The following is a 72,089-nucleotide window of genomic DNA, read 5'->3' on the forward strand; positions in this document are numbered from 1 at the left end:
GAGATGGGTCTGAATCGGTCAAAAGAGAGAGGGTTTGGCTCCTTGGGGATGAGCGCCATATGTGAGGTTTTGGTGTTTTCTCCCATCTTGTTTTTTTTTAAACATTTTTAACCATTCTTACAAAGTCTTTCTTTATTATGTCCCAATGGGTCTTGTAGAAGTGATGGTGAAGCCATCTGGCCTGGGGGCTTTATTCGGATGCATGCTCCATGTTGCTTTTCTTATTTCCTCCTCTGTCACCTCCTTCTCCAGCTCACTGTTTTGCTGATCACTGATTCTACTATTAACTTTCTGAAGGAATTCAACGCTGTCCGGTGGTTGTTCTTCTGCTGTTAGGAGGGTTTTGAAATATCTATGAGCTGCTTCTTTGATTTCCTCCCTCTCATTTATTTCCTTCCCTTCAGCTTGAATCTTGTCAATTTGGCTGCCCGCTCTTCTTAGCTTGAGATTATTGTGGAAAAAGGAAGTATTTTTATCTCCCGCTTTTAGCCAGAGACACCTGGATTTTTGTCTCAATTCCTCCTCCTCTTGTCTATTTTGCCTATAAAGTTCCATAAATATTTCTTTCTCGTGAACATGTTCTTGCTCCGTTGCTTGCTGTTTTTCATTTTCCTGACTCCATTTTTCCAGATTCTTATGCAGCTCGACTTTTTTGTTTTTCTCTTTTAGAGCGTTCTCTCTTGCCCAAATTTTTATTTTTGCTCTTAAATTTTTTAACTTGGATTCCCAAACGAAGTGAGGGGAACCTATTACATCGAATTCCTAGCTATCCTTTATGATCTTGCTAAACTCATCCTTGCTGTCCCAATTTTTATTATATTTAAAAGGGATCGGCCCATAATTCTCCAATCTGTCTAAAATCAGAACCACAGGCTTGTGGTCGGAGGCTGTAGCATGTACAATCTTGCTCTTGATGGATGAGAATCCTGTAGCTATGCTCTCTTGAATTAAGATCCTGTCTAGTCTTTCTTTGATGTTTTGAGTTCTGGCTCTTTTATTGCTCCAAGTAAATTTCCCATTACATGGAGGAATGTCCAGGAGTTTGTGAGCTTCTATAATTTCTTCCAGAGTTGCTCTAGAAGGGTCATTGAGGTACTTCCCTCCCATCTTTTCTTCAATGTTCCGAATTAAATTTAGATCGCCTCCTAAAACCAACTTGTTTCTTTGGCATTCTTGCACTTCTTTTTTAACTGATTCCCAACATAGTGCTTTGTCCCTGTAGTGATTTGGAGCGTAAATGTTTAACAAGGTGTACTCTTCATTTGTGGTTTTATTTTTGAGATCTGTTCTGACCCACTAATTGCTGAGTTTTTGACTAGTGAGATCCCACTTCCCTTTATTCCATATTGTGCCAATACCTCCTGAAGCTCCAATGGAGTCTGTCGCTGTTCCTTCAAAACTTTTTTTTCTTCATTAATTTTTGAAATTCTTGACTGGTCACTTTGGTCTCTTGGATCATGAAAATATCTGGTTGTTCTTGCCTTATTAAATCTCGGGCTGCATTGATTTTTAGAGAGGAGCCCAAACCCCTACTATTCCAAGAGACCAAAATCATTATTTACTTATTTTTTGTGAGCCCTGACCTTCTCCTTCTGCTTTTTCCTACTTCCTTTTTGTTTAGCTAGGAAGAGTCCATTGGTTGTTGGGTACCGTAGCCATTTCTTTTGCTGCTGCCTCATCTCTAATCTCTTTATTCGATTTCCTCCTTTCTTTTTTGGCTGCTCTGAAGTGTTGTTGGATTCTTTGACTTTGTTTTGTGAGGGTTCGGTCTATGGTGGGTGGAGGGTATGGGAAGTTCTGTATGGGGGAATGGATGACAACTAAAGTTTTGTCTTGAGTTGGAGAACGAGGGGATGATGGTTCTTATTCTTCCAAGGTTTCAAAAGGGTTAGATGTTGAGGGTATTGGCTGGACCATGTTAAGGGGAGGAGTGGGGATTGCAACAACGTTTTCAGGGGGCTGTTTGGGGTTTGGACCAGATTGTTTATTGTTGGTTTTCTTTCTCTTAACTTGTTCCCAGGTGCCTTCATTTGCTTCTACATTCTCAGTAGTTTCAATTTATTTTAGTTTGTTACATCTATTTGCAAAATGACCATATTCATGGCATACCTTGCATTTGAACGAGATTTGCTTGTAGTCCAGCTGCTGGATGTGAGTCCATTGGTCCACCTTGATCTTTAGTGCCTCCGGAAGGCCTTTCCCCAAATCCACTTCTACACAGATCCTGGTACAAGCATGCATATTATCCTTTGGTTCGCATTTGTCAATGTATTTGCCGACTACATTTCCAATTGCTTTGACCGATTCGTCTCCCCAGCAATGTAGTGGGAGATGAGGCAATCTGACCCAGACCGATATAGCATTTGGGATGTCCATCTCTGGATCGAAATCTGGGGACCATCTATTCAAGTATAGCCCTCTTGAATCCATAAAATATGGTCCGCTTCGGAATATTATGTTCCGATCTTCTTTGGTTTCAAAGAGGAATGTGTAATATCCCTTGCCACAAAATCTTATTTCTATTTTCCCTTGGATATTGGCGCTCTAGTTGCGCTCCACCCACTTCTGAACCGCTCTGGGAGAGGGGCACAATCCAGTGAATTGACCTACCAATCCTCTTTCAGATAGTGAAATAACAACTTTCCTGGGTAGACTTGGAGGTAAAGAGATTTCCAGAATATCTGCCATTTTTTTGACAAATTTAGTTGCTGTTGGCTTGGTTTTTGGTGCACCATTCTCTGAGATTAAAGAAGCAAAGGTCGCTGCTTGTTCCTCAGGGCCTTGCTGATGGGGTGAATCGCTCCCTTCCATGAGGGGCGAATGTCGGGGAGGGCCTGCAGCAGGGCTGCCAGGAGGGAGAGGCAGAGCCCAGACACGCGGGAATGCCAAGAGCCAGACGGGGGAGGTCTAGCAGCAGGAGCTGCCAGGTAGAGGAGCTATAGGAGGCAGCGAAATCGGGGGAGCAGAGCTAGGTCAGAGCCTATGCGCGGGAAGGGCCTTATGGATGACACAATGTTAATAGCTAATAGATATATGAAATAGCTTCAACATATTTTACTACAGATAGTGTGGACACTTCAATTACAATTGATAATTGGTTTTAAATCTCTTTACTTTTAGGATACATAATTCAATTCTCCTTTTCAAATTTTATGAATAATTTATTTATTTTTTTAACAAAAAAACACTCTTTATTTATGTATATTAAGTTTAACTATTTCTTATGTATTTTCTAACTTCTCCAAATTAAGTTATCATGACACACTTGTTTTTTTAAATTGCTTTGCATATATCTAAATTAAATTACAATTCAAAGTTTAACTATTTACTATGTATTTTATAACTTTTCGAAATTAAGCTATCATGAAACACTTGTTTTCTAAATTGCTTTGCAATTTGGATGATCTCACAAATAAAAATATAAAAAGATTTACAACTTCATAAAAATTAGAAATAAGTTCATCATTGACTTTGCATTAATTACACTACGTTAGAAATATTTACCTATTTGCTAAACTAAAATATTAGACAAATATATATTTTTTTTAGATATGTTATTTTTTTAATCATTTTATTAGTGAAAGCAATTAAAGTCTAATGTGAAAATACAAAAAGCAATTTAAATAAGTCAAAATTAAAAGGTAATAAACTAAAATAAAATAAGAAAGGAAATTTTTTATCACTAATAAAAAAGCTAAAATTTCTTTCCATATTATTATTTTTAATTATAATTCATAATCTTGTAAATAATTTATAACAATATTATATATATTAATAGATATAATAATATATTTTTATGCTGTGGTTCACGAACACCCCGGCAGTTGAGTGGTTGCTACGTTTGGTTAGTGAATGGTTGTCTCTGGTCAGTGAGTGGTTGCTACGTCCCTAGTCAGTGAATGGTTGCTACGTCCATGGGAAAATCAGCTACTAGCAAGACTTAACCCTAAGGGCTTCGCCTAGAATGGACCGTGTGACCTCCCGATGCTACGTCCCTAGTCAGTGAGTGGTTGCTACGTCTAGTCAGTGAATGGTTGCTACGTCCATGAAATACGGCTACTGCAAGACCTAACCCTAAGGGCTTCGCCTAAAATGGACTGTGTGACCTCCCGATGGCGAGACCCGAGCTAACCCTTGGGCTAATAAATATAATAATATTATATATATTTGCCATTAATATATATATATATATATGAGTGACTCAATGTTAATAGCTAATAAATATATGAAACAGCTTTGCACATATTTTCCTACAATAGTGTGACACTTAAGTTACAATTGATAATTGTTTATATAAACTTGCTATTCAAAGCATTTAAATCTCTTTTCACTTTTAAGATAGACAATTCAATTCTCTTTTTCAAATTTATAAATAAATAATAATTTCTTTATTTGGTCATCTTTTAACAAAAAAACACTCTTTATTTATGTATATTAAGTTTAATTATTTATTATGTATTTTTTAAATTCTCGAAATTAAGTTATCATGAAACACTTACTTTGCATATATTTGAATTAAATTACAATTTAAAGTTTAACTATTTGGCGTCACCCATATGCCCTTAGTGTAGGAGGTTAGAAGCAATATGAATGCAAGTCCCATCACCAACTCTGACTTCTAAAATTTTGGTGTTTGGAATTGATTTGAGTTTTGGTATTTGGAATCGATTTGCAAATAGTCCCACAGTTATTTGCATATTTCTAAATTAAATTACAATTTCAAAACATCTATTATAATATTTTTTTTTCAAAATTTTAAAGTCATCTCTATTATAATAATTTTAAAATATTCAAATACAATTTAAAAACATTTTTTATTTTTTAATATCAGTCAATAAATTATAATTTTTTAATAAACATGAATTAATCATCAACGAAAAACAAGTAATTAAAGAATCAAAATAGAATATACTTTAAAATTCACGAAAATTAAAAACAAGCGGAACACACGTAAAAGTAAATAATATTTCAAAATTCACTAAAAATAAAAACAAGGGGTAAGGAAATATAAAACCATTTAGTGTGAAATTGAAAAGGTCAAAATGAAATGGTAAAAAATATAAAACTATTTAGTGTGAAATTGAAAAAGTCAAAATGAAATGGTAAAACTGTCTTCCAGTGTAGAATATGCTCGCGATGTTGGAAATGAGGGGCGGAAAAAACAAGAGGCGGAACTTAAATAAGACAAAACATTAGAAGATGCGTGTTAAATACTGTCTTTCACGACGTGGCCAGGGCCCACATCGATCTCATTCTCGGCTAAGGCCACGCTGTCCGCTAAATCCCGGAGCAGCGCTGAAAGGAATGGATGAGATCTCAAATAGGCAGCCTGTTTGTTTCCAAAACGCGGGAGGTTAAATCAAACAGAGCCACCCTACCTCCAATGATGCATGTCTGACATCTACTAAAGCTTACTTTGAGTCTCCTCCAAGCCTCCCACACCTTTCCATCCCTCGTACAGCTCGCAGGTCGAATCGTGGGACTCACAAAAAAATGTTTTAAAAAGGGCATTCACCAGACTCCGAGGGCACAAGCAAAGGAGAAGGTCAATAAGAATAAACAATAGAGGGCAGAAATATTATCAAAATGAAGAGGCGGAGGAGGGAATGAAAACAGATAGACTGGGCTTACGCGTCTTATTGACGGCGTCAGCCTCCGTCATCCACCGGCAGGCAGGCTAAAATGGAGGAACGGAGAAGAAAAAGCATATGCAAGAAGGTGGAAGAATGAAAAATAATGAAGAAAAGCGTAAAAGTGCGGCGAATCCTTCAAACACAGACATGGTGCTTCTGCCTGGAAGCTCGCCAAAACCTTTATCTGATGGAAATACTCCCGACTTTGACTGCATACGGTGTTAATGCCAATTTTCTTTTGACTGGAGTCCAAATTTGGAAGGTGCCTGAATGCTGAAATCTTGCCATGATTTCTGTCTAAATTTTCAGCGAAATCTATGAGAATGTTTCTGCGGAGAATCTAGCAGATTTTGCAGGTTTCCTTGTAAAAAGCAAAAAAGGATTGGTACAGTGTAGATTATTTGTCTGATTTTTGGTGGATAGAAGAGCTTCCGCGTCCAATTTATTGGACTCGCGCTTAATGGAGGGAGTTTCTGTGGCGAATTTGTGAATTTACGAGGTTCTCGTTGAAGTTTTCCTTTATAGTGTCTGCGATCTAATTTCAGAGCTCAGACTCGCAGTTCGCAGCCTTCTTAAGAATACGCGGTTTGAAAAATTTATAGGTACATCTGTTCTCACTGCATTAAAACCTTTAGATCATAGTATCTCTTTCAAATTTGACAATTTCAGTGACGTCTCGTTGCTTCTTTGCAAAGTCTGGTGGAGTCGGTCAAAAATCGTAGTTTTGGCTTCAGAGTTTGGTAGCTTTGGTCAGAAATTACGGTTTTCGTTAGCGCGGGGCGACAATTACGTTTTTTTTGAATCTGTCATCACCATCCCTTATTATGATAGTTTTCCCCCGTGTTCATGATGTGACATTGATCTTTATTATTGTTGATTTTGGCATTGATTCTGTTGTATTTGGTTAAGCAGTGCGTCTCACAGATTCAAAATTTTATTTCTCAGAGACACGTTAGTTGTAAGTTCCTTGACTCCGCGCATTTCTTCGCAATCTTGAGTATATTTTCTCAGATATCACATCGCCTGCTTTTGGCAGCCGAGTATCGGTGCTTTTTTAGTCGGCTTCAATCTTTCCTGCTTTAACGTATTATTGGAGTTTCATTTATATAATATGAAGTGTCTGGTTCTCATTTATGCTATTTTTCAATCTGTTATTCTAGTTTTTCCTCCGAATACTGAATGCTGAGTAAGATCGCAATTCCTACAATCCGTGCTTGCCTGCTGCTGTGGTCAGTCGTATTTATATTGTTGAATTTGTACTACGCGGGCGTTGAATTGTGACTTGTGGTAGGGGGTAATGTTCATGTGCCAGTATAAAGGAAAACCTGGAAACTGTAAAATTGTAGATACAGAGGTTGTTTACTGCTTCTTGGTGTGTGTCCAATCAAATATTTCGGCCTCCACATATAGATACTGATATTTGTTTAGTGTTTTTTGGATGTAGCATGCATCCAGGGTGAAGGATCTCCCGAGGCTACTAGGGTTTGTTGAAGTTGACCGCAGAATAGAATACGGACTTCTTCGTTTACGATATAAAAGCATTCAGTGAATTGCAGGACGCCTCTACAAGCAAAAGTCAACTGATTTGAGGAGTTGTCGGAAAAAATAGTTTTGCAGACAAAAGTTTATGATCATCACATTTAAGTTATATTTTAGGACTGCCAGTTGTGAAAGTAAAGCCTAAACAAAATAATGGGATGCCGATGGAGAAACGCGGTCAGGCTTCAGTTCTTCCAAGAATTTTATGCCATCTTGCTATTGCATTTAGCTGTTCGTAATTGTTGGTCTCTTAATTCTGAAGGTACGTGCTTAGTTACCCACCTTCTGTACGCATTTGTTTTGATATTAGTACTAGTTCTACATTTAGGTGCTTGGCAGTATTACAGAAATGTATCATGCCTTTGGAATATCCCTTAGTACTCGACTCTGATCTGAGGTCTATTGGATAAAGAATTCACTCCAAAGGATTGCAAATGCAGGCATGGCAATGTTGGCATTTCGAGAGTCTGTGCATATGGATCCATACAATGCCTTCTCAAACTGGAACCCTTATGATGAGGATCCTTGCAAATGGCGAGGAGTAAGTTGTGTAAATGGGAAAGTCATCTCTCTGTAAGTGATTCAAGAAAGATAAATCTTTGAATATAATTCCTCTTGTACGGTTATTATCTGCAGTGTGTGTGCATTTTGCAATATTTGTCATATGGCCATTCAATGGATAGTCATGTCAAACAAATTTCATACCATAAATTTATGTAGGAAGGTATAGTTTTTTTTGATGATTCAGTTTGAAACACCAATATGTTGGGAGCTTTTTGGATTCAAAGGGCATATACCAAAGTTTTTAGTGTCCATCCTTTGTTACAAAAGTTGATTTTCCCGAAACTAGTGATGCTTGTGGATTTATCATTTGATAGTGTTGAGTGGTTGATAAGCCATGCACATTGATTTTGTTCCATTACTCTGACTACTATATTTAAATATTTAAGAAGACATTGATATTTGAATAAACCTTTGGTTGTGATAGTTTTCCCACACCACTTTGTTTTCCCCATGACTTAATTTGTAATATTGCTAATGGAAAAATTAACAGTTTTAACAAGAACATGCAATAAATCCAACAAAAATTTTCAGTAAACACCCATAAAACAGAAATTCTCCCACACATGCCAAAATGGGCAAATTTTATTATATGATCTTCTTGGAGTACAATATGAAATAGGAAATGTGCACCTGGGCTTGAACAAGGCAAGCTACAAGCCTCAGGTGGATGCTCTCTTAATGCCCAATTGCTCTGCCAGAATTTGCCCACTAGGAACCTGCGCTGGCTTTGTATTTTCTGCACTGCTGACTGTGTTGAGACCTTGATTTGTCCCCTCCAATCTGCCCAGAAACTTCTGATAAATCAATTCTGGAATCCTTGTCAAAAATCCAGAAAAACCCAGAAAGGGTTTGCCTTAATTGCCCCCAAATTGCTTGGCCGTTCTCCACTGCTAGAAATTTCCTCCTGTAGCAGAAAATGGTGTTTACTGCTCCCCAGATGGCTAGGAATTCCCCACAAATCCACTCCAACCAAAATCCGGACAACCCAACTCCTCAATCCTTCACCCAAGTCATCCCACACTCAGCACCCACAAGTGACTGTACAGGCCTGTACAGGATGATGCAGTCCCACGTCCCAGAAATTCATTCTGATGTGGAAGATGTCCTCTGCTCCTGAAAATCCTCCTTTTTAGCCTGGAATTTAGTCAAGAAACACACCAACAACAATGCAATCCCCAACTCTGGTACCACCCTTCCTCCAGAACTGCGTGGCCTCTTCTTTTGCGTCCCAACTGAACCAAAATGGCGTGGTACCTGCGTAGTGTGTCTCATCCAGCCTCAAGTAAATATAAAAGCCTTTCTAGGTTGGCACTCAAGGTCCACCGAAGAGAGGTTGAGCTTCCTCCTTGGGAAACTCTTGTGCTCAACAGCACTTTTCAACTCAGCTGAAGTTCAACTAGTGTGCCTCCTTTGCCATAAATAATCTTCACTTAAACTACTCCTTGCATGGATAAGATGAAATATTTCCCAAATATATTTCCGGTGAGATACATTACTCACTTTATTAACTATTTCTGTCTTAATCCACACCAAGGAACATGTCAATATCCTCATGGTCATCATATTGTAATTATTGAGATGATGTTTTCTGCATATTTCAACACATGACACCTTCTCTCTGACCAATCAGCACCTTGTAAGTGCCACATGATTGCCTAAAAATAGGTGTGCTAAAAATTGCAGTGACCACTAGAAAAAGAGGAACCTCAAAACGTGAAGCTAAGCCTCATAAAAAATAAGAATCACCTCCTAAAAAATAGGAACCTCAAAATGTCAAAGTAACATGTCATGATAAGCATCATAAAAAATTAGGAACTAAAAATAAAATAGGAACTTCAAAGTGCCAAAATAACATGTAAATTTAAGCCTCATAAAAGCTAGGACCCTCCTGAAAATTAGAAACCTCCTCCTAAAAATTAGGAACTTCAAAATGCCAGAATGATGCCAGTGGCAACACTTACTACAAATAGGATGCCAAAAAAATAGAGACTGCTAAGAATAGCACCACCATGCTTGTAGAAAAAAATAAATTGTTCAATTCTTTTGCCTTCAGGGAACGAGAATATGTTTTCTGTTCCACCATGAAGCCCGAACTGTTAAAAATAGTAGTGTCACAAAATACCTCGCATGTTGCTAATAATAGCCTCCTTAGATTTGCATGATAACAAGGAACCTGGATATGCCATCAAATTCAACATGTGAACCTTCGAACGTGAACTCCACAAAATAGCAATGTCTCAGAATTGCAATTATGTCACATGCAAATTGTCAGTAAATTCTGAATGCACCTATCAACCATCATGAACCATTTCTGCATTTCAAACTGCAATGCTCAAAATGGCCCCCAGGATTGAACTGATATTTGACACAAATGATTTGGAATTTGCTATATCAACCATCATGGATTGCCTCTAATGAACTGGCCTGATAAACAAATTTGGCTGCAATTATGGGTGCTAACAGTATCCCCCTGTGGGATGCCAAGAATCCAGAAATCTCTGGGAATAGCCAATTACCAGTGACCACTCAAACTTTTCTACCACTGAATTTGCAATCTGCTTCAAAATCTTGATGCCAAAATTAGTTTTCTTTTGAAAATCTGAATGATTGAAATATAACCTGGAAAGCACATTGCCTTCATTTAATGTCCCTGCATACGTTTTTGGTTAGTTGCTAACAGGTGGATGACTCCTAATTTTGACTTAGAAAACCGAAAATACCACTAATGTCGTTCAGATATGACATTGTTGGGACCTTGACTCCATACAAACTTCAGGATAACAGCTCTGGCTTCATGATAGAATATGACTATTAACTTTGACCATTTTCAGGTTTCTGCAGATAGAATTATTAGATTCTGCTGCTGCAGCTGCTTTTATTTATTGGAAATACAAATAGGCTTCTACGCCAATAGGATAAACTGGATTAATGCTCAGCGAATGAACTTATTTAAAAATGTAAATCTAACATACCCTAACCTGATAACAAATTAGAAACTGCTAAATGAAGTCAAATTTCAAATGTAGATATGCATGCAGTGTAAAAGCACTATGGGACTTATTTTCAAGCGTGGCTGCCATACTGCAGAATTATGTGAACGATGGTAAGACAGTATGGCATTTCAGCTCGTATATCCAACTTAAATGGATAATTCATTTTTATATCCAACTTATAGACAATCTATATTGTGAAATTTACAAGTGTAGGAACTTGCAACAATCTAAACTTCTGATCTTGTACTTTGGAGGGATGCCTGATTATAAAACTATCATTTGTAATAATGCAAATTATAATGGTTCTTTTCTTTAAAAGATAATAGCAAAAAAACTCATATTTCTTTTGGCATGGCATTGCTGTTTAAAGTTTAAACGAACCAATTTTTGGGGTCTGGTCAAGGTTGAGCAGACTTTTGATTTTTTTGAAAATTATCGAAATTAAATTCATACTTTAGTTAGTGATGTCTTTTATTGGTGTGTAAGCCTACATGTTTGATGTTTATATTGGTTATTTTTGAATGGTAGTGTACATTTAAAAGTGTCATTTTCCTGAACAACTATATTTTGTCCCTGATTTTCTTATTTTCTTGTCTTTTTCAAACAGGCCCACTATCTGTAAGAGTTAAAAGGCACATTATAAACATTAAAAATAAATCTTCTTTACCAATAATTGAATTTATTTTGTTATGGTTCCAGGGAGTTGGTAGACCTTTCTCTTCGAGGAATTCTGGCACCTGAACTTGGGCAACTTATCCATCTTCAAAAACTGTAAGTAGCTACAAATTTGGGGCAAATTTTGTTGTTTACTTTTGCTGAGACAATGGTTTACTTTTCTGAAGCTGTCACTTGGTATCATATTCAATTTGTATGCATGTTTATCCAAGCATTTAAGTTGCAGGATATCCTTCATAATTTCTTTTCACTTGGAAACTTTTTTTTTTTCACTGAACAAAAATATTTGTACAAAACTTTTCCGAACACATCTAGGTCATATCTGCAATATCTGTTGGTCCTTTGTTCTGCTTTTCAACATTTATTAGTCCCCCTGTTCTCCCCATATACACAAAGACTTCTTTTACAAAAAGGTTGAAGTTAACAGCTTTACTATATAACCAAAACTGCTTACTTGACTGTAATGACAATACTATGAAAATGGGTTTCATATACAACAAAATACAAAGGAACCAGAAAACTACACATGCAGACTATGATAACTTAATTGATGTGTGGGCTAGGCCCCTTAAGCTCCTTGCTGTCCTCTGATTGAATCAGTATATCCCCGAGGAAACTTTATCATTGTTTTATAGTATATACATTATGTGATTATTCTCTTCTTGAATGGCAATGAACCAAACCTATAGCCATTCTGTATGGGCATATCACAGTTTTTTTTTTGAAAGGAAAAAAACTGATATACTCATTAGATAGGAATATATACATATCTGTTCATACATCCAGCTATCTGGAGAACATTACGAGGAGACAAGATTGACTCCAATGATCCAAAAATAGTACGTTTCCCTTTTCTTCCTGTGTTTGTCCTTTTACATATCAATTTACATCTTTGTCAACATGGGAAAAACATATACAAGATTAACTAGCAAAAATATGGCTACAGCCGGAACTCCATAGCTTCTAATTGTTCCCCATTCCTGTATTCGTAGGTGCCTGCAGAACCAAAAGGAAGCTCCAGAGCTTCTTTTGAAAGGGCTCTGCTTCCATATTAAGCTTGTGCTGAATGTAGTTGTAGGTAATCCACTCAAAGGTGGTGGAATTCTGTTTGATGTCCTGAAGTATGTAATCAAAGCCAAAATTCTGCACCGTGGCTCTTCTGTTAGCCCAGTCAATGGCCAGCTTTGAGTCTCCGGGGACTTGGATCTGGGAGATGTATTTTTTGTTAGCTATATCCAGAAGAAGATAAAGGGCAATAAATTTGGTGTTGTTGTTGGATTCTGGAACCTCTGCCAGGGGAGTACCTGCTGTAAATGAAATGTGTTTGATTGTAATAGATGACAACGCTGACTCCACAATGGGGAGGGTGCCCCTGACTTGTGCCATCGAAATAGCCCCAAGGCACATTGTAATCCAATTCTGGCATCTGTGGAATTCGTTGTGCAGCAGATTTTGGTCAGCTTTATGGAAATTTGTAAGTGAAATTATCTATCCTAGAAGCACATATGTACGGAGAAATTCTTTTGTCCTGTAAAATTGAAAAACTGCGGGTGCGCCAAATATTTTCAATGAGAATGCAGGGCAGACTGGAGAAGGAATGAACAGCTTTGTCTAGAAACCTAAGTTGCACTGAAACGGATACGGGAACGGATACGGAAATGGGGTTTGAAATGGATACGGCAAATTTTCAAAAAATATGGATATGCTACGGCAAGGAAACGACATATATGTATATACACACACACACGACAAAATAGAACTTTCATATTACCATTCATCTTTTAGAATCTAGATTCTATATTTAAAAATACATAATCATCATCATGAAATCCACATAAACAAATCATCATCATCAATTCAGCATAAACATTGTCATCATCATTAGTGATTATTATAACATTCAACATATCATCAAGTTTATGTTTCCAATTTCAATCATCAACATCATCACCAAAACTAATAATGCTATATGCACACTACATAGTGCAAATTACAAAATGAACTATGACTGGCAGTCTACTATCATATGACATATTATGGTATTCAATGTTCATTGTTCAAAAGTTTAAAACATCATCATAAATTACATTTACATATCATCAAATATATCTTCATCCATGTAATTATATCCACACCATCATTTGGATCCTCTCCATGAGTGGGAGCACTGCTGCCATGTACAGTTGAAGATGCAATTATTGGTGCCTCCTTGTCAAACAAAGTCATATGAGACATGGCATTCAACGTCATATCCAAGTCAGGAAACTCTGGAAATGGATCCAAAACCTTAAAAATGCCCAAAATGTTTCAAAAATAGGATTTTGAGTTTCCAAAAAAATGGAAATGTTTCAGAAATAGGATCTTGCATTTCCAAAAAACTGAAACGTTTCCGTGCTGTATCCTAACGTTTCCGTTTCCGAAACGCCGAATGACGTTTTTGGGGTTTTGGAGGGACTTTTCTGGTAACTTAGATTTAAATATGGCAAGCGTTTTCTGTTTTCATGATTTAAAATTTCAGACCATTAAACTTTTTGTTTTTGTCCAAAATTATCTACCATATAAAGTGATTTTTAGTGTTTTAAATACACTAAATCTATGTTCCACCAGGACCCCGTGGAGTGGGGATGGGGGGAGGGGGGCAGGCATGGGTGCAGGTGTGGGGGAAACACACACGGTGTATGTGTGCGAGTACCCTCATATTTTAGGGAAATTTATAGGAGACGGGGGAATGTTGGGTTACATAATTTTTTTTTAATACACGTCACAATCTACAGAGACACAATTCAAATCCATATTCAATAATGAAAGTATAAATGCATTGATCCATACATAATTGAATAAAATAATGAAATATGTTTACTGATACATACATCCATTCATCCATACAACACGAGAGATTCAACAATGAAATTCATTGATCCATATTCATCATTCTAGAATCTACATGATTTAAAAATTAAATTCATCATTCTAGATTTTAAATTGATTTAATATTTAAATTCATCATTCATCATTCTAGAATCTAATTAGTGTGAAGCAGAATAGACTATAGTAGATAATGAAGTCTGAAGACTGGAATAGTAAATTGATATAAATCGAACTCAAAAATAGTAAATAGTGATGAATCAAAGAGTCAATCTGAGGTCATTGATATCTAGAGTCAAGACTCAAAGGTTGAAACTGAAAATTAACAATGTTCAATGAGCATTGAAGGAGTGCCGCGGGGGAGGAGAGGCCAAAGTTAACTGGTAAGTCTGATAGCACTGTGGGGTAAACTGAACAAAGGTAAGCTTGGTAAGTCGAATGAGTGAGTGAGGGATTGCAAATTAGTTTAGGTTTTGATATTTGTTATGTGTTTTTATTAGTTTTAACTTTATTTGTTTTTTGTTTTAAAATATTTTTAAATCTTAAGGGTTATTAGACAAACAAAATTGAGGAGGGGTGCTTTTGGGCATCCTCCCTCAAAAAGGGCGCTTCTGGGCATCCCCCTTCAAAAGGGGTTCTTTTGGGTGTCCCCATTTTGAGGGGGGACGCCTAGAAGTGCATCCCTTTTGGGGACACATGCCCCTCGCTCTTGGGAAATGTTTCCCCTTGCATCTCTCTAGAAGGGGGACGCGGGGAAACTTTTCCCCAGGCGCCCCCCTGCCCAGGTGCGTGGGAAACATCAAGTGCATGCACCCCACCTGGGGGATGTGTCCCCATGGAACAGTGCACTAAACAACTCTGAATTCACTCTTCAGACTTAATGATTGACAACCATATAATGTCCCAATTTTAATAACAACAATTCAAAATAAAATATTGGCACACTACCACTGACTACTAAGAGTTTCAGGAAATATTTCTGTTGTATGCTGAATCAAATTAAAAAATAACTGTTCTTGATTATCAAACCAAAAAACTAGTTTTTAAGTTCTGATCACAGATGCTTGAACACTCTTCAAAATCAGTTTCTTTGGAATTAATGTCAATGCCAACTCAATGATCATAAAATTTACTTGTGTTAATTTGTCAAAAACATGGTCACAATTTTTTCTTCAGATAAATGTAATTCACTTCTCTTCTCGATGTGTTAAAAGGTACGGGTAATAACTTGTAATATCCATGGTAGTTTGCCCTATAAATGGTGCATGCACCCCGCGTGGGGGACGTGTCCCCGTGGAACACTGCACTAAACAACGCTGAATTCACTCTTCAGACTTAATGATTGACAACCATATAATCTCCCAATTTTAATAACAACAATTCAAAATAAAATATTGGCACACTACCACTGACTACTCAAAGTTTCAGAAAATATTTCTGTTCTATGCTGAATCAAATTAAAAAATCACTGTTCTTGATTATCAACCCCAAAAACTAGTTTTAAAGTTCTGATCACAGATGCATGAACTCTCTTCAAAATCAATTTCTTTGGAATTAATGTCAATACCAACTCAATGATTATAAAATTTACTTGTTAATTTGTCAAAAACACGGTCTCAAATTTTTCTTCAGATAAATGCAGTTCACTTCTCTACTCGATGTGTTAAAAGGTACAGGTAATAACTTGTAATATCCACTGTAGTTTGCCCTATAAATGGTCCACAAATTTGGTTTTCCACACAGGTAGCTCCTTTAATCCACAATGGCTGCTTTGCACTTTATCCATGGTGGCTAGATCCCTCAAACGGACTCATGGGCCTTAACAATAAACCATCCCATGGCTTTGACAAATAATACATCGCCTTTTCTAACAATCTTAAGTGGCGACTCAAATAATACATAGTCTTCTCTAACAATCTTAAGTGGCGACTCTTCTATATCCCTAAGAGGTGGCTTACTTGAAATATCACCTTTCTTCACATGTATAAAAGTAATGTTATGTGGACAACCTTTCTCTAATGGTGGCTCATATAGGTGGAAATTCTTACTTTGACGGCTATAGCAATGTTATCTTCCTTTTATTTGATGGCTTCCCCATTTTTTTAAAACCATGGGAATCAACAAGTCATTGGAGTGATACAGGTTAGGCCTAGGATCAAACCTATTGGCTGCTATTATAACCCAAGGGCCAAGAGTATATCCAACAGTCTGCATGTCAGATATACCAATAACTTGTGACTTAGCAAGCGTCGAGGCATCCTGAAGCACATCGGAGTGGATGTCTATCCCAAGGGGTTTCTACCCTTCCAGCCTTATCACATCAGGCCAACATGTCACTTGTGGGAATGGAACACAAGTGGGAAGAGAACAAACTGTCTACCCAACCAGTTGAGCTATGATCCCGGGACATGGGAATCACAACTATCCACATGATCTAGCATCCCTTTATTTGGTGGCTTCCCTTTCGATGTGGGAATCATAGTGTCCATGGCTTGATTCCTTGGTGGTTCATCCTATTTAGTGGCTTGGTGGTATATACACCTATTTTTAATTTCTACGGTCTATGTATATACTTTCATTAATACCTTGGTTTTGTTCCCAGAATGAATAATGTAGGTGTAGAGTACTAGGGCATTTTTTTCCCTTTGGGTTTTGAAATTTGAAATTTATTGCAATAATAACACATATTATTAACAACCTTTCCAATAGCAATTAAAATGCAATAGTGGACAGATAAACAATATCAATAAGATGCATAGGCAGTATGGAAACTTCAGTGATTCAATTCCACTTAACAACAATTCACTACGGGTGTTACACCCTATAGTATCAATATTGAAGATATAGTCCAATTTATTCTTAATCAATTCAACAGTTGGTAAGCTCTCAGTGTTGTAAATCCACAACCTCAAACAACAACTAATCCCACAACCTTAACCACTTACGAAATAGTAACTTAAGAATTCTGTTGCACATGTGATGCTCTAGTTGGCTAAACGTTTAACTGTCTTGTCCAACTGATTTGTTGCTTGATGTTTGGTTGCTATTCCAGGGAGTTCCAGTTTCTCTGCCACAGAGACTCGGATCTCCTTCTATCCTTAAATGATTCACAAACCTGCCTCTGTATTTAAATTACTGTGACAATCAGACTGGAATTTGGGAAGACCGCAGATAACCTATGCCCTGATTTGCCTTATGATGATCCGACCTGTCCAATTGTAGATGACCGTGACTTCTAGTACTGGTTCGCAGTGTTAAGAGATGCCAAACTTCCATGCTACCAGGAAAACCACACGGAAATTCTTCTAGAAAGTCTGGCCCTGTAGTTTGCGACCTGCAATTTCAGATTGTATTGTAGGAAAGTCTCACCGTCCAGAAACCTCCATTCCCTGAGAGTAACCACATAAAACTTGTTGACCAAATGAATTACCACAGGGACTTGCTTCTTGGCCATAATAGATCTGAATTATTCCTAGGAAACACACTGTAACAGGACAGAGGAAAACCAGATAGATGTGATTGAATTACAAGGGAATATGCTATGCCAGAACAGAAAAAGGTCATCAATCCTCAAAATCAAACTAGAACTGCTCCAATAATCTGTGCCAGAAGAAAGAGAATGTGTCTAGGTAGGGTGGGATCAGCTCCACCGAAACTAGACAAAAGGGATTAGCTAGGGTTGGATCACCTCCACCGAAACTAATCAGAAAGAAGGGGTCTTAAAACCCTCAGAGCCTCAGGCTCAAGAAAATCAGAGATATTCCAATTCAAATTTGATGATGATCAAATGAATCCAACTTTCCTTTATTTATAGATTTCCCCTTGGGGTTTTTCAAATGTGAGGGGTGGCAATATAACCCCCGATTTGGGTTTTTTTGCTCTAGCCTACCCAAAATTCACCCAATGTTGCCTCAAACATTGGAAAATTGGGTCTTCCCCCTTTATCAAGACTAGAGCCTACAGGGTTGGATAGGCTACTATGTCCACTCTTGGCCAATTAATCAATTGGGTACATTACTGTATGTTTGTACATGATGGAAGGCAGCGAGCTTAGCAATGTAATAGTTTGCAAATATTATCAATAAAATTACGTCTGGTTGTACATGGACAAGGACAAGAGTTAAAGACATGTCCGGTTGTAGATGGACAAGGACAAGAGTTAAAGACATGTCCGGTTGTAGATGGACAAGGACAAGAGTTAAAGACATGTCCGGTTGTAGATGGACAAGGACAAGAGTTAAAGAGGGCTATGATTTAAGGAGAGAAGGGGGTAGCTAGAGAGGCTAGACCAAAGTTTATCATATCTTATTAAACCTATACTTGAATTAGTTGAGAAAATGATTTACATAAATTTCTTTTTTGGGATGCCAACATAGCACATTGGAAGCGTTCATATATCAACCCTCTTTTTGGATGGTTAGCGGATTCATCTTTCATTCTAGCTCTTGGTTCTTGTGAAGAAGAGTTCTATAGGAGAGAGCCATTGCTAGTTGGTTGTGCTTTAAGATTGGTTATTGTCCAGCATGTGAGGATGAGGAATGCATGGCTGCATTGGTATTGTTGAGGAAATCGTCTATGGCTGAGAAATCTCTGGAGTCTCCAACATTGACATTTTTGGACTAGTAGCATTGGAGTTATGGAGTGAAATGAAATACCTTGAGGGACTGCATTACAGAGAAGGGGATTCTTTTCTTTGGGTTGTGTAGGCTGAAAGGGAAAGAGAGTTGGAAGTTGAGATGGATATGGACTGATTGAGTAAATTGTGACATTATGGGATTGTTGCGTGTCTGTGTAAATTGTGACAACATGAGATTTTTGATTGCATGTGTGAGAGTCGAGTTGGCCTAGGCGCCCGTCCTTGTGGATTCATAGTCCTAACTCAGGTGACTTGTATGTAGCTAGTTGAAGAAATTTGTTGAGAAAGGTAAGTATTCACTGCTAATTACATTCAAGCTCTGTTTCCTTTGTGTTTATTTACTATTTAATGTTATGATAGCTATTATTTATATGCATTGAGTGTTGGTTGTATTTCTGGTTATTGCATATATATCTTCGTTATGGTTTGCATGAGTTTCTTTTTCGCTGCATGCTTCTCGAATCATGCAAATCATATCTGAATTGGAAATTTAGCTTAAGAATGCAAGTTCTTGTGTACCTTGTGATTTGGGTACATTGCACTTGGTAGTTGAGATGAAATTTTATCATAATGTGGCTCTGCTTGGGGTATGTTAAACTTTCAGTTGGTGGCAGGTGGTGACTCTAATTATTGATGGCTATAGTCACTCCTCATGGACCTGCAACTGAGTAGGCCTCCCTTCCTACAGTGAAGTTGCTTGTAAGTTCTCTTTCGACCAACAATTCTTCTACCTGATGTGTCACTCCAATGCCTTGACACATTCTTTGATCATACAGTCCTTTGGCTCCTTCACTTGCTTCCGTGGCTCCTACACTCAATTCTTCAGCTTCTCTTCACTGTGGCTCTGATATCATTTGAATTTTACATGTATAGGTGTGGACAAGAATACACATTACGTTGATGGTTGTAGCTTGGGTAGTCACTTCTGCACAGGCCTGTCTGTTTAGGCATGCAAGAAGTCGCCTACGAACTCCTTAGAACACTTGCTCAAGTGTGAGCCAGTTACTAATGTAACTTAGCCTAAGCTTCTAACTTAGAAAAAACATATAATTATTATGTTGGATAATTGAGCTAAAGAAACTTAATAAAACTAAAATAAATTATTTAGTTTAGTGAATATGTTTTAATTTAAGCCCTTGATCTCAAGTGAGGTGAGATCTAATCTTGTTCATCAATCATTTTGGGATTAGGATTAGGGTTAGGGATTTAGTTCAATGTAAAGTTATAAAAGCAAGGCTAGGGGGAAGGAGAAGCCACAATAGAACAACACAAGATTGAGATTAAATAAAGTAGAAATGGGTTGGGTTCTTAAGGGCTCAAGCATGGACTCAACAAAAGTAATTGGTGTTCGAGAAGGAGGTCTATACAAATTGATACGACGCCCAACCCAGGCATTGGTACATGACAATGCGATTTTATGTGAGTTATGGCATCGAAGATTTGCTCATATGCATTATAGGTCTTTACCTGCATTAAGGCAGATGGTTACTGGTCTTCTAGAGCTCTAGGTAGAATATGTTGGCGTTTGTAAGGGTTGTGCACTTGGTAAGAATGCCAAGAAATATTTTTTGAGCCATGATAAGGGGATCTTGGATCTAGTACATTCAGATGTATGCGGACCTATGACAACATCATCCTTGGGTAGGTACTTATACCATGTGATGTTCATTGATGATTTCTCTCAGAAAACTTGGATCTACTACATGAAGACCCAAGGATGAGGTTTTCAGCAAATTTGAGGAGTTCAAGGCTCTGGTGGAGAACTTGACAGGAAGGAAGAACAAAGTTTTGAGGTCAGAAATGGAGGAGATTTTACCTTTAGAGAGATCTAGTGATTTCTGTAAGGAGGTAGGGATCAAGAGGGAGTGGATAGTTCCTTACAATCCTCAACAGAATGGAGTTGCAGAAAGGAAGATCAGGTTAGTAGTGGAAGCAATGAAGGTGATGATTCATGATCATGATCTACCCATGTTCTTATGCGCAGAGGCATCCAATACCACTGTTTATGTTTAGAACAAGAGTCCTCACTGGATATTGGAGGATAAGACTCTTGAGGAGGCATTCATAGGAGTGAAGCCAAAGGTTAGTTGTTTGAGGACCTTTGGTTGTCCAATATACATTCACATGCCTAAGGAAAAGAGGAAGAAGCTAGATTGAGGATAGTCATGATGTTATTTTTGATGAGGAGGTAGCCTTTAAGAAGTCTAGAGAGTCCCACCTGGAGATTGATAGTGAAGAGAAGGAGAATCTGAAGGATGCTGGTAAATGTTCCTCTGTTCAAGTCAATCACCCTTTAGACTATCAGGAGGAGTTAGTAGAGCTAGTTGAGCCTGTGGACATGCCTAGAGATGCTGTGGTAACTAGGAAGAGGTCATTGTGGCCTGTGACACTTTGCAGGATGCAGAGGGGCATGCATCTCCCAGAGGTACTTTCAGGGAGAGAAAACGACCAAATAAGTTTTTGAGTTATGTCGCGTTGATGAGCCACATCATTGATTCTGAGCCTTCCAAATATGAGGGGACAGTAAGCCAATAGGTTTAGAAGGATGCCATGATGGAGGAGTATCAGTCCATCATGGAGAACAATGTGTTGGAGATTGTTCCGAGACTAGAGGGGAAGCCATTGGTGGCTTCCAAGTGGATCTATAAAATCGAGCATGCAGTAAATGGCAACATCGAGAAATAAAAAGTGAGGTTCATGGCAAGAGGGTTCTCCTAGAAAGAGGGAGAGGACTATGAGGATACATTTGCTCTAGTTGCAAGTTACACTTCTATCAGAACTATTATTTCTCTTGCTTTTGTTATGGGTTGGATGATACATTAGATGGATGTAAAGAGCACATTCCTTAATGGTGTGACTGAGGAGGAAGTACACATAGAGCAACCTCAAGGCTTCGAGGTACTTGGGAAGGTGTCGCATGGTTGCAGATTTAAGAAGGCTTTGTATGGACTCAAGCAAGCACCCATGACATGGTATTCCAGGATTGATTGATGAGTTTGGGCTTCACCAAGAGTGTTGTGGATTTTGACCTTTACTACATGGTTGTTGATGGTGATCCTCTGATATTGGTACTATATGTTGATGATCTACTCGTTATAGGGGCAGAGAGACTCATCGTCAAGTGCAGGTGCAAGAGTGAGTTAGCCTCAGAGTTTGAGATGAAGGATCTTGGCCTAATACATTATTTCTTGGGATTGGAGGTATGGTAGAGACTAGATGAGATCTTCCTAGGACAAGGGAAGTACATTATCCAGATTTTGAAGAGATTTGGTATGATGGACTGCAAGTCCATGGCTACACCTATGGTGACCAATTTGAAGAAGTTGAGTGATTCTGTTTCAGATTCAGATTTGGTGGCTCCCACAATGTACAAGCAATTGATTGGATCTTTGTTGTACTTGGTTAACACTAGGCCAAATATTTGCTTTGTAGTGAACACCCTGAGCTAGTAAATGGTTGAGTGAAGGTAGGTACATTGGGTTGCAACGAAGCATGTGTTGAGACACTTGTGTGCTACAACTGGATATGGTTTTAGATATGTCATAGGTGGTGAAGTGAGGCTGTAGGGATATACATATTCATATTGGGTTGGGAGTGCACAGGATAGAAAGAGCCCCTCGAGGTGATGCTTTAGCTTGGGATCAACTATGATATCCTGGCTTAGCAGGAAACAAACTTTCGTTGCACTCATCACAATAGAGGCAAAGTATATCATAGCTAGTGCCACAAGTTAGGAAGCAATGTGGCTTTAGAAGCTACTTATAGGGCTAGTCAATTCAGAGCTTGAGACGGACTTGATATTTTGTGATAATCAAAGTTGTGTTAAGCTTTCGAAGAATTTAATTTCTTATGACAAGTTGAAGCACATTGAAATCAAATATCATTTCATTCGAAACATGGTGCATAGAGGAGCTATGAAGCTCTAGTACATATCCACAGACAAGCAGATTATGAACATTCTCACCAAGCCTCTGTCTACAACAAAGTTTGTATACTTCAAGGACAAGCTTGGCGTGATGAGGAATGTCTTCCTCGTTGAGAGGGATTATTGATGTCTTTGTAGGATTGGACATGTCTTCTCCCGAGAAGCTAGAATGACTTGGCTAGGTCATGTTGATTTGACCATAGGAGATTGATGTAATTCACCTGAGAAGCCATTTGGTTAGGGTGATTGGTCCAAGGGCAAGCCTTCTCCTGAGAATCCAAAAAGACTTGGTTGGGTCACGTTGATTTGACCAAAGGAGATTGATGTAGTTCACTTGAGGAGCTATGCTAATTTGGGTGGGCCATGTTGATTTGGTCAGGGGTGAATGGCCCAGGGGCAGATCCTATCCTGAGAAGCCATGGGACTTCGGTTGGGACATGCTGAATTGATCAGAGGAGATTGATACATTTACTTGAGGAGCCATGCTGATTTGGCAAGGGGTAAATGGCCCAGGATACTCACATTGCCTACTCCATGATGGAGTGATCTATAAATGTGCATGTGAGGAGTCGCATTACCTACTCCAAGATGGAGTGATCTATAAACGTTCATGTGAAAAGACATTACATCAACATAGCAAGCTCATGAACTTTTCCTTGTGTAGGAGAAATTTCATGTAAGGAGAAATCTGTTTGCAACCAAGGAGAAGACCTCCCTCGCTAATAGGGAGTGTTGCTTTTTTGTAGCATCAGGAGGTATTCTTGCATGCCTAAGTCGACCCAAAAGAATTGTGAAGAATTAAATAATATATATATATATATATATATTTATCAGTTCTCCAAGTCAGCTCAGCCAAACGATAGAGTGTGTCCCTTGGGTAATTTCTACCGCCATTCGACAAGTATATATACATGATATGACATTTCATTTTCACCACCAAGCAAGTCTTCTATCCCTCTTGGACAACCGCACATGTGATCTAGAAGGACGAGTTTGATCGAGATCTAGACAAGTTTGACCAGTCGAATTGAATGCAATTGTTGACCAAGTTTGTCTTCTATTTGATCGAGTTTATCTTTTGTTCGACTGAGCTATTTGATTGGGTGTTGACCGTCGAATTGGTCGAGTTTGACCGCATAATAGAATAGAGTTGACCATAGGGCTGAGTTTTTGACATTTTTAATGGTTTGACCAACATTGACTTGCTGGAGTTTTGACCAGGTTTGGTTGGTATTTGACTTGTATTATTGGCACCAATTTCTAGACAAATTGTTGATTTTTAAATCTTGTTGAACAATAATTTCTCTTGAAGAAAAATTGTTGGGTTTTCTCACAATGTTGGGTCTCCCAAGGTAAAAATATTGTCTCTATTGTGCATGGCTGTCTTTGTACGATCCTTACTGTTTCTGGCATTCCACTGCATTTATTGTTGATATTTTTTGAAGTGTAATTGCTCAGTGATATCAATGGCATAAGAATGCAGTGTGAAGATCATTAGGAAGTAATTGTTTGGAAGGAAATAGTATTCTATTGTCCTCTTGTGGCAAAATTCAACAGGTTACACATGTTTGCTACATTTATAGAGGTGAATAGAATGTATCTGACAAGCTTGTTTCTAGAATTTCATGCTTAGTTGATATGTAAACTTGATTGCTTGTAATTGTTTTTTTGCAATTGATATATGGTTTTTTTTGCAAGATCAGGCCTTTTATATTTCTATAAAAAATATGTACATAGATTATTATCACAAGCTACTGGTCTCCCACTTGGGAAATTAGGCCAGTAGCATAAGTTCAAAATTTTATCGTTGCATATCTCAGAGCCTAGCAAACTGGCTTTTAAACTAAAAAAAGAACTAGGAAATAAACGAAACCACAAAATAACATACATGAGGATGACAATGCCTTTATAGATGCTTTGCTTGAAACCTTTGGATTGCTTGATCATTACTTAGTTGGTGAGTGCATCGAGGTCGATGAGTGTTTCTCACTCTCATCATCAAAGGAAAAAATTCAATGTGTGCCAATTTCTTGGCAAGAATTGTTACTCTTGTTGAGCTTGTTCACTTTGTCTGTTAGCCCAACCATGTAGATTATCATTTCTTGTTGAGTGTCTGCTCTATCTATAAGCACATTGCCCATGAGAGTTTCATATGCCAATATAGGCTAACGATTTGCATGCAGGAGGAATAGCAAGCTCTAGAAGAGTTTCCCAAGTTAAGTATCTAGTCTTTGGTATCCCGATTGACTGGCATGTTAGGAATTAATCTTCTAGCGTGTCTGACTTGGTCTTCAACATCATAAATCCCTTTCTGGACTGCTTTAGGGATATTATCCCTGCATCTTGCCATAGTAGAGCGAGTTGCTACTTTGAGGATGGGTTTGGTTGATAGAGGGGGGAGATGTATTAGTGGCTGCAGAGGGGGGCTACGATGGCCTCTCCTGCCTCCTCAGTGAGTGGAGTAGAGGCGATGTCTAGCCATGTCACGAGAAGCACAAAGAGAGATAAAACAAAGGGGGGATAACACAGAGAGAGAGGGAGAGAATATTCGTAATCAGGGAAGGGGCTGAGAGGAGGGACAAGAAAAAAAATAGGTGCACTAGGAGGCTAGGAGCATAAACACGATGTGGTAGACCAATGAAGAGAAGAGAGTTAGAGAAACCCCAATCTTTAGTAAATTAGGCAAAGAGAGATTGGTCTGGCAAAAGAAAAGAACCTCTGGAAATAGGCTCAAAGGGGGAATTGAAAGAACAAACCACTGACGAACCTAAAACTCCTTAGCCAAGTCCATAGGGAGTCAGATGTGACTTGCCTTGTGTTGGTTAATTTCTAGCTAATGACCACAACTAAGCTTGCATACAACAATAGCTCCATCGTGAGATGGACATTGGCCCAAATTCCCCTTAAACTAGTCTCTTGCAAAAATGGCGACTCCGAAAAATCCCTTGGGAGCCTGCGAGGAGTGTTTGTTAGTGATATTATAAGCAATAGGAAGAGGGTTTGTCACCTAGCTATAACCTTCTCCCACTATCCTGTGTCATAATACTTAATTTATTGCCCAACAACTTCCATGATTGTCACCAAGATGCTTCCACAAACCAAATTCGGGACGAATGATCCTTCCCATGACTCCCACACGACAAAGATAGTCACTTCAACGACCTCTTATGGACTAACCAACTTCCCCATTAGGCGCGAATGTACAATGTAACATGTAGCCTGTAGAATGCCATTTGGTGGTAGTTTTGCTACCTTTCTCTAAATGCTCAACTCTTATTTCAATCTGTGTAGGATGCCCTACCATGCAATGTTATTGGAACTAGCCTGAAACGGTGGAACTGGTCGGTCCAATCGGTTTGGGGGTCAAACTGGTCCAGTTAGAGGTCTGGAATTGGAAATGGCCAATTCGGTATCGAACCAACTTATTTTCACTGAACCGATTGGTTCTGTACATTGTGACCAAAGACGTTCTAAATGCAAATTGTTTTAAGAAAACAAGAATTTTTGGGTGGGGTAGGCTAACATTCAAGCCTATGGCCTTGCTATTGCTATGCAATTCATGGTAATGTTTTTCTTTTTTGTTTGCTAGGTAATGTGAGTTTTGAGATGACTGGTACGCTTAACTTGTGGGTTGACCCAGGGGCATCTAAATCGTCAAAATCACCTGGGTATCACACCTTGCTTGGGCCACACCAGCCATTAAAATGGCTGATTTTTGCCCACGGAGTTTCGAACATGTGACCTTTACACCATGGAGTGCCTTAACAAAACACTCTGTCACCGTCTGCTCTATACGCCTCGTGGGCTAATTCATGGTAATGTTGACATTCTCCTTTTATCTTTCATTTTCATCTTTTTACTAAAATTTTTAATATTACCATGAATCGACTCAAGATGTTTGAGAGTGGTTCCAACTTCCAACCTCATTGGTTTTTATATGGATAAAGTAGAATTTTAGATCTCACTCAAAATCCAACAAATTTAATAGTTAGCTTTGGGGGTATTCTAACTTTTCCTTTGGATTTTGTCATGTACGAGGGTGTGGAACTAGTATTTATTCAAGAGCACCAAGTCCTCTATGTACCTTGATGCCAGTGGCATTGGCTGTTGAACTCCTCTCTCATGACCCTACTAAAAATGCCCCTTCACTCAAACAAAATCTTGACTTGACATGGTACATTTCTTCTATCGTATTTTAATTCTTAGAGGGTGATATTGATGACGAAGATCCCAATATAGGCAATGATTTTGATGATATGTAGGTATTTGTTGTAGCATGATTTTTTTTGGATGCTAGAGGCCATCTAGAGCCTGTTTGTTGATGTATTTTTGGTTTAGAGATGGATTGCACTCGGTGCTGTTTTGGTTATGTGCACCTGTACATGCTATATTTATGAGAACGTTTGCCTATGTGTGTATAAATGGTTTGGATTCATATGGATGCACATGAATATATATGTTTTTCTTTAAAATTTGAATATTTTGTATTTTGGTCAACTGGTTTTTTTACTGGTTCCAACCAGTTCCTGGTTCAGATGGTTCTCTGGTTCGATCACCGGTTCATTTCCCATAACATTGCTCCCATGTGAACACCCACCGTCGGGAGACAATTGATATATGTTGGTTGATTAGTAGCTTCTGTAATCTTCTTGTATTTCAGCATAATTTGCTTCTGATGCTTTTTGTTATTACCAATGCTGCGTAACGGATAAGTCAGTCTCATGGCTGTAACACTTAAAATTGGACTGTAAAGCTATGTTTTGAAGCCTATAACAATCAATAATGCTATTTAGTAATTACAGCTTTGGAATAAAGCGTATAATTTTATGTTGTTGTCAATTCTTTGCAAGGTGTTCATCATGATGAGGATACAGTTTCAATGTATTCTCTAAATATGTTAGTCATTTTTTCAAAAAACTTTTAAGGTAATGAGATCTATAGGGATTTTGTTTGTCTGGTGAAAGTATAATTTCCTGTAAATAATGATCCATAGAGAATAGAAACATGCTATTTATGGTCTAAAAACAATGGTAGGCAACATGGTGTGGATCATAATAATTTCTTAGGGTCAATATTTAGTTTTATAATTTTATTTGTCTTTTTATCATTAAAATCCCAAGGGTAAGATGTTTATGCAATATGTTTTGGTTATGATTGCAATTGTTTAATATTTATTGATTTATTGTTACTATTATTTTTAAATGCTTGTGAAGAGATTAAATTTTGAGTGTTTCTATGTGTGGACTATTACAGATTGGATTCTTAGAATTTTTTATTATTTGAAAGTTCACTTTTTTGGCTATAGAATGTGCTTCTTTGCAGGTTTTATTTTTATCGTAGTAGCTTAAACATTAGATCTTCTTATTGTGTTTTTCAATGGCAACCACAGTGCCCTTGGTGGGAACAATTTCTCAGGGAGCATTCCAAAAGAACTTGGAGAGTTAGGAAATCTGGAGCTTTTGAATTTAAGACATAATGGCTTGGTTGGAAAGATTCCTTCAAATCTGGGAAATATGTCAACCCTCAAAAGCCTGTAAGTGATGGCTTATCTTGTTGGATCAAATATGCATTTGTATACCAGCTGAACATTTCTTGACCATGCAGCTTTGTTGTAATTGCCATTGCAGTCTTCTCACAGGCAATAAACTTGACGGCAGCATTCCACCTGAACTTGGCAATCTTATCTCTCTTTGTGAGTTACAGCTGGACAGAAATCAATTGTCTGGATTTATACCAGGTTTTGACCCTAGAAATCAGAAAGCCAGCAAAAGGTATGAGGACCTTGTAGGTCATAAATTGTAAGTTGTATGCTTTCTGCATGTACATTTGAATTTCATGACGGAAGGTTATATGCAATACATATTGCTTTGTTATGCCTGGACATATAGATAATGAGCTTGAACCTGTCCAGATACTCTACCTTCATATGCTTGACATTTCAATCCTATTGGTTCTCCATATATGTAACGGAAAATTCAGCTAAAAATTGCAGATGAAAAGATTTTAGATTCTAAGAAAAATGGGGAATTTAGACGTTAATCACTGATTAATTATATTGACTGTTTGGCTACTATGTACAGTATGTTGCTTTTTATTGCAATCCACAGTTTGGCCTGTTCTATGAATAGGGCTTCTGTTTAAAAGAAAAATTCTTCACTTTTGAAAATAAATGACTATAGGGTTGTTAAATCTTATGTTTATTTCCAAACACACAATAATATGTTAAACCTCTACAGCCCATCTGCAAGACCTTTGGAGAATATTCGACCAAGGCATATTACCGAACCCATTTTTGTTGTAAAAGCTTATCAGGTATGGAAGATTGAGGATCAATCACTGTAGATGAGAAGGCTTTAGGAAGCTTTGTTTTCATTATGTATTTTAAGGCTTTTACACATACTGAATGCGAATTTTTGCAATGCCTACAATCCATTCTTGCAGTGCTGAAAATCCATTCGTGCATGACTTTACCTCAGATTATGTTTCTTGACGATCTGTCCACATTTTCCTGTTCAACCTGTTATCCTTCAAAGTGGACTAATAATGATAGGTTGTAATTAGAACCGTCTATTTTTCCTCTAGGACTTCAAGTGTGCTAGATTATAAATATCAATGCTTGCACCCCGCATATGCTGTCCTCTTGAAAATTTCCTTCCAATACTCTAGTGTGTCTATTTTTGTAAATGCTTTGCAGTGCGCAAAATCCATTCTTGCAGGCCATTTACTGAGATTATGTTTTGTATTCATCTGTCCACATTTTCCTGTACAACCTATTATCCTAAAAAGTGGACTATTAAAGATTTACTATAATTATAACTATCTCTGTTGATTGATTTTTCCCTAGAATTCAAGTGCACTAGTTTATAAGTATCAATGCTTGCATAGTGCTTGTGTTGTCCTCTTGAAAATTTCTGTCAAGTACTCTAGCGTCTTTAATAAGAAGTGAAGTTGGCAACGGAATTTATTTCTGTATTGGTGATGCCAATATTATGAGCACGGTCAATTGAGTATCAGTTTTGATTGTATTGATTATATTCTATCATTTGCAGTGTCAGCCTATGTGGTTTGAAGAACCTAAGGAAAGCTGATTTTTCTTTCAACTATTTTCAAGGAGAAATCCCTTCTTGTCTAGATCACTTACCATGGTAAGCATTCAATTTTTCCTTGTCAACATTTTACTGGTTTCACTGTGAAGACAAATCTTCCTTCTCTTGCAGATTGTTTTGTATGTTTTTAAGATGTCATTTATGTTAATAGTAGAATCTCGTCGAATTTGATGATTCAGGTCAAGCTTTCAATGGAATTGTTTCCAAGATCAAATATCTGAGCATCACTTTCAGCGAAGATGTGGTATGTTTGTCTATTTTTGCAAGCCTTTTTAGCTATTTACATTGTTGTGTTTACGAGGCTTTTTGATTCTTAAAGGTACAAAATGCTAGTATGAAGGAAAAAACTTAGTTGTCAATTTGTTTATGGTTAATGAGGCCTTTGTGACACTCCTATCAAACTGTAACATATTTCATAAACAGTAATTATATTAGTGCCTTTCTTTCATAACCTGCGTTAATGATTTTCTCCCTTCTTGCATTATTGAAGAAAAACAATTTATAATATGTTATATGGAAAGGCTTACATGCAGCCACTGCCAATTTTACTTGAGTCCACTTCTTTCAGAGTTCATGTCCCTACTTAAAGAAAGAGAAATTATTTTGATGTCCACAAATGACCAAAATAGGTCAATGGGGCTTGAAAGTATATCACAAATTAACGGAAATGCAGGTATACAAATTTAAGTAAATTATTTGAGTTAATATAAGCAACACCAAGGATGAATAAATAGGCTTTGAAGAATACCAATTGGGCTAAGGTATACTTTTCCTGCAGACTAGGATAGAAGCCACAGGGTTTACATACCATATTTGCCTGACACAACAGATATACCACTGATTGAGGTAGATATAGTGAACCTAATCTGAAAACCACAGCCTCTCTTTGTGTCTTTGCTAGGATGCTTCTACTATTTTCCTTTGTAAATGATAAATTGTGGACTTCCATAGCAGACCAGCTATTGAAAGGCAAACATATTTTATTGCTAAACTAAGAATTACAACAATTTGCATACTGAGAAATTGTAGCAGAAAGAAAAAGCCACAGCTCGATAATTTTATATATTCATCTATTTTGGGTCAACTTTTGAGACATTCATGAAAAGCTTGTCATGCTCTGAGAGAGGTACAGGAGTTGTATGATACCTTACTACTGGATTTGTTTTCAACCAAAATGTTGTCAGACACTTCCTTGCCTTCCTTCAGGTCTGACAGTGGCTGGAATCAGTCTGTGGATGGAACCTTGCACTTCCCTAATATATCTCCAGAGATTTCGCAGAAAAGCACTGTGCTTTTTGACTGCTTTTATGGGGACTGGAGTAGTGGTAGGTCAAATAAACTGTCTGCATCACATGAAGCAAAAGTACAGTTGCAAACTGTATAAAAATGATGAAACCCTTACCATATTTAGAGGAGTTGTTGTGCCTGCTGCTAACTATTCCTTGTCTGCGACATTGTATCCTTGACAAGAGCAGGTTGTGCAACCGTTCTCTCTTCACAGCATGCCCGCCCCATCATGCTGATCATTGGCATCTCTCTTCAATCCAGCCTAACAGGCTTAATGCTTGAGCATGTACTGGTTGCATTTCATTCATGTCCATAAGGAGATCCAATGATGAATTGTCAATTTTTTTTGAGATCCAATTCCAAAACTGCACTCCATCCAACAGAAACATCCCGGCTGGTATAGAATCTGTGCTCAGGACTGAGGCCCAACTCCTCTTTCTAGGTTCTTTATGATCTTCTTGTGTCTACCAGTCTGGTCACATTGCATTTTCAAACTGGTTGATCCAGTACTTGAGCTCTCCTATTAGGCAATCGGAATTTCTCTTCTTTTCACTAGACATAAATTATAATCCTTACAATGTTCAATAAGTTGTGGTAGAAAAACAGATTAGGTACTGTATGGAGTTTGAATTATTCATATTCTTTTTGTTGTTATCTGTATAAAGACTTTTATTTTGGAGATATTTGGGTTGTTTGAGCTTGGAGTGGAAAGAGAAGTGGATGATGCAGACACAAGTTTGTAAAATTTAGACCCCCGTTCGATCGTAATGAGACTAGATGTTTTGTTTGTTTATTATTTGGTTGTGTTTGTTTGTTTTTCGGTTCTCTTTTAGGGTAGGAATTCCTCCAAAGAAGGCTTTCTTGCTAAACTGCTTGTATTTCTCCATGAAACAACTAAGACATGTTTTCTTCTGCATTTTTTTTTCAGTACGAAAAAAAGCTAGATTTGTATTAATCCAAAATGACACATATTACATATTAGAGCTGTAACATTATCAAAGCCATAAGATGTAAGACTGGATGTATTTCTCCGCATGAAACCACTGCTAAAAGCATTTCATGGAGAGAAAGGACAAATACTAGTCTTTGCTAATCTGATCTATGTAAAAAAGAAATCTGTAGGAGACCTTTGAGATTTTCCGGATATAGTAATATCTATTATATGGACATCAGCTAAAGGATTGTAGACTGCATACCTTTTGTGAAGAAGCTGTTGCAGAAAACCATAATCAGGGAAAAGACAAAAACATCAAAATAGCTTATGTACCTGGTAGGGAAAAATCTTCGATCTGATATGTTTTCTTCTGCTTTACAGGTAATGAAGGACTGCATTTGCATCAAACAGTTCAGAGAGAAGCCACAAGAAAAGCTAGAACCTTGCAACAAGCAGATAATACCCAACCTCCTGGACATAATGTTCGAAAACCAAAAGCCAGTCACCATCGCTCACCATCACCATCACCATCACCATCACCATCACCATCACCATCACCCTCACACTCCCACGCACATGTGCACTCGCCCTCGCCCTCGCCCTCGCCTGTAACATCTCCTACACCTTCCCCTGTTTTTTCTCCTAAACGCTCATCACATTTAAATTATACTACACGTTCCGCTAATTCTTCTCATAAAAATTCATCGGTACCTTCTGTCTCTGTCTCACATTCTGATGCACATACATCTTCAAGTGCATGGAAGTACTATATTTCAGTTCCAGTAGTGGCAGTTTTTCTCATAACTTCAGTCCTAATCTGTATTTGTCGTAGACGTAATGTGGTGACAATCAGGCCATGGAAAACTGGAATAAGTGGCCAACTACAGAAGGTGTTTGTAACAGGTTAGTTCAAATTCACTTTATGATTATGACAGTTACATAGTAAAAAATTAAGATATGGTAAAGTAGTTTTTGCCTTGAACACCCAAGCGGACTGATATACTTTTGAATTCCTTTAGAATTTGATTCAAGAACATGTCATTGAGAACTTCACTGCAGCTCATTGATTGATGTTAAAATTTTATTTATTTAGCGGCAGCTTTGGTAAGCTGAAGATAATACTGCACATATCTTACTGAAAATATGCTTTTCATTTATCATTGCTTGAGAAATGATTGCTTGGTATATTCTTGTGTGGTTAGCCACTGGTGTTTTTCCAGAGCACACGTTGCCAAGATAGAAGATTGGATAATTTTCACTCCACTCGCTTTTGATTTTGTATTGTGTAGAAACATACATTTATAGGTTGAGAATTGAGATATAGGATATGTGGTAGAAGTTAGAATCACCCTCGTTCCCCCAAATATCCTGTATCGAAGTGTTGGACAGGTGGCTAAACAGGATGATAGGTCCCATGTGTTCGACATGCCTGAGGTATGTGTCATGTGCTGGACACATATCTGACACGTTGGTCATGCATGGCCCATGTGTAACGATGTGTCTGACATGTGGGTGCTGAAAAGAGCACACTGAAGTGAATTTTTAGAGTTTAAAATTGCTACAAAATTGTGGTTAATTCCAGAAAATTCACCATTTGAGGAAGGAGGCAAATACTGTGTGAGAGTTAAGTTATCTCTTGAGATTCTTTGATCTTCGATATTTCTGAACTCTTCTTGAGATTCTTTGATCTTTGATATTACTGATGTGGCAGTTCTTTTTTATAAATGTTCAAGAGACTTACATCCATCCATGACAACACACCGGTGGCCAAATTCTAAGCAATCAACATCTCATAAATAAAAGTCCAATAAAGTTATAAACCCAATCATATGCTTTGTCAAAATCAATTTTCAAGGTCAGAGACCACTAACCTGTCTCCCTTGCCCACTTGATAGTCACCTAGGAAGAAACCACAATGTTAATAATGAATCTCCCTTGAAAAAATCCTTTTTGCTCTTGATGAACCACATACTTTGCCACCCAATAGATTTGCAATGCCAAAGCCTTGGCCATCATTTTATAAGCAACAATGAGCAAGGTGATAGGTGTCGGTCACCAATGGAATCCTTGGCTACATTCTTTGGGATAAGCTTGACCAACCTCTAGTTGTGAAACTCAGACAATTAGCTAGAAGCAAAATATTTAGAAGCTAGAGAGTAAAAAATCATCACCAGTGGTATCCCACATGACCTTGTAGAACTCACAAGCAAGCCTATTCATGCTTGGAGATTTACCATTATGCATAAAAGACAATTCAACAAAGAGTTCTTGCTTTGAAAATTCTATGTCCAACTTGCCCCTATCACCACAAGAAACATCTCAACTAAGTAACATGATATGTCCAAACAAGCCCCGTGTTCGGTATCTTATGTGTTGGACACCGATATGTGAGGGCACATGTTTGAGGTGTGTTTGGCACATGTCTAATGTCTTGTATCCTATGTGTTGGAGTCTTGGACACTGATATGCGAGGGCATGTCTAGTTTACATGACACATGCCAAACACGTGTCAGACATGTGACCTTGTTGTTTCCCCCTTAAAAGAGGTCCATGACCCATAAAAACATGTTTTCCCTTTCAGTTCAGCTCATTTCACTCAAGATGATGGAGGTGCGAGACATTTTGCAGTGCAATTGAGGGTTATTGTGTAGTGTTAGAAGGGATTCCAAGTGTTGGGCAAGTGGATTTGTCCACCAATATTCAAGTTTTTTTCCTACAATAGTCCATTACCTTCCTTATTTCACAGAAATTATGGCTCAATTATCAAAGGGCAACTAGAAAAGGTTAAAGGAAAGGGAGGAATGCCTCCATTGATGATGTCCTCCCTCTTCCATTTTCTTTGCCCCCTCCATTTTCTTTAGGGTCTGTTAGTGCTCCATCTGTTGGAAGTGGGGTTGCAATGACTTCAAATGCTAAAAAACATTGTTTTAGTAAGACAAAAGGATCAAGAGCAAAAGTTGTATGATTGAATTTGTCGTCATGTAAATTGGGAAATGTTTTAGTTTCTAAACTCTAAAAAATTTGAATCTTGGTCTATAATTCATTTTTGTATGTGTAGTTAACTAATATATATATATAGTCACATGACACGAGGACAGAAGACACGAAGGACACATAATACAAGTATTCAACATGAGACACAACTACCACGGAAATGGGACACATTATATATATATCTATATCTATATATAATGTTAAAAGATAGTGCCTGATCCATATTTTTTAGAAATTAAAACATCTACAGATATGAATCATGATGATATCTATTTAGTAATTTAGTATTTACAATTTTATAATTTTAGAGCTAGTTACTACATCAATGATATATATACCAACCAACCAATATAAAGTTATATAACAACCAATCTATACAAAGTTATATAATGTTGAGTCAGGTTTAGAAAACCCTTCTTTATCATGCTGGTTTAGGTTCATAACTTCGCACATCAAATCTCATAAAAACCCTTTCTTATTAAATTATTAATGTATAGTTAGATTTATAAACAAAGAATTCTGGCTTAGGTGCATAACTTCCCACACACTTAATAAAAATTCAAATCTTATACAACCCCTTTCTTGTTGGGCTTAGTAATGTAGAGTCAAATCTCAAAGAACCCCTTCCTTATCATGTTGGTTCAGGTTCATCACTTCCCACATAGTTCAAATTCTGTATTTTTGGTTTCAATTCTTATCTTTTGTGCTCACACCCAAACGAAAAAGGAACATGATTAGGCCATGCACATATGGCGACTCGCGAGGAATCATGCTCTTTGGTCTTCACTAGACGCATTCATACCTAGACTTATCTAACTTACAAATAAAATTATTATCTTACCTGGTTGATTTGTGCTAGTCTGAGCTTGATTCACACTAGTTTGTGGCCTTCAGAAAAGACATAGTGAGTTCAATTAGTCGTGCGAGAAAAAGGTGAAAGGTGTTGTCTCAACTCCATCAAGATGTGAAAATGAAAACAACAAATTGGACTCTGGAATACCTCATGAACATAGACAAAAAATTGATAAAAAGCCAAGACACGACAGTTTAAATTGGGGGTTTTCTTGGGACATGTGTCCTAAAATTTGAAATATGCTAGGGCACGTTTTTGACACGGTCCAAAAACGTGTCATGATCTTAGGACACGATGAAAATGATGTTTGACACATATTTCCATGGCATATATATAATGTACTCCATGACTTGTTTTCGGGTTAGCCATATCTTGTGTCAGGCATGTATTTCCATGGTCTCTGTCCCCTGTGTTAGCATGTTATGCGACTTAGCCTCTCAAGAAACTACACGACTCTAGGCATATGGAGTAGGCACCACACCATTTGTCAAAGCATATTGAGAAAAAAAATATTCTAAAGGACCCAAACGTATGCATAGTTATTAGTGACTAATTGAATCTTATGACCTCACTGTCAGCTAGACAAGTATTTCATCTTGTCCTCAAAGTGACTTATAAATTGGATTTGCAATTTGTGAATTGATCTTGGCAGAGTATGCGGTATTAAGTGAAGCAAGCAAGGGATGCACTTGAAGTAAAATCGATGACCAAGAAGTTGCGACAAATGAGCAAACTTCTTGATATAAATGTGTGTTTTTTGCATGAGTGGAATAAAATAGTTATAAAACACAATTTGATTTACTTAATTCTGTGAGGACTGCTATAGAAAAATTTAGCAGCCTAGTGCAAAGCTCATTAGGTGACATGTTATTGCTCAAGCTAGCATGGGTCCTAGGAGGGAATCCTAAAAGGGCAACTATTAGGACAAGGGCAAAAATGGAGCGATAGCTCACTGTCACCTCAACTAAGGCTCCTTGCTCTTTACGAACTTTCACTGATGGGAGGAGACTCTGTATAAAGAGAATCACTAGATGAATGAGTCAACGAAAAGACGATGAGTGATTCCTAAGGCCTATTCGCAAGAGAGGCTCAATTATATCGTTTGCTTGCTTGAGAAGCAAGGTATAAGGCTCTCTAAGGCCAAGGGAATTTCAAGGGCTAGGGTTTGTGAACAAGCCTTGTAAAGGAGGTACGTAGTCCAAGAAATCCTTGTGAAAACTTGGTTCCTAAGTGCTCTTTGTGAAATAAGCTTCAATAAGTTGTGGGACCACACGAGACCAAGTGGAAGGGGAGTAATGTAGGTGGTATCGGAAGGTGGGACCACACAACCAAAATCTAGATCTCCCATGTAGTGCCAGCCCTAAAGCTAATGGCCGGTAAAGGAGATCCCATGGGACTAGGATACAAGGGTAACAATGAAATTGGGAATGGAGATAGGAATACAGATCTAACCCACTATTTCCGTAGAATCCCCCCACCAATCCATGCCCAACAGTGCCCATGACAAGTAAGAAAAAGTTCTCAACTATACCAATGAAAGGCCATTGATGGGGGTCGGGAGGCCCACCTTCAAACATACATTCATAGTAGACGGGTGAGGGACCACATGGTTGGCTCAGGTGGCGGAGAAAAAGGCACATCGAGCTATTTGGGAGTTGCAAGGGGTTGCTGGCTAAGGACCATCTAGGAGAAAATGTTTCTCGTATGCATACTACCCATAGGTGGTGGGTAACATGACCTAGAGACAGGGTGCAACACTCGAGTGTCATTGCAGTGACCTCGGTAGCCACTCCCTACTGTTTAGTGAAGGACACAATCCAACACAAGGGAGGCTTCCTTGGTAGGGCTTAGGGATGAAGCAACCCAATGATCTGAAGCTAAGTGCCCCCTAAGGATACTACAGTGCAAATCCACCAGAAAAAGGTATAGCAAATTTGGGTTGAGGAGGATAAAGGAGTAAATTCTAGATTTGGGTTCAAGCGAGCTGCGGGTTAGCCTAAAGAGTCTCAAATAGGTTTCTTTAGCAGACCAAATGAAAAAAATACTCAAGGCTATTGTAAACTAGGGTTTTAAATTGACAAATTGTAGTAATACAATCTTTTATAACAACAAGAAATTTAGCTATGAAAATATTAAACTATGTGAAATGAAGGCTAAATTAAATTAGGGACAAAGCTACAACAATTTTTGATGGTTAATAAAGTGCATAACAACAAATAAAATAGAACTTTGATGTTAGCCCTAGAAATTGGTTGAAGATTTTGTGAAAAGCTTCACTTTTGCTTCTTTAAAGCTCTTTTGAACAATGTCTATTGCTAGGGCATACATTAATAAATCATCAAACGCTGAAAATATAAGATTTAGCTGTACTTTAACCCTAATCTACCGTGAAATGAAAAGAAAAACTATTTTTGTATTATAAATGAATGGTACAAGATATATGGATTAGTGCCTTCTCAATCTAGGGTATATGTTAATTTTAGGTATGTTCTATGCTGATAGCAAATTTACTTCAATTTTACATCTTAGCTCAATATCAATTCCAGATTAGCAATCACATTTAGCATGATAGTAAAATGCAGATAGAACATAAACATAAATCGTAGAAGACAAGCCAAGACAAGAGGACACAAGATGTGGCACTAGCCAGGGACAAACGCCAATTAGGGGAAACCCTTGATCAATTCTTCTTATATGTTCTTCAATAGTTCAACAAAGAGACAAATAGTACATATACATCAGAATTCAACCTTTTGAGTTATCTAAATAAGAGCAGAGATCTTCTCTAAGAAGATAGCATATGAGGTAGTAGATCTGAGTTGAATGGAAGACATACTGCTTTCACTGATTCAAGGTGACTTCATCACCATGCTGCTCCTCACTGTGCTACACCCAATCATCATGCTGGACCTCATTATCATGCTGCACACATCATACTGCTGCACCTTACTGTGGCCATCATGCTGCATCTCATTGCAACATTCATTATTACAGTGCTGCACTTTGATACACTTGTACTACACACCCTTGACTGCCCATAGCAGCCCTTGCTATGGTGCTATGGCCTGCGGCGTAGCACATAGCGACCCTTGTAGCAAACGTATCCCAGATAGTGTCCAATCATCATTAACGCAACAACATTTAACCTATAGAAATGTCAACACTTGAACTTGCTGCAACGCTGCAATTCTGAGACTGGTTAGGGTACTAACCACAGTCCCTAAAAGCCCATCAAAACTGACCTAGAATTGCTCCTAATCACTGCAGTTCTCCAATGAGATGCTGTCCTCCATGCTGCATCATAATAGTCTTCCTTGATATAGCAGACCTCCTAAACAATCCTCCTAATGGACTGCGTCAAGGGCACATGAAACCTTCTTTTTTGCTGTGGTTAGGGCAGTCATGAGACTGCATATAAGGAACCATTCAGATCCCTTCTCACCACTGATTAGGGCGCATGAAACCCTCCACAAAATGCCGCCTAGAACAACGTTAAGGTGACTGTGTTTAGGTTTGCGTTCAACTATGTATAGACTGCGGCTAGGGCACATTTTACATCAGCCATGGCTCTTCCAAAGTTGGGCTATAACCCTTCCTTAGATATGCGGCTAGGGCCCTTTAAGGCCTCCTCATGACAATGGATTAGGGCTACCTTGCTGCATATAGATGCTCCCCTAAACAGTGGAAAGATCTCCCTTCAAAGATCTTCCTTTTGTTGCGACTAAGGTGCCTCTTTTGACTGCGGTTAGGGCATCCCTCTTTTGCTACGTAGAGGGTCTCCTTGCTGTGGAATGGAGTCTTCCTTTTCTAGCATATAAGGCCTCCTAGACTACTGCCAGATGTCTCCTTTGAACTGCGGCCAGACCTTCACAAGGTTGCTGCTAGATCTTGCTTTCAACTACGGCTAGGCTTCATTATGACAGCGGCTAGGGCATCCTTCTTTTGCTGCGTATAAGGTCTCCTCCAGCCCTGCTTTTAGGGCTTCATCCTCCTAGATTTCTCTTGCCACTAAAACATAAAACAAGTGGGGAGAAATCAAGAGTGAAGTGTGTGTCTAAATGATTATCAAGCCACCTTTTATACTAAAATGTTGAGCACAAGTGGGGGTTATTTGGTTGCTGGCTGACCTTTACGAATTGTCCCATAATACAAATAAATTCATATCTCCATTAATACTTGTCGGAATTGGATGATCTTTATATCAATCTTACACCTCTCGATGAGAGGAATCCAAGAAAAATATCAGCGGCCATAAATAAGATGACCCACATGGAGTTTGGCCCTAGTTGCCAATTTTAACAGTATATGGAGTCTAGGATCCAAACAATTGTAGGGTTTTCTTGAAGTGATACTAAATTCAAACAAACAAGGCAAAAAAACTAGTTTATCCTAGGGTTTGAGATCTAGCTTTTCAATTTTTTCGACGATTAAATTGAAGAAAAAGCTATATCTATTCTTCAAATACTTGGAAGAAAGGTTTAGCTTAACAAGGGACAATGAAGAAAATATGAAATAAAATAGCTGAGCACATGAGCATACATCCCATGAAACATAATACCAAGTTAAAGCAAATAAACCAACTTACTTCGCTGTGCATCATCCAAGCTTCACCAGAAGCATCCATGAAAAGAGATCACATTAAATCACAATTCCACCGAAGAGAAGTTGTTCAACTAGGCCACCATAGTGCGTAAGAGAGAATAATACTAATCAAGATTCAAGAGATGGATTATCCAAGTTGTGACCATGAATAGAGGAGGTAAATTGGTTTCATTTATATATGTGGGAAACCGAGTGCTTTAATTCTCAATTAGGCTAAAATCCCTAAAAATTGCTAAGTCCATGATACAAGGTGGATAGGTCAACAAGCCACCCCCCAAAAATAGCCTCTATAAAGAATAAACATGAAAAATAGCCTCAAATAACCCATGCATGTCAGTAAAAATGCCTCCAAGGGCGAAGTCATCATCAAAAAGGAATGTCTCTCCATGAAAAGGTGCAATGAATCTCTCAAGGTATGTATCTCATTCCATAAGTCATGTCTCTCCATCCAAAGGAGGTGCCTCATCACCAAAATATCCCTCTCAAGCCCTACATCATCCTCCAAATGCTTCTATCATCGTCAAATGGAGTGCTAGAGTGACATCATCAAGCTAGGACATGACATCATCAAGATAGAAGGTGTAGTTACCAGTGCAAAGGGGTTCCAAATGATCATCATCCTCAATCACCATCAAGAGGAGCAACGTCCATCAAGAACGTACAATGCCAACCTTGGGGCATCTTGTCATCTCAAGGATGAACTTGCTCTCCAAGCCAACATCCTAGCCTCAGAGGTCATCGACCAAGGTCCCGAGGTTAGAGGAGGGTCATATCATCCATGCCAAGTCCTCATTAAGGTCAATGCTCCTCAAAGGTGCTCCAATATTGTCCATCAATTGCTTTGTATCATTAAGGAAAGTGGTCAAATGCCCTCTATGAAGTGTTTTAGAAGCATCACATCACCCCTCAAGGGATATTGGCTGTACCTAGAATACTATCTAATACACACTCAAGGACTCAAGTGAGATCAACATCATGGATACATGAACCATAAGAGCATCAAGGTGGACCATAAGCTATCAAAGTGCTTCACACAAGTATCATCCTCAAATGCCTCACCGGCCACTTTGGGCTGGTTGGTATAGGTTTGGTACCTAACCAATAGTAAATACCAACCAGAGAAAATGCAAACAGTAATTCTTGATTTCTTTGTAAGGATAACCCACTCTTATTTATGGTAACAAGCCCCCTTGGTCTATTTCTAACTATTACACGTGGAATATACAAAAAGGTAAGGGGTTCATTACACTTTGCATAGATTCAGTGGGCTTTTCTTGATGATGTGGAGGTCGGTAACTCTCAAGGTTTAAACAGTTTTTGAACAGGGATTTACTTTAATTAATTCACGGTTCATGTAAAGATTGCATGATATGATATTTTTCATTGTTTCAGGTGTTCCAAAACTAAATCGAGTAGATTTAGAAGCAGCATGTGAGGAGTTTAGTAATGTCATTGGTTCCACGCCTGATAGCATGTTATACAAAGGAACACTGTCAAGTGGCGTTGAAATTGCTGTAACATGCACCACAATATCGCTTGCAAAAGATTGGTCGGAGCATTCAGAACTATATTTCAGGAAGAAGGTACAAACATATGTCATAATGTCATTTGTCCTTTTCCCATTCTATTTCTCCTTTAATCTATGTATTATAACTTTTACTGTCAGCATTCCTCATAAAAGTTGAAAGCAAGAGTTGTACTTGAAGATTTGATCTTCTTTTGAAACTATCATGTATATCGAAGGCATATTAGCTTGTTTCTTGTCATGTTGCAAATGGGTTTCATGCACATTTGTAGTCATTTCTCGATGTGCATTCTACAGATTGAAGTCATTTCTTGATTAACCACAAAAGCCTTGTTAATCTTCTTGCCTATGGTGAAGAGGAGGTGTCATTCATAAGGTTGTCTTTTGAATATGAAAGTTCATTCGTTTCTACTTGTGCATGCCACAGATTGAAGTCCTTGGTCGGATCAACCACAAAAACTTTCTTAATCTTCTTGGCTTCTGTGAGGAGGAGGAGCCATTCCGAAGAATGATGGTTTTTGAATATGCTCCAAATGGGACACTATTTGAACATCTTCACAGTGAGTACTTTTTCCCAACAAAAAATAACACAGTTCTTTAGAAGTGTTTAATTACTTGGGTTGATTGACAACTACACATTGGGGCAATTTTATATGTATTGTTAAGATCTATTCTAAAGAACCATACAGCTATTTAATATTTGTCTATGGAAACCAGGCATCTTTACTATCTTTAGTTGAAAAGAGAACATTGTTCTTGATCTATGTAGATAAAGGAGCTGAACATCTGGACTGGGCGACTCGGATGAGAATTATAATGGGAATAGCATACTGTCTTCAATATATGCACCATGAAATGGAGCCCCCAGTTATTCATCCTAATTTAAATTCAAATGCGGTCTATTTGACAGATGATTATGCAGCAAAGGTATCTGGATACTTGGAACGAGTTTGTCTTTTTCAATTCGAACACTCCTTTTCAGTGTTTCTCTATTCTTAAGTGACATCATATCTCCCTTTAATGTTTGAGAATGGTTATTTCAGCTTTCAGACCCAGATGTGTGGAAAGAAGCTGTTATCAAAAGCAATCAAATGAAGTCATCCAGTAGAACTGGGAGTTTTATTAACTATGGTGACATGGGACTTTCTGATATGGAATTGGAAGTTGCAAACAATGTTTATTGCTTTGGACTACTCTTGCTTGAAATCATTTCAGGAAAGCTCCCCTGTGCCCAAGAGCAAGGCTTGCTCATTGAATGGGTATGGTCTCCTCCATTTATGAAACTTACAAAACTTAATTTGTTTTTCAGGCAAGTGTTTTCTGAATTTGGTTGCATCATATTGCAGGCTATGGGATACCTTGACAAGAAGGACATGATACAATATATGGTGGACCCTTCCTTGAAATCTTTCAAGTACAATGAATTAGAAAAAATATGTGAGGTTGTACAGTCATGCATTCGTCCATATCCTGAACAGAGGCTGTCAATGAAAGATATTACTTCAGAATTCAGAGTGGCTCTATCAATATCACCAGAAGCCGCATATCCAAAATTATCACCGTTATGGTGGGCAGAACTTGAAATCCTCTCACAAGATGGCAGCTAATAAAATTTGTAGATCAATACTGCTATGGTTGCATCACTCAGATGTATGTAGAATGGCTGATAGCTGTAAAAGTTGATTTTTGGTGTTTTCTCCCTATTCAATTGCTTAGGAGTCAGGACTTGCTTTTTTTGTTTTTTTAAATTTGGAAGTGGCGAGGGGTTATCCTGTATCTGAATTATCAGGCTGTATAGTAATATCTTGCCCATTTACATGCTAATTGCTTGAGTTGCTTCAAATTCAGAATTTGAAAAGGTGTGCTGAGGGCTTTCTTTGCTTTAAGATCTCATGTCGATTTGTAATCATATTCTTTTTGCAATCATCTCCATTACTGTGATTGAGATATTGCCCCTATGGTGTTCGGAGCCATTAATACATATTTGTGCTTGTATATCTGATGGCTAAAATGCTGTCTCTGGTTTGTCCATCAAAGTTTATATTGCATTAGAAGGTTACCTTTATATTAAGGCACATGGCAGAGGAAGGTAGCAGAAGGGACACTTGCCAACCTTTATATTAAGGCACATGGCAGAGGAAGGTAGCAGAAGGGACACTTGCCAAAACCTTTAAGTGGCTACTCTGGTAGTTCCTAAAAGTTGAACATTGATTTTGAGGATATCTGCCTGTTAAGTTACATGTTGAAACTTGAGAAATATATTGTAGACATGCCTGACCTGAACGAAGTATGTTCTTTGACAGTGGGGATTCCATTTTTCTAAGTCCAAGTAAGATCCTTGTTCACTGGGCCAAATAGTATTCACTAAACACTACTGAGCCTAGGTATCAAATAATGTCAAATTTGTGTACTTCATGGAGTTTCTTTGATGACTATATTTACATTTCAAAAAGTTCAATGATGCTTCATTGAAGCGAGTACCTGCGAATATATTATAGTGGTTCCGCACTTTGATCTGCCGCCTCCTTAATAATTAGGTATTTGTAGGAATTTCGGAATTATGGAATCCCTGAAACATTAAACCAATACTTTCCAGGCGCTTGTGTTAATTTTGGGCCTCTTTGTTGTAGGGATTTTCAGAGCATTCATGCAGAAGACAAGAAAATTCTCACTAAAGTCTGATCACATTGTATTAGACAGAAGCACAGTTCCATAATACAAAGTTTGTCTCTGAATTGGAATTTTTGAGGATAAGAATTATCTTTCCACCAAATTAAGCCAACCCAAACATCGTTTTCCGTTTTTAAATTCGTCTTACACTTTTCAACTTGACACTATCCCCAAATTTATGAGAGCAGGGCATTCATTTAAAAATGGGCATTGGATCTTTTGTTGGATTTTATTTAGTGGGTTCTGATGGCTCGTTTGCCATCTATGCTTCTTTTGTAAACTTTTCCATGTTTCACGAACATTGGCTTCTCGTTTGCCATCTATGCTTCTTACGTAAAATTTTCCATGTTTCACAAACATTGGATTCTCGTTGGGTAAATGTAAACAATTAGCCATATTTAATTCGCAAAAGTACAAGGCTCCAGTAATCCACATGACCAAACCTTGCACACAAAAGTCAGTTACAAAATTTGTCTCTGTAGCCTGTCATGCTTCTAGAGGTTGTTAACGTATAAATCGTTATTCTCAGTGCCTTCCACAGCCACCTTGTACTGATTCTTCTGATCTTTAATGAAGTATTTCTACTCTTCTCATTAAGTGCTGTTTTATAATCCGACAGATAGAGAGCAGTTCTTCTCAATTCATAGAACATAGGGTGCACACTGTATCTCTTTAAGTTTACCTTTTGGCATCTTCATGGGCACTCGCTTTGTCCTTGCACTGTATGTACTTCGACATCTCTGAGTATTAGCATTTTCTCCTCAATTTTCGCCATTACTACACGTGGTGACACATTATATCTTTTATAAGACGTGTGCTATCTGGCACCTGACTTGATACACTCTGCCCATGGATCTTTATTTTCAGTTGTAAAAGGCTCGAGTGTTTGGATTCTTTAAACACCCTTATCTTCTTGAAAAATAACTAAAACAATGCGTTTGTTTTGATACATCAAAATTTTATTTCTTCTACAATCATTTTGAGAAGAACCGTGTTTATTTGTTTATATGTTTTAATTTAAAGCTGAAGTTGTCCTTTTAGGATTGATCTTTCTTAGTTTTCTTCGTCTTTTGACTCTTGCCCCATGTTATCAGATCCATCTATGGAGGAACCAAGATCTATGGTGTAGATTTTGGGTATAGAATTGCGTGGTATTTATTTCCAATTTGGTAGTGCAAAGGTTTTGCTGAACATCTATTTCTAGCTTGTTAGGAAACCTCAAGACAACAAATCCCTATAAAAACCATTTTCTTAATACAAACATAAAATGAAAAATATGAAGTCAAATTTTGGGTACTAAAATGTTAACTTCTGCCTATAAAATCTCCTCCCCCATTCTAAAAACACACAAATATTTCTGTAATTTAGATAATGCCTCTATATCCTCTCTAGCTGAGATTTGTTCTTTTTCTTCCACTTTGGTTCAAAGGCATGATAGAAAACCCTCATTCCTATGGTGGGAGATTTCCCTTTTACTCTTCTTGCAAAAATAATCCTCCACGCTCATCAATCAGTCGCCGTCTTGCAAAAACAATCCGTCATGCTCATCAATCAGACGCCGACTTTTAAACTTGATGATAAACTAATCTGTAACAAATACATTAAAAAGTTGAGACGTGTGAAGCACACAATTAAATGGTACCATCAATTTCTGGGAAGCTATCATCTTATTACAATTAAATTAATTGATATTTCAAAATTTTAATTTTGGTGAGATGATTTGTGATTGATGAATATCCATTCATCTTTAAAATTATAATTAAATTAATATTCCTCATTTTTACGGAGACATATTTCCCCGTCTTTTACATACCATTTGATTTCTTTGAAAGCGTAGGATGATTGTATTACTTGTGCATCTCTTTAGGCGTTCTTTTCCTTCATGCTTCCTCTAGATGTTGGTGGGGCTCCATAATCATTGTCCATGGGGCGTTTTCATTTTAAAACTCCAAAATGAGAATGTTTGCCATTAAGATTATTTATGTTTAGAAAGGTGATATTTGTTGGACACTTAATTCTCTAAGGGTTGGTGTGGAAGCTGAATAGTCCAAGGAAGTCCAAGAGACCTTGGAATACGAAACCAAAGGTCATATGAATGTACTATAAATGTATATCATTTGTTAATAATAGACATACTCTCATGCTTATCTTTAATATTCTGTTGTTGCGATGTATGTACTATTGCGATGTATGTACTATAAATGTATATCATTTGTTAATAATAGACATACTCTCATGCTTATCTTTAATATTCTGTTGTTGCGATGTATGTATTTAACATGTATCAGAGCGGGAATACTCTTGCCCTGCTCATATTTGAGCCACTTGTTTTATGGCCTTTTTGTGCAGGTCATTTCTGCGATTAGTTCTGCATTTCATGAATGTTTTCTCAGCGAAATTATAGTTGCAACTTCTGTCATTGTTCCGTTCTTTGTAGGTTATTGAATATGATTAATTCATTCATTGCATTGTAAAACCTATGCCTCGCTCTCCATAATCTTCCAGAATTTCGAGGCAAAACCGTGAAGTCTTGTATATTCAATCGCTGAATTCCACCAAAACCATTTTCAGTGCCTGTTGGAGAAGAAGAAAAAGTTGCATGGGAAGAAGAAACGTCAAATCTTGGAAGCAAAAGAACGCTGGAAACTGCCATGATCTTAATGGAATGCCAATCCCAGCTAAGAATGAATCACTGCAGCCATGACCATGAGAAATGGTGACAACACTCCTCTTGGTGCTAGAAGGAGAATAATTTTGACATCTTCTTCACTTTAAGGAAAGAAATGATATTCGACATTGTCGTAGAAGGAATGAAGGGAACAAGTCGGGCAAAGGAATTGGGAGTGATAAAAAAATGGTAAGGGTTCTGAGTAATTTCACTGTAATTCTCTCACAACTACACAGGTCAATTATATAAATACCAAAGGGACTGAAAAGGTCAGACAAACTGTTGTAATCGAGCTGAGAGGGCCAAGACTCTGTAATTTCCATTTTATTGAATATCATAGTCGATTGATATTAATGATTAATATTGAGCTTAAGTGTTTTAATTAAAATATGAATTAAGCACATGGGTAGTATTCAGCAAGTGGTAAGCGGTATCTCGTGTGCCCTAAAGGCTGGAAACGGTATTCCTAAATTTCATGCGAGATTGCGCGACAACCGTTCGATTGGACGGGTCCCATTAACGGTGGAGATCATCCGAGTTGGTGAGCGGACGACGTGATATCCGTTGGATCTGGAGAAGTGAGATCAACGACATGGATTGAAGCGCTTGATAAAAGGAGAAGTCAACAAGGGATCGACAGTGATTGGTCAGACAGCGGGACCCTCAGGGAAAAATAACATGCTGTCTCCATATATAACACGCTGTCTCCATATATAATGCTGTCTCCCCATATATAACGTTGGTATATATACAACGCTGTTTGGCTTCGACATCTACTCCATTTGGTGCAGCATCTACTCCAACATTTGCGAGCAACACAACATTTGGAAGCACTCCATCTCCTTTTGGTCAGAGTTCGGCTTTTGGAGCTCAGTCAACAACTCCAACATTTGGTAGCTCGAGAATTGGACAAACCAACTTTGGTGGACAACACGAAGGTAGTAGAGTGGCACCGTATACAAGTACAAATGAGGCAAAGTCAAGTCGCACATGGAAGATCAACGAAGTAGAAAGAATTAAACAATAAAGAATGAGAACCGTCAGATCAGCCAGATCAATGGACAGGATTGATAGAATAGGATCGACAGAGATCTTATCGCGCAAAATAAAGTCAAGAAGTGAAGGGATCAGATTAAGCCACGTGACAACAGAATAATGGAGCGGTCTATGAAAGCGGTAAGTAGTATCTTGCGTGGTCTCAAAATGGTAAACGATATTTTACAAATTCACACGATTAACCGAAGTGTTGACACATAACACACCCAAAATAACTTTTTTCGCGTGCTTTTAGAGTATTAACTATCGTGCTTGTTATCGCGCGATATGGCGCGATCATCGTTGGATTGAGGTAGGAGAAATAAACGGTGGAGATTGGCCCGGCTAGTTGGCGTGAGTTATTGTGCGATAACCGTCGGATTGAGGAATGAGATTGACAACAAAGATTTAATGTGCTAAGGAGAGCATCGATATATGTGCAAAGGTTTGTGGAATGGAAGAAAAGTAAGGTTTAAGTGTGGTTTATGAAATATTTATATTATACGGGAATTATAATAGAAATAAGTAGGATTAATGTATTATGGTTTAAGTTGAGTTTTAAATAAAGTCTAAAATCCATGGTGTGGTTAACATGCGTGGGTAATAAGAATTAACCAAAGATTATGAAGGATTTATAAGGTTCTTTTCAAAGGTTTATGAAGGTCTAGACTTTGGATAGTTAAATCAAACGTTTCCACATAGAGTTTATTAAAGGAGCATTAAATCTTGACTTGTGAAGGCCGTGTATACTCTCACAAAAGCTTTGTGCGTTGATGAATTCTTATGCCGCGAGTACATGTTGTTGGACACAACTACTCTTTCAATGGGAGATAACTTTGATGAGCTAATGAGATTGGGTGCCAGAACTCGGTCTATTGCAGATGCTATTACTCAGATTATCAATGCCGACTTTGGTGTGTGTCAGATCTGTGCATACTTGGTTATAAATATGATTATATCTGTGAATCTTGAATGAAAAGATGTTTTGTAAGTAGGGTCTAGAACTATCAGACAAATCTCATTTGCAAAGAAAGTAGAAGATTGGCTCTTCTTTTGCACAGTGTGAGTAATTTGAGAAGTAAGTGCATTGAAGCATCATTTGTTGCATTGAAATTAGTACTGGGCTGTTTGCTACAGTGACTTGGTGATATTGGTACCCTGCTACTCATCTAATAGTTGTAGCTATTTATCATTTTATAGGTCAATTTGTGGTTGAGGATAATATCATTTATCTAATTATATTGGTTTGAAATGGATCAAATGGATGATGTATTGAAACTACTGAATAATTTAATATATTCCACTATTGATGAGATGGTTAAAATCAACAAAACCTCTCTTTCCAATATTAAAATGTGTCTGCAAAATGCACAAGAGAATATTGAGTTTTTGCAGCTTGAGACAAAGCTACAGCAAGAGGAGTTACAACAGAATAGACATCATTTTGAATCTAGTTTTTGTTAAGAACATTGAAACAACAACCCATCAACAACAAGTCAATAATGTTGCAGTTGATTTAGGTCCATTTCCCAATGAAGCGACAAGGTTACATGTAGATGTAGAAATTCAATCTGCACTTCTCAAGCCCATCATCAGACCTTGGGAAGATCTTGTCCATAACAAGCACATAACTGGTCTTGGATATGACAAGGACGTTTCCTTTCATATTTCAGATTACTCAAAGCCCATTCAGTTTCAGAGTGCTGGATTTCTTCATGACAGTTCACCTCCAGCTGTTCCAGATTCTACTCCTCCTACATAGCAACAACAACAACTTGTTAAATGTCAACACTGTGACTGAGTTGGCCATATGAAAGATCATTGTTTTGATCTTCATCCATGTAAGCACTGTCATAAAAGTAGTCATTCTTCAAACAAATGCTTCAGAAACAAACTTCCTGCAAGAACAAAGATTCATCTTGGATGGATCGTTTCTTGGCAATGGGCATCAACAACCAAGAAGTTTTTTCAGTCATATGTTAGAACTTGTTCTAGAGTATTGAACAATCTTGCAGTTGAGATCACTTCGTCTTCTTACCTTGTATCTGACAGGGGGGAAATGATGGTCATCTACAAGCTTCAAAGCCACATCAAGCGAGTCTGAGCCATAACCTGCCATACCAGATTTAGAGTTGTAGCTAGAGACCAAAAAATGATGGTCATCTACAAGCGTCAAAGCCACATCAAGTGAACCTGAGCCACAACCTGCCATACCAGATTCAGAGTTGTAGCCAGAGACGAATATGCCCCTGAGCATGCCTTTAGTCGGTGATACCTCTTCAAAGAATTGGAGACACTTCCTCTAGCAGAAGACTCAGCTTCTTGCCAGTTTTGGAAGAGTTCCAGGTATTGCATTAAGCAGTCCAGAGTTGTTGGTCATCTTTAAACCATCACAGATTGAGACCTCCCTTTTCAGGTTGAGGTTCTCCCTTTTATGTGGGGTGAGACCTCCCTTTCACGGTTGAAGGTTTCCCTCTTCAAAACATCAGGAGCACATCCTGTAGCAGAAGACTTGAGCTTCATGCCACACTTGGAAGAGTTCTGGGAACTGCGATAAGCGTTCCAGTGTTGGTGGTCATCCTTAAATCACCTCCCTTATAACAACATTTCAGAGAGCACATTCAGCGTACTTCTGCCATGCATTTTTGCACATTTTGTATTACAACTCTCTTCTTGGACTCATACATAACCCTTCGGAATAAGGGGGGGAATGTTGGACACCTAATCCTCTAAGAGTTGGTGTGGTAGCTGAATAGTCTAAGGAAGTCCAAGAGACCTTGGAATACAGAACCAAAAGTCATATGAATGTACTATAAATGTATATCATTTGTTAATAATAGACATACTCTCATGCTTATCTTTAATATTCTGTTGCTTCCACGTATGTGTTTAACAACATTATCACCACTGCTTTCCAAAAAAAATATCTTTGACATAAAATCTAATTAATCAAAATCATTTCTGAACATTTAAACTGCTTTCCAAAAAAACATCTTTGACATAAAATCTAATTAATCAAAATCATTTCAGAGCATTTAAACTTTTTGGTTGAAACTCCCTTTGGATTTAATAAGTTAGCTGCAAATTAACAATTAGAAACATGGGTTAGGGTATTATTCCAAATTATTTGTTCGGTTTTCAATACACCTTCCAAGAGGCTAGGACCACTATACTGTGCAATGATTAGTTTTTGAATCAATTTGTCTAGTGTTATAGTATTAGTTTTAATATTTTAATAATGGAGATTAATTATTTTTGAATATTAAGTGGTGGTTTTGAAATGCCAACATTCTTACGTGTTTATGTTGCATGCCTCACTTCTATACAAATGTTTAACCATGTGAGAGTTCGACCACTTCAATGTACAATGATTAACTTAATCAAGTTGTCTCGAGAGTTCGACCACTTCAATGTACAATGATTAACTTAATCAAGTTGTCTCAGTGTTATAACATTAATTTTAATATTTTAATAATGGAGATAAATTTTATAACATTAATTCTAATATTTAATAATGGAGATTAATTCTTCGATTGGGATGAGCATTAATTTTAATATTTTAATAATGGAGATTAATTTCTCGATTGGAGTGTGAGCTAGACCTAATGGGCACGCCCTAGCCCACAATTTAATGCATATCTCCAAGATATCTACGACCACCCTCCACATGCATGCAACACTTGGAGAGGTGGTGGTGCACATGCGAAGTTTTATTGCCAACCTTGAAGGTGGCAGAGCCATTACGACAGGCTTTAAGGTGAGTTCTCCCTCTGGTGCGCTGGGTAAGTTGGTCTGCGTCCTTTGTTCGTTGTGGATTTGGTCTGGGCTGTTTGTTTTGGGGAAATTTCAGTCTCAATCTCCTTCTGGTCTCAGACGCGGCCACTGGTATGTCCCCACTCTTAATTTTGCTCCCTCTGCATATATGGATGTGTATTTGCCCTTCGGTCTCTGGGATGCATGGTACTGTGGTTTGGCGAGATTGGAATCACAAGTTCCTGGAGCATGGCATGTAGGAATTTACAGGGTAAGTTCCTCAGAAAGAACACCAAAAGGACACCGCTCACAACCAGATCACAGATCAATACACCAATATTTTTGACGTGGTTAAAACCCTCAAAGAGGGAAACAGTCCACGGCCTGCGCCAACGTGGCTACTACAGGCAATTTATTAATCAAAGAATGAAAATTTACATAAGATTCTCTCATGCACGGATTACCCGAACAATGACCCTCCATGCGCTTTAAATAGAACTCATGGACCAATCGAGTGTCAAGCCACGGATCAAGTGTCGGTAATACCGAGGAGAGAGTGAACCGTCGGATCACTACATATCGTGACCGTCGGATTGTAAGTTACAAAATGTACAACGATAAAGAAACACACTTTACCTAACTCTATACCTAACTCTATACTAGACCAAGTTGAACTTAACTATTTCCTATGTGTCATAATATCCTAACATCCCCCCTTAAGAACAACTTGGGATAGGATTGAAGGATTTACAAATATGACACAATAGGAGAAAGAAGGAGGCACTAGAGCCTATCCCCCCTTAGTGACAACTTTCTGAACTCCAAGCATATATCGAAGTTTAGTGAACTTCGCCTCTGTGAGAGCCTTTGTGAAGATGTCTGCAACCTGATCATCTGTTGAACAATATTGCACTTCAAGAACATGGTCATGAATGAGCTTTCTGATGAAGTGCATGTGTAGTTCAATGTGTTTGCTGCGCTGATGCTGGACTGGATCTTTGCATAGCTGAATGGCACTTTGATTATCACACCAAAGTGTGGTTGGATGCTGCTGCTCAAAGCCAAACTCTGATAGGATCTGACGAAGCCACAAGGCTTCCTTACTAGCTTCCACGGCACCACGATACTTTGCTTCTGCTGACGAAAGAGAAATGGCAGCCTGTTTCTTACAAGCCCATGTAATAGGTCCTGAACCAAGAGTGAAGACATAACCGGCAGTAGACTTCCGATCATCAGGGTCACCAGCCCAATCAGAATCAGTGAAACCAACTAATAGAGGAGCTGCTTTGGCACTGTAATGAATCCCAAACTGTACTGTACCTCGAACATAACGAAGTATTCTTTTGGCTGCTTTCCAATGACTTTCACGGGGGTTTTGCATAAAACGAGCAACAAGGCCAACAACAAAGGAAAGATCAGGACGAGTATGGGTTAAATACAAGAGTTTTCCTACAAGTTGACGGTATAAGGTAGCATCAACTTCAGGAGAAGTACAAGAGACTGAAAGTTTGACTCCAGACTGAAAGGGAGAAGGGGCTGGCTTACAGTCTTCCATGTGAAAATGACGAAGAATATCACAAGCATACTTGGACTGGGAAAGGGAAATACCCTCCTTGGATTGCAAGACTTGAAGACCGAGAAAATAGTGTAAGTGTCCTAAGTCTGTCATTTCAAATTTCTTTTTAAGGCTGGACTTCACATGGTTGATAAGGTTGGGATCACTACCAGTAAGAATAAGATCATCAACATAAAGAACAAGGATGATAAGAGAGTTGCCCACTTTCTTGGTGTAGACAGTATTGTCAGAATAACACCTAGAAAAGCCAGATTCTAAAAGAAAGCTATCCATTTTGGCATACCAAGCCCGAGGAGCTTGCTTGAGACCATAAAGAGATTTCTTAAGTCGACATACAAGGCTGGAGTCTGTTTGGATGAAGCCAATGGGTTGTTCCATATAGATTTCTTCATGCAAGTCCCCATGCAAGAAGGCAGATTTAACATCCATCTGATGGACTTCCCATTTTAAAGAGGCAGCAAGGGAAAGAACAAGGCGGATAGAGTTCATTTTGGCAACAGGGGAGAAGGTTTCAGTGTAGTCAATGCCTTCAACCTGTGAAAAACCCTTAGCAACAAGACGAGCTTTATGTTTATCAACTTTCCCATCTGGTCCATACTTGGTTCTGTAAACCCATTTACATCTAACAAGTTTGCGTCCCTTTGGTAGAGGAACAAGATCCCATGTATCATTTGTCAACAATGAATGATATTCTTCATTCATAGCTGCTTCCCAATGTGGATGCCCTGAAGCTTCTGCAAAAGTGTCAAGATCATGATTTACTGGAGCTTGAGCCAGTAAAGAAGAGGCTCTTTCAAACTGAGAACGTGTACGTCGCTGATCTGTAGGATCACCGGCAAGATCACCTGCTGCATCCCGAGTAGCACGGACCCATCTTGGAAGTTGAGGATCCTGAGAAGGTGGGGGAGGATTATCATCCTCACTTTCATCATCTGAAGAAGAAATGTTTTCAAAAGTAGAAGAGATAGGAAGAGGTGGCACATCCGCCGGACTAGGCTCGCAGGCCGATTTATTTTCATCAAATTTTACATCTCTTCTAATGATAACATTTTTGGACTTAAATGGAATAAGTCTATAACCTTTTACATCTTCAGAATATCCAACAAAAGTACATTTCTCACTCTTAGGTTCTAAAGCTTTATGCTTTTCATCTGGAATATGGGCCCATGCTTCACTTCCAAAAACACGAAAGTGACTTACATCTGGTTTAATGGAACTCCAAGCTTCTTCTGGAGTGATATTCTTTAGAACCTTAGTAGGAGTGCGATTGATTATATAATTTGCACAATTAATTGCTTCGGCCCAAAAACTAAGACTGAGTCCTTACAATTAGCCATTTCCTTTAAGGTGCGATTTTTCCTTTCAGCTACACCATTTTGTTGTGGAGTGTATGGAACAGTATGTTGCATTTGAATTCCATTTTCGGTGCAAAAGTTGATGAATGTGTTTTTAACATATTCTCCACCATTATCAGTTCTTAGCTTAAGAATTTGATGTCCAGATTGTTTTTCAACAAAGGCTTTGAAGGCCAAAAAAGTGTTAAATACTTCGCTCTTGAGTTTTAAGAAGTATACCCAAGTGCGTCTGGAGAAATCATCAATGAAAGTTAAGAAATACTTGCAGCCAGAGAATGAAGCAACAGGAAGTGGACCACATAAATCACTGTGCACAAGCTGTAAAGGGGCTGAGGCGTGCCAAGAGGCACGTTTGTCAAAACTGTCCCGATGATGTTTTCCGAGTACACATCCGGAACAAACACCATCTCTGCAAGATACCATAGGAAGACCTGTCACCATATTTTCTTTACATAGATGCTGAAGGGAGCGATAGTTTAAGTGACCAAATCGCTCATGCCAAAGTTTGCTCACTTCATCATTATGAGCAACAAATACTGAGGGAAGATTTGATGACCCAAAGTTGTGAAACTTATACAACCTTGTGGAATCATCAGCAATACCAGTAGCTAGAATCTGTTTAGGATCTCTTAGATCTTTGATTACAACATCATGAGGTGAAAATTCAACAATTTTACCTTCACCTGAATGAGTTATCTGATATACAGATAGAAGGTTGCAGGATAAGGTTGGAACACATAATACATCATTAAACTGACCATTGTCTAGATGAACAGTTCCAGTCCCTACAACATTAAGAGATCTATCATCACCAACATATATATTTTTGGTGTTACAATCATTTAAAGAAGAAAACATGGCTTGGTTTTTGGCCATGTGATAAGAGGCTCCAGAATCAATGAGCCACTCATGAGAAGGAGAAGAAGAAGATACATTTAATGCATAACCAGACTGAGATGATTGACAACGACATGCAGAAAGTGCCATTCCGGAAGTTGAAGTTGAAGTATGCTCCACATGGATGTTATGTTTCTTCATTGCGGCTTCCAAGGCTTCCATCTTCTTAAAGCATTTAGATTCTAAGTGGCCATCTCGATTACAAAAGTTACAATGTCTATCAGTCTTCTTCCATTTGTTTTTATTGGTCTTATCATTTTGCTGAAATGATCTTTCATTTTGAGGCTGAGTTTGCTTAGGACCCTTGTTTGGTTTAGGACCATTCTTTTTTGGATATGACTTCTTAAGATTCTTTGAATTTGGTTGCTGCTGGGCGGCTAACGCTTTCTTGGAAGAGTTTCCAAGATTAAGAAGACCAAGGTGTAAGAGTTTTTCTTGTTCTCTTATTAAGGAATCACAAAAGGAGTCAAAGGAAGGGGCCTTGTAGTCTTTTCCTTGACAAATGAAAGCTTCTCTTGTAGAATGGAAAGTGGAAACAAATACAGAGTAGGCTGGTCCCAACTTAGTAAGGATGGAATAGATAAGGTTACTATCTTCTTTCTTAACCTTAACACCTTCCAAAAGATATCTAAGGGTCTTGACTTTGGACAAGAAATCTTCAATGCAAGAAAAATTATTAAGATCCAATGTAAGCAACTCATTTTCAAGTTGATGGGCTCTAATTTCATTTTTAATCCCAAAAATTTTAGTGATTTTTTCCAATGCTTCATGAGGAGTCTCAAGTTCTGCAATATGGAATCTAAGATCAGGAGAAATAGACATCCCTATCAAACCACGTGCTTGATCTTGTCTATTTTCCCATTTTGCAGCCTTGTCTTCATCTTTTGGTTTCTTCTCTTGGTCTGTAGCTATTCTGTAGAGACCTTTACTTCTAAGTAAATCTTCCATGTAGGCTATCCATTGGAAATAGTTAGTGCTGTCAAGAATGACTTGGCATGGACTTTCCATGTTTAAAAAAAAAAAAAACTAAAGCTGAAGATGCTGAAAGTAAGTGTTCCAATGGATAGATCTCGAAAAATTAGGCTGTTTTAAAAAAAACGGCTCTGAAAAAGGCTTCCGGATGAAGAAGTTATGGCTTTTTGAAAAAAAATTGTTGAAGTTGCCGACAAAGTGCGCGAATGTGCGGGAATGAAAAAAATCCGCCCCCACAAAATGGAGACTTGAACCCAAGACCTCTACTCTCTTAAAATAGCTTTGAACTAATTGCGAGAGAGAGGGGGGGGGGCCTTGGTTTGCGTGCTTGCCTTGAGAAAGCTCTTTTTCCCTACAAAACACAAAACCCAACATGAATATGCAAAGAAAAACGAACCTTGCGGCTCGAAGTTAGCTTTAGCAAAAAAACTAGATATTTTAAAAAAATGAACCTTGCGGCTCAAAGTTAGCTTTAGCCGAAAAACTAAATATTTTTCTCAATGTTTCTGATTTTCCGAGATCACACTAAGGTGCAGGGAAAAGAGCATACGCATGAGAAAAATCATTCCTTTCTGTTTTTGATTTGCCCAGATCGCACAGAGTCGCAGGGCAAAGAGCATACGCAGAAATGAAAGGTATAGATCCGCTTAAAAAAAAGGGCTAAATAAACCGAAACCGAAATAAGCAGAGAGAAAATAACAGTAATCTGCAAAAACACTGTATACCTCCCGATCTGAAAAATGACGCAGCTAGGGCTACCAGAAACCTTTTCGCGTGAAACGAAAGGGGTTCCTCACTGGAACAAATGCTCCGAACGCAACAGAGCAGTCCTCTCGGCCTGAAAGCAGTCAGAAACAGCAGATCTAGGAAACGACAGCCGCATGCAGTTCTACCGACTTCAGATTTGGATCACCAACGGACGCGGCCCTCAAATAGCTTTGATACCATGTAGGAATTTACAGGGTAAGTTCCTCAGAAAGAACACCAAAAGGACACCGCTCACAACCAGATCACAGATCAATACACCAGTATTTTTGACGTGGTTAAAACCCTCAAAGAGGGAAACAGTCCACGGCCTGCGCCAACGTGGCTACTACAGGCAATTTATTAATCAAAGAATGAAAATTTACATAAGCTTCTATCATGCACGGATTACCCGAACAATGACCCTCCATGCGCTTTAAATAGAACTCATGGACCAATCGGGTGTCAAGCCACGGATCAAGTGTCGGTAATACCGAGGAGAGAGTGAACCGTCGGATCACTACATATCGTGACCGTCGGATTGTAAGTTACAAAATGTACAACGGTAAAGAAACACACTTTACCTAACTCTATACCTAACTCTATACTAGACCAAGTTGAACTTAACTATTTCCTATATGTCAGAATATCCTAACATGGCATAGTATGGTTTTTGTTATGTGTTGAGTCATTAGTCTTTTATGTCCCGGTGTCTGTGGTCTATGAGATTTGGTTGTCCCGTATGGGCTCACGTAGGGTTTGGCCGACGGGCTGCTTTGTGTGTCGAGGTACTCATTGCTTGGATAATTGCGTAATTGTAAGGGTTTTGGTTTATGGAAAATTTTGTTTGTTTATTAGGTATTTTGAATTTGTATGGGTTCGAAACCGAGTCAAGGTTGTCTGTAATCATTGCCCCGACCTAGTCGATATAGGGTTGTGGTCCGAGGAGCTCTGTTCGAAATTCTTAGTGTTAGTCCAACCCTAGTGGATAAGGTATCTTGTATTTGGTTTCGTCGTCTAGTTGTGGGTGGGTCCTGGTCAAGGGGAAACTCTCGACCCAATTCCTGTCAGTATAAGCTTTGATTATGGGTAGTTTGGTTCGGTTTTTGCAACCCGGGCATATTGCATTTGGTTTCAGCATAAGGTTGTATGTGGGTTGCGGGCAAGGGGCAACGATTGGCTCAAAATTTCTTTCTTTCTTCAGTGTATTGTTTTGTTGGTTGAATCGTTAAAACATGAGACTCGCTCGGACAATTTGGGGTTTTGCTTGTGGATGGTGTTGTCAATTAGTCTAGGCCCATTAGTGGGCATTGGCACAACAATGGTAGAAGCGGTCTCGTAACATTTTGTTGGTTGTCAGTTGACAACACACTTCAGAGATGGTTCCTTGGTTGGTTTCGTTTGTAATTTTTTTGACAAGTCTGCAGAGCCGAAGCAACCCTTGGCAATGTCGTGCTTCTAAGCTTCGACTTTGTTTGGGTCGACCCTTAGATCCTGACACAAGTAAAGGAAGGAATGGTTGTGGCCATGGGAAATAGAGGAAGGCCTCCCCTTCCTAGATCAGTCAACCCAGTTCATCCGGGGGGCACTGTGTGTGGGCACAAATTGACCTCCCGTGTTATTCAATTAACCGCTCGTGCTTATCAATCATGCAATTCAAATCCGGTCAAGCAACTTATCACTGATTGGGAAGAAGAGATACAACAGATTGAGGAGGGGTTAGAAATTGATGTAGAAGATTGGCAAACTTTGATTCCAGACCCTTGTCACACCCATGGCAGGGCCTCTCAATATAAACAAACATTTCACTTGTTTTGGATGATGAAGAGCATTCTAGCTAAAGCCTTGGAGCAGTTTCCCCCTGATATGCATTTTTCCTCCCATGGACACTCGGATTATACCAAAGAGTTTCAAAAGATTCAGTTTCAATTACATCAGCAGAATGGTCGGCTCAGTCGCATAGAGCAACACATCCCCTGTGTTCCCCACAAGGAGCTGCCAGGTTCCACTGTGAAGGACTCTGCTTTGGTGGATTCACATGATGATGAGTAGTGGCAGTGTATCTCTGATTATAGTTTTGTGTGAAGTAGTTCCAATTTTTTAGGCATCTAAGTATTTATGTTTATAGATATGCAACAAATATGAAGAACAAAGACTCTTAAACATATATAGTGTGGCTGGTTGGATTTATTATTTTTTGTTTTTGGATGGCATAATTTGTGGTTAGGTGACCAATAGACCTGGTTTCCCTCGGGGCATATTGAGGCCACCCAACCTTCAGACATAAGAATGTACCTGCTTTATATTGGAAAATTAATGGAAATGTACCACCATGCTTACGAAAAATAATAATGGAGATTAATTATTTTTGAATATTGATTAGTGGTTTTGAAAAGCCATCATTCTTGCCTATGCATTTGTTACATGCCTCACCTCTATATAAAATGTTTAAGCATTGTAAAGTTCTTTCATTGAATGGTTGTGGCACATACATCTTTTGTGTTTTGGTCTTAATTATTCTCTGATTGTGTGTTCTTCTCATCACGATATTGGCGCTATAACAAATCTTAAGCTAGGCATGGAGGCATTTTCATCACATGTGGATGAATAATAAATAAGCTTCATATTACAAGTTTGTAAGTTAGAACTTGACATTTTAAGGTAGTGTTACATATCTAGCATTTGTTTAGTTTTTTGAATAATCTGATAATTGTTTGCACCAACGCAAGGTGGAAATGTGGAATGCATAATTGCTATTTCAAGTATTGTAAAGATAAGGATCTTTTGCTTGCTTTTTACTCTGTGCCTTAAACTCAATGAGCTACAAAGAATGCACTTTAACCATATTTTACAGGGATATAAATTAAAGTGTGGACATGTTACTATATGTTTGTAGAAATCACTGTGGAAATTTTATTAAATACCTTGGAAATATTTTTTGTTTGTTTTAAATGGCAAAGTTTTTCAGTGCACTTGAAAAATTAAACTTCTAAACTCCATGACACTTCTATGTATTGCTAGTCACTCTATTTGAATCATAAGATGTGATCTAATGATTATATTTAACCAAACTATCAAGTTATTTTAAAGATCAAGGATCTTTTGCTTGTTTTTTACTTTTTTGTATTAAACTCAATGAGCTACAAGAAATGTGCTTTAAGCATAGTTTATAGGGATATGATTTATAGTGTGGACATGTTACTGTATGTTTGTAAAAATTAGTGTGGAAATTTTATTAAATATCTTGCAATTTTTGTTTGTTTGTTTTAAATGGCGAAGTTTTTTACTGCACTTAAAAACTTAATTTTTTAAGCTCCACGACACTTCTATGTATTACTAGTCACTCTATGTGAATCATAAGATGTAATATAATTATTATAACTAATTGACGACTAAATGGATTACACATTGAATGCAATTAACAATCTTGCCCCTTTTTGATAGCGTAGTGTTAATCAATTGACTTGGAGTTGTTGAAAGATAATAATACTATCCAACTTATTCTTGATTATATTGAGGTGTCAATTTAATGGATTGCACACGTTGAATGCAATTAATGCTCTTGCCCCTCTTACAATGTAGTGTTGATTAGTTAACTTGGAGTTGATGCAAGAGAACTATACTTATCCAATTTGTATTGCTTGCTTTTTAGATATTAAAAGGCATGCATTCTCGTATTGGATTTGACACTCAATGAACACCACCATTGTCTATTGATCATAGATGTAAAGTAGTTTCCATAATTCAAACTATCAATTTTAATGTCAAATAATTAATCACATCAACGTTGAGGTTTTAGTGTGGATCTAGTTTGTAACTAGTTTTCACTGTTATTGGTGGTGCTATTTTCCAAAAATCAAGAGATTGCCTATGTTGTTGATTATGCTAATATCATATATTGATCATTGGACTTGGTTTTTTCATAGTTTAGTTCTAGAAAAGATTGCGATAAATTGTTTGGGGTGTACTAGTCAATTGCTTGAGTCAATATTAAGGGTATTATAGTGACTCTTGTCCACTAACTGTTAGGATATTCCGACACAGGAAATAGTTAAGTACAACTTGGTCTAGTATAGAGTTAGGTAAAGTGTGTTTCTTTACCGTTGTACATTTTGTAACTTACAATCCGACGGTCACGATATGTAGTGATCCGACGGTTCATTCTCTCCTTGGTATTACCGACACTTGATCCATGGCTTGACACCTGATTGGTCCATGATTTCTATTTAAAGCGCATGGAGGGTCATTTGTAGGGTAATCCGTGCATGAGAGAAGCATATGTAAATTTTCATTCTTTTATTAATAAATTTCCTGAAGTGGCCGCGTTGGCTAAGGGCGTGGACTGTTTCCCTCTTTGAGGGTTTTAACCACGTCAAAAACACTGGTGTATTGATCTGCGATCTGGTTGTGAGCGGTGTCCTTTGGTGTTCTGTTTGAGGAACTTACCCTGTATATTCCTACATGCTATCAGAGCTATTTGAGGGCTGCGTCCGTTGGTGATCCAAATCTGAAGCCGTTAGAACTGCATCCGACTGCTGTTTCTCACTGCTTTTGGGCCGAGAGGACTGCTCTGTTGTGTTGGGAGCATCTGTTCCAGTGAGGAACCCTTTTCGTTTCACGCGAAAAATTTTCCGGTAGCCCTAGCTGCGTCATTTTTAAGATCTGGAGGTATACAATGTTTCTTTGCAGTTTACTGTTATTTTCTCTCTGTTTATTTCGGTTTCGGTTTATTTAGCTTTTTTTTATTACTGGATCTATACCTTTCATTTCTGCATATGCTCTTTGCCCTGCGACTCTGTGCGATCTGGGCAAATCAGAAATAGAAAGGAAGGATTTTTCTCATGCGTATGCTATTTTCCCTGCGCCTTAGGGTGATCTCGGAAAATCAGAAACATTGAGGAAAATATTTAGTTTCCGGCCAAAGCTAACTTTGAGCCGCAAGGTTCATTTTTGAAAATATTTAGTTTTTCGGCTAAAGCTAACTTCGAGCCGTAAGGTTCGTTTTCTTTGCATGTCCGTGTTGGGTTTTGTAGGGAAAAAGAGCATTCTCAAAGCAAGCACGCAACCCAAAGCATCAACCCCCCTCTCTCTCTCTCTCTCAAATTTTTTGTATAGCTCAATTGGTTCAAAGCTATTCTAAGAGAGTAGAGGTCTTGGGTTCAAGTCTCCATTTTGTGGGGGCGAACTTTTTCATTTCCGCACATTCCCGCACTTCGTCGGCAACTTCATCAACTTTTTTTTCAAAAAGCCATTACTTCTTCATCCGGAAGCCGTTTTCAGAGACGTTTTTTTTAAACCAGCCTAATTTTTCGAGATCTATCCATTGGAACACTTATTTTCAGCATCTTTAGCTTCAGTTTCCGTTGAAATGGAAAGTCAATACCAAGTTACCCTTGACAGCACCAACTACTTCCAATGGTTGGCTTACATTGAGGATTTACTTAGAAGTAAAGGTCTCTACAGAATAGCCTCAGGCCAAGAAAAGAAACCAAAGGATGAAGATAAAGCTGCTAAATGGGAAAATATGAAAGATCAATCACGTGGATTGATAGGGATGTCTATTTCTCCAGATCTTAGATTCCATATTGCAGAACTTGATACTCCTGATGAAGCAATGAAACAAATCAATAAGGTTTTTGGGATTAAAAAAGAGCTTAGAGCCCATCAACTTGAAAATGAGTTGCTTACATTGGACCCTAATAATTTTTCTTGCATTGAAGATTTCTTGTCCAAGTTCAAGACCCTTAGATATCTCTTGGAAGGTGTTAAAGTTAAGAAAGAATATAGTAACCTTATCTATTCCATTCTTACTAAGTTGGGACCAGCCTACTCTGTGTTTGTTTCCACCTTCCATTCTACAAGAGAAGCCTTCATTTATCAAGGAACAGAATACAAGCCCCCTTCCTTTGACTCTTTTTGTGATTCTTTAATAAGAGAACAAGAAAAACTCTTACACCTTGGTCTTCTTAATCTTGGAAACTCTTCCAAGAAAGCGTTAGCCGCCCAACAGAAACCAAATTCAAAGAATCCTAAGAAGTCATATCCTAAAAAGAATGGTCCTAAACCAAAAAAGGGTCCTAAGCAATTTCAGCCCCAAAATGAAAAATCATTTCAACAAAATTATAAGACAAATAAAAACAAAGGGAAGAAGATTGATAGACATTGCAATTTTTGTAATCGAGATGGCCACTTAGAATCAAAATGCTTTAAGAAGATGGAAGCCTTGGAAGTAGCAATGAAGAAGCATAACATCCATTTGGGGCAATCTTCAACTTCAACTTCATCTTCAGGAATGGCACTTTCTGCATGTGTTTGTCAAGCATCTCGGTCTGGCTATGCATTAAATGTATCTTCTTCTTCTCATTCTCATGAGTGGCTCATTGATTCTGGAGCTTCTTATCACATGGCCAAAAACAAAGCCATGTTTTCTTCTTTAAATTATTGTAACACCAAAAATATATATGTTGGTGATGATAGATCTCTTAGTGTTGTAGGGACTGGAACTGTTCATCTAGACAATGGTCAGTTTAATGATGTATTATGTGTTCCAACCTTATCCTGCAACCTTCTATCTGTATATCAGATAACTCATTCAGGTGAAGGTAAAATCGTTGAATTTTCACCTCATGATGTTGTAATCAAGGACCTAAGAGATCCTAAAAAGATTTTAGCTACTGACTTTGCTGATGATTCTACAAGGTTGTATAAATTTCACAACTTTGGGTCATCAAATCTTCCCTCAGTATTTGTCGCTCATAACGATGAAGTGAGCAAACTTTGGCATGAGTGATTTGGTCACTTAAACTATCGCTCCCTTCAGCATCTATGTAAAGAAAATATGGTGACAGGTCTTCCTATGGTATCTTGCAGAGATGGTGTTTGTTCTGGATGTGTACTCGGAAAACATCATCGGGACAGTTTTGAAAAACGTGCCTCTTGGCACGCCTCAGCCCCTTTACAGCTTGTGCATAGTGATTTATGTGGTCCACTTCCTGTTGTTTCATTCTCTGGCTGCAAGTATTTCTTAACTTTCATTGATGATTTCTCCAGACGCACTTGGGTATACTTCTTAAAACTCAAGAGTGGAGTATTTAACACTGTTTTGGCCTTCAAGGCCTTTGTTGAAAGACAATCTGGACATCAAATTCTTAAGCTAAGATCTGATAATGGCGGAGAATATGTTAAAAACACATTCATCAACTATTGCACTGAGAATGGAATTCAAATGCAACATACTGTTCCATATACTCCACAACAAAATGGTGTAGCTGAAAGGAAGAATCACACCTTAAAGGAAATGGCTAATTGTATGCTACAATCTAAAGGACTTGGTCTTAGTTTTTGGGCAGAAGCAATTAACTGTGCAAATTACATAATAAATCGCACTCCTACTAAGGCTTTAAAGAATATCACTCCAGAAGAAGCATGGAGCTCAATCAAACCAGATGTAAGTCACTTTCATGTTTTTGGAAGTGAAGCGTGGGCCCATATTCCAGGTGAAAAGCATAAAGCTTTAGAACCTAAGAGTGAAAAATGTACTTTTGTTGTATATTCTGAAGATGTCAAAGGCTATAGACTTATTCCAAAAAAAGGCTATAGACTTAAGTCCAAAAATGTTATCATTAGAAGAGATGTAAAATTTGATGAAAATATATCGGCCTGCGAGCCTAGTCCGACGGTTGTGCCACCTCTCCCTATCTCTTCTACTTTTGAAAACATTTCTTCTTCAGATGATGAAAGTGAGGATGACAATCCTCCCCCACTATCTCAGGATCCTCCTTCAGCTCCTCAGCTTCCAAAATGGGTTCGTGCTACTCGAGATGCAGCAGGTGATCTTGCCGGTGATCCTACAGATCAGCGACGTACACGTTCTCAGTTCGAGAGAGCCTCTTCTTTACTGGCTCAAGATCCAGTAAATTATGATCCTGACACCTTTGCAGAAGCTTCAGGCCATCCAGATTGGGAAGCAGCAATGAATGAAGAATATCATTCATTGTTGGCAAATGATACATGGGATCTTGTTCCTTTACCAAAGGGACGAAAACTTGTTAGATGCAAATGGGTTTACAGAACCAAGTATGGACCAGATGGGAAAGTTGATAAACATAAAGCTCGTCTTGTTGCTAAGGGTTTTTCACAGGTTGAAGGCATTGACTACACTGAAACCTTCTCCCCTGTTGCCAAAATGAACTCTATCCGCCTTGTTCTTTCCCTTGCTGCCTCTTTCAAATGGGAAGTCCATCAGATGGATGTTAAATCTGCCTTCTTGCATGGGGACTTGCATGAAGAAATCTATATGGAACAACCCATTGGCTTCATACAAACAGACTCCAGCCTTGTATGTTGACTTAAGAAATCCCTTTATGGTCTCAAGCAAGCTCCTCGGGCTTGGTATGCCAAAATGGATAGCTTTCTTTTAGAATCTGGCTTTTCTAGGTGTCATTCTGACAATACTGTCTACACCAAGAAAGTGGGCAACTCTCTTATCATCCTTGTTCTTTATGTTGATGATCTTATCCTTACTGGTAGTGATCCCAACCTTATAAACCATGTGAAGTCTAGCCTTAAAAGGAAATTTGAAATGACAGACTTAGGACACTTACACTATTTTCTCGGTCTTCAAGTCTTGCAATCCAAGGAAGGTATTTCCCTTTCTCAGTCCAAGTATGCCTGTGATATTCTACGCCACTTTCACATGGAAGACTGTAAGCTAGCCCCTTCTCCCTTTCAGTCTGGAGTCAAACTTTCAGTCACTTGTACTTCTCCTGAAGTTGATGCTACCTTATACCGTCAACTTGTAGGAAAACTTTTGTATCTAACCCATACTCGTCCTGACCTTTCCTTTGCCGTTGGACTTGTTGCTCGGTTCATGCAAAACCCACGTGAAAGTCATTGGAAAGCAACTAAAAGAATACTTCGTTATGTTCGAGGTACAGTTCAGTTTGGGATTCATTACAATGCCGAAGCAGCTCCTCTATTGGTTGGTTTCACTGATTCTGATTGGGTTGGTGACCCTGATGATCGGAAGTCTACTGCCGGTTATGTGTTCACTCTTGGTTCAGGACCTATTACATGGGCTTGTAAGAAACAAGCTGCCATTTCTCTTTCATTAGCAGAAGCAGAGTATCGTGGTGCCGTAGAAGCTAGTAAGGAAGCCTTGTGGCTTCGTCAGATCCTGTCAGAGTTTGGCTTTCAGCAGCAGCATCCGACTACACTTTGGTGTGATAATCAAAGTGCCATTCAACTATGCAAAGATCCAGTCCAACATCAGCGCAGCAAACACATTGAACTGCACATGCACTTCATCATAAAACTCATCCATGACCATGTTCTTTAAGTGCAATATTGTTCTACAGATGATCAAGTTGCAAACATCTTTACAAAGGCTCTCACAGAGGCGAAGTTCACTAAACTTCGATTTATGGTTGGATTTCAGGAAGTTGTCGCTAAGGGGGGATAGGCTCTAGTGCCTCCTTCCTTCTCCTATTGTGTCATATTTGTAAATCCTTCAATCCTATCCCAAGTTGTTCTTAAGGGGGGATGTTAGGATATTCTGACACATAGGAAATAGTTAAGTACAACTTGGTCTAGTATAGAGTTAGGTAAAGTGTGTTTCTTTACCGTTGTACATTTTGTAACTTACAATCCGACGGTCACGATATGTAGTGATCCGACGGTTCATTCTCTCCTCGGTATTACCGACACTTGATCCGTGGCTTGACACCCGATTGGTCCATGATTTCTATTTAAAGCGCATGGAGGGTCATTTGTAGGGTAATCCGTGCATGAGAGAGGCATATGTAAATTTTCATTCTTTTATTAATAAATTGCCTGAAGTGGCCGCGTTAGCTCAAGCCGTGGACTGTTTCCCTCTTTGAGGGTTTTAACCACGTCAAAAATACTGGTGTATTGATCTGCGATCTGGTTGTGAGCGGTGTCCTTTGGTGTTCCGTCTGAGGAACTTACCCTGTATATTCCTACACTAAGATAATGCATAGATAAAACCAAAACATAAATAAGCGAAACACTGATAAAATTATGTCTTAAATGCATTTATAACCATGTTGTAACATAAAAAAATATATAAAGAACAAAGAACACAAATAAGTAATTTTGCTAAAATATATGATATTAGAATAACAAAATGTCAAAATGCAATGTAGTCTATGGATCTCACTCTAGTTTTGAAGAGTGTAGGAGCTACTACTTATACAATGTTAGTTTGTAAAGCACAAACTAAATAAATACTCAATAATTATGTTGGACAATAAATTGGTTTGAATTGTAGGACATTTCTTTAAGACAAAGCTATACCACAAAAATTCAAAGAACAAAAGAGGATTGCATGTTCAAATTGTCCATTGTCTTGGGAAATATTATTGTTGAAATATGGCAACAAGAATATTTCAATTTTAATTTGTCCTTGAATTAAAATTCGAATTTAGTCTCACTAGTTGCTTGAAAAATAATTAATTAATTCATTATGGATTAATTAGTTGGAGAAATTCAAGTTAGAAGTCTTTCTGAAGTCATGCAACAATTATCCCTTAAATTAAGGAGACTATCCCTTAATTAAGGAGATAAGGTTGAGTTGTAATTGTTGGGTTGTGTTATATTCTTTCCACGACTAACTTACGTAGTGAAATGGGGGGTTAGAGGGGGGCGGTAGCCCCCCTCTACGGGGTCTGGGGCAGCGCCCCGGGAATTTTTTTTTTGGACCCTATATTAGGTTGGGCGAACCTACCTATGGTTTTGTGCATGATTTTCGCACATGGTATTGGACGCGATGGTTTTTCGGTCCATGGTATTGAATGCTTCGGCATGTATAAATATGTATTGTAACATTGAAAGGAACATAATGAAAAATCAAGCTGGTAGTCCCGGTTTTGGGATCCAGGGAAAAATCTCTGTGCATATGTGTTTTATGGGTTATGCTCTCGCATTGTTTATTTTCTTTGTTTAAGAATTCGTATGCAGGTAATTTCTGTACAGGGTTAAAACCTACAGTAATTAGTTAGCTCAGTTTACTGAGTTAAGTCCAGTTAGATTAATTCCAAATTGTTTGAGGAACTAATTGTGAGTTCAGTCAGTTAATGCATGCATGCATCTCACTAGTGTACTCCAGATAACTTATGATTCTCTCATCATTGACTCATGCATGTCTATTATGAGAAAGACCCAGTTGAGATTAAAGACAAGGACATTGTACTATCAGTTGCATAAATTTTCCTATAAGTAAAACTCATGCATGCAGAAGGAATTCATTCCTTGAGGATTGCGCAGTTTTACAGGGTATGAGATCAGCGTGAGCGATTAGTGTTACACATGGTAACAGTAGGATCACCCAGGGAAAACTGCGCTAGGAAATAGGAGCTTGAAGGGAAGCGTGGAGGACTCATGAGAAGTCTATTTTGCTTATGATCATCTGTGAAGATTGTACTGAGAGTTGGCTAGCTGTGAGAGCTAAAGCTTTGTTTAATTATGAGATATTACCAACTTGTATGATAATACAGATAGTGGGGTTTTTAGTTGAGGCTTTCCCCTGAGTATTCTTCTGTGTTTCATGTGCATTGATCCTTCTTTTGGTTATATGTGTTCCACTTCATCTTGCTCAAATCTATTAAGCTTTCGCAAATTTGATTGTAGAAGTAGATTAAAGTATTTTGCTTTAGTTATATTGCATTATCAGGTTGATCTACAGTCATAATTTCTACAATTATTTAACTCTCAAACATGGATTCTTCCCTAGATCTTTTAATTACAACACTATCCCATATACTTGCTTTATATGCTAGGCAATCCTTTCAAGTTCTAGTAAAGAGACATTATGTTGAGGTGTTTCCAAAACAACTTAATTCCCCAAAAGAATAACCTCAAAATCTCTATTGTCTAATATTTGGTTTCCATCTATCATCTAAATACATGAGCTAATTATAAGGCAATAATATCAAACAAAAGTTTGGGAAAGCTTCGATCGAAACATGACAACATTGAAACTTCACCTACACTATAATCAACATCACAAAACAAAGCTTGTCACATCCCTAGATAAAATCTATCAATCATTCTAGGAGCATTGAATGACACATGTAAACTAAAAATCAATGGGGGAAGTTTTTCTTCATCTGAATGATACGTTATGTCATCAACTACTCTACCTCAAACAATGGGAGTTTAGCAAGGATTGATTCCTATTGCATTGTGTTAAATGATATGGTTGGCTATTTTTGTAGGTTCTCCTTGCTATGTGTCAATAAGTTGGAATTTTCTTTTTTACTTGTAGCCTAGATGTCACACTCTTGACCTACTTTGTCATCACATTGAGGTGATGAGGTTATTTTTATTTATTTTTATTTTTTTTTAACTGCATATATTTCTAGGTTTCGTGCTTCATATCCCTCTGAATTGTAGGAACATGTACTTATCATGTCATGACAAGATGATGGAGAAGGAGAATAAGGAGGGGAGCATACTTCAAGACTCTTTTAGTTGAACTTATAAGTTGACCGATCAAAAGAAAGTGAAGGGACATTAGTTTGCAACCACTATCCAAGACTTGAGATCTTTGAAGATTCCTCATCACCAAGCCATGCAGAGGTGAAAATAAAACATCTTCAAGAATACATCCATCACTCAACATTAACAGTGGCTTGACATTGCCACGTCATCAAGCAATGCATGTCAGTAGTGTCATGTCCTGTCATGTCATGAGTGGTCATATGCCACATCACAATTGTGGAATATGTATATTGTACTCAAAATGTATTGTAAAGTGGAAGTCCAAATGACACACATGGAATGTAACGAGTCATGTAAGTTGAAAAGTCATAGGAAGTCAAACAATCATGAGGTTATGTAAAGAATCACCCTTGGTTATATATACTCCCTCATTGTATGAGTATATGAATTTTCACCTTGGCTCCTCCCGCAAGACATTAGAGAGATAGATAAATTCTTTGAGGAGCAAGGGGTGGCTTCAATTCTCCACTGCTGGAGCTAGTGATGTACATTGTAAATATGTGTCTTGGAACTTTTACTTAATAACAAAAGCCTTCAAGGCTAGCACGTTTTTCATGCATGGATTATGAATGTTTGTAAGACTATTATGCAAATGTTTGTATTTCATGTTTTCTTTCACATGTGATAAGATAGTTGAACTATTTTGGTTGTTTTAGTACTTATCTTATTGAGAATGCGCAATAATGGTAGTCATTGTTGTCCCATCCTTGTGGACAATTCCGTAGGATATTAGGCAGATCTTTCTTCATGGTTGGTTGTAATGACCTTCGCATCCTCTGTGGACTATTCCACTGGATTTTAGACATATTCTTCCGGTTCATGTGTGTCTCTTCTTGGGTGGTGCTACTACCTCTCACTTAGAGGCTCACTTTTCTCCCCTCTCCGTAGTCGAAGAACCTCGACATTGTTATGAAACCAACTCACAAAAAGATAGAAAAGATAGATCAACGACTTAAAAATCAGCCTCTTCGAGGGGGCAACCTCCTTTACATTACACAAATGAATAATTCTTGGATGATACAAATGACAAGACCTCCTTTCTATATATAGGAGTCTAAGGGGTCATAATATAATCAGAGCCGGCATAACAATAATAATGTAAGGGCACAACAATAACAATAGTGGACTTCTATGGGGCACAATAATAATAATATGGGGACTACATGGGCACAAAAATATAATAAGGGGGTTGCACTAATAACATTAAGGGGTTACACTAGTAGTATAGGGACCTAACATGCCCCTCTCCTTCAAAAAGTGTTGTCCTCAACGCTCAAATAGTTCTGGATGATTCTGTATAAAATTATCATCCTCCCATGTGGAATCTTCAGTAAGTAAGTTCTTCCATTTGATGAGATACTCTGAAATTGATTGGTTTCGTACCTGTCTGGTTCTTGTTTCTGTGACTGCTTTAGGTTCCAATATGATTTTTCCTTCCTCGTCAAGTTTCAACAATATTGTTTCAACTAGGATCTTCTCCACCAATAACCTTCTTTAAGCATGAAACATGGAAAACTGGGTGTAGTCGAGAAGATGCAGGAAGCTCCAATTTGTATGCCCTAATACCAATATTTTGTAACACCTTGTACAGACCATAATACTTTGGTGATAATTTATTATCCTTCTTAGCTTGCTTGAGGGATATTATTTTGTATGGTTGTAGTCGTAGAAATACCTAGTCACCTACATCAAAACCTCTTTCCCTGCGATGTTGATATTCCTGTTGTTTCATTCTATTTTGCGCCAAAGTGAGGTTATCATTTAAGAGT

The 72,089-nt window shown here is 38.1% G+C and overlaps 1 protein-coding gene across 2 annotated transcripts; it reads left to right on the forward strand.

The window, feature by feature from the left end:
- The first annotated feature begins 5,521 nt into the window (after positions 1 to 5,521).
- Positions 5,522 to 44,128, forward strand: LOC149162079 (protein MALE DISCOVERER 2-like). Of its 2 annotated transcripts, none has more exons than XM_089437126.1 (14): positions 5,522 to 6,235; positions 7,062 to 7,434; positions 7,613 to 7,745; positions 11,429 to 11,500; positions 28,220 to 28,363; positions 28,458 to 28,601; positions 29,880 to 29,975; positions 30,116 to 30,180; positions 32,539 to 33,060; positions 41,999 to 42,189; positions 42,559 to 42,691; positions 42,901 to 43,058; positions 43,175 to 43,390; positions 43,478 to 44,128. In XM_089437126.1, exons 2-14 carry the CDS (start codon positions 7,326 to 7,328, stop codon positions 43,736 to 43,738), a joined length of 2,244 nt encoding a protein of 747 aa, XP_089293252.1. In that variant the 5' UTR covers positions 5,522 to 6,235; positions 7,062 to 7,325; the 3' UTR covers positions 43,739 to 44,128. The 2 variants fall into 2 exon arrangements, with proteins under 2 accessions (XP_089293252.1, XP_089293251.1); XM_089437125.1 differs by having other exon boundaries at positions 7,078 to 7,434.
- The last annotated feature ends 27,961 nt before the right edge of the window (positions 44,129 to 72,089 follow it).

This window comes from Pinus tabuliformis, chromosome 5_2 (genome assembly GCF_031772625.1).
Source record: "Pinus tabuliformis cultivar Carrire ecotype Pingquan chromosome 5_2, CPIR1, whole genome shotgun sequence".
NCBI lineage: Eukaryota > Viridiplantae > Streptophyta > Pinopsida > Pinales > Pinaceae > Pinus > Pinus tabuliformis.

Coding starts and splice junctions, on each gene's coding strand:
- LOC149162079 (XM_089437126.1), top strand. CDS start 7,326: ATGGGATGCCGATGGAGAAACGCGGTCAGGCTTCAGTTCTTCCAAGAA. Junction 7,435..7,612: donor TTGGTCTCTTAATTCTGAAG/GTACGTGCTTAG, acceptor TTGCAAATGCAG/GCATGGCAATGTTGGCATTT. Junction 29,976..30,115: donor TGTCTAGATCACTTACCATG/GTAAGCATTCAA, acceptor TTGATGATTCAG/GTCAAGCTTTCAATGGAATT.